The sequence below is a fragment of the Trifolium pratense genome, linkage group LG2 (assembly GCF_020283565.1).
Source record: "Trifolium pratense cultivar HEN17-A07 linkage group LG2, ARS_RC_1.1, whole genome shotgun sequence".
NCBI classification, from domain to species: domain Eukaryota; kingdom Viridiplantae; phylum Streptophyta; class Magnoliopsida; order Fabales; family Fabaceae; genus Trifolium; species Trifolium pratense.
Genome location: NC_060060.1, coordinates 19,837,089 through 19,908,387, shown reverse-complemented (window position 1 = coordinate 19,908,387; position 71,299 = coordinate 19,837,089). Strand labels below are relative to the sequence as shown.

At 32.5% G+C, this 71,299-nt stretch overlaps 7 protein-coding genes and 1 non-coding gene across 12 annotated transcripts in view; 5 read left to right on the top strand and 3 right to left on the bottom strand.

The window, feature by feature from the left end:
* The window catches only part of LOC123906864 (NAP1-related protein 1-like), a 5,118-nt gene extending 383 nt beyond the window's left edge, over window positions 1-4,735 (top strand). Inside the window, exons 3-19 of the mRNA XM_045956879.1 lie at window positions 841-903; window positions 1,020-1,130; window positions 1,226-1,293; window positions 1,435-1,486; window positions 1,597-1,653; window positions 1,784-1,819; window positions 1,927-1,971; window positions 2,074-2,106; window positions 2,676-2,720; window positions 2,885-2,929; window positions 3,034-3,078; window positions 3,173-3,295; window positions 3,388-3,438; window positions 3,630-3,701; window positions 3,842-3,960; window positions 4,278-4,332; window positions 4,454-4,735. Of these exons, the coding sequence (XP_045812835.1) occupies window positions 841-903; window positions 1,020-1,130; window positions 1,226-1,293; window positions 1,435-1,486; window positions 1,597-1,653; window positions 1,784-1,819; window positions 1,927-1,971; window positions 2,074-2,106; window positions 2,676-2,720; window positions 2,885-2,929; window positions 3,034-3,078; window positions 3,173-3,295; window positions 3,388-3,438; window positions 3,630-3,701; window positions 3,842-3,960; window positions 4,278-4,332; window positions 4,454-4,513 (1,080 nt within the window). The 3' untranslated portion in view covers window positions 4,514-4,735. The remainder of the gene's footprint in view (window positions 1-840; window positions 904-1,019; window positions 1,131-1,225; window positions 1,294-1,434; window positions 1,487-1,596; window positions 1,654-1,783; window positions 1,820-1,926; window positions 1,972-2,073; window positions 2,107-2,675; window positions 2,721-2,884; window positions 2,930-3,033; window positions 3,079-3,172; window positions 3,296-3,387; window positions 3,439-3,629; window positions 3,702-3,841; window positions 3,961-4,277; window positions 4,333-4,453) is intronic.
* Window positions 4,736-38,456: 33,721 nt separating this feature from the next.
* Window positions 38,457-42,134, top strand: LOC123906862 (lipase-like). The gene is made up of 8 exons (XM_045956878.1): window positions 38,457-38,998; window positions 39,081-39,175; window positions 39,263-39,366; window positions 39,510-39,610; window positions 39,962-40,065; window positions 40,471-40,908; window positions 41,049-41,180; window positions 41,724-42,134. The coding sequence occupies exons 1-8, from the start codon at window positions 38,747-38,749 to the stop codon at window positions 41,881-41,883; spliced, it is 1,386 nt and encodes a 461-aa protein (XP_045812834.1). The 5' UTR covers window positions 38,457-38,746; the 3' UTR covers window positions 41,884-42,134.
* Window positions 42,135-49,652: 7,518 nt separating this feature from the next.
* On the top strand, window positions 49,653-53,289 carry LOC123906861 (L-tryptophan--pyruvate aminotransferase 1-like). 4 transcript variants are annotated; one of them, XM_045956875.1, is made up of 6 exons: window positions 50,397-50,534; window positions 51,263-51,313; window positions 51,630-51,936; window positions 52,038-52,321; window positions 52,576-52,877; window positions 52,997-53,289. In XM_045956875.1, exons 2-6 carry the CDS (start codon window positions 51,294-51,296, stop codon window positions 53,182-53,184), a joined length of 1,101 nt encoding a protein of 366 aa, XP_045812831.1. In that variant the 5' UTR covers window positions 50,397-50,534; window positions 51,263-51,293; the 3' UTR covers window positions 53,185-53,289. The 4 variants fall into 4 exon arrangements, with proteins under 4 accessions (XP_045812830.1, XP_045812831.1, XP_045812832.1 ...); XM_045956876.1 differs by having other exon boundaries at window positions 50,474-50,534; window positions 51,434-51,936; XM_045956874.1 differs by lacking the exon at window positions 51,263-51,313 and having other exon boundaries at window positions 49,653-50,534.
* A 547-nt stretch (window positions 53,290-53,836) lies between these two features.
* On the bottom strand, window positions 53,837-58,586 carry LOC123906860 (AP-1 complex subunit mu-2). Of its 2 annotated transcripts, XM_045956872.1 has the most exons (11): window positions 58,211-58,586; window positions 57,972-58,118; window positions 57,820-57,882; window positions 57,527-57,703; window positions 57,331-57,434; window positions 56,639-56,746; window positions 56,419-56,515; window positions 56,196-56,293; window positions 55,888-56,029; window positions 55,653-55,775; window positions 53,837-54,183 (listed from the first exon to the last, which is right to left on the bottom strand). In XM_045956872.1, the coding sequence occupies exons 1-11, from the start codon at window positions 58,337-58,339 to the stop codon at window positions 54,085-54,087; spliced, it is 1,287 nt and encodes a 428-aa protein (XP_045812828.1). In that variant the 5' UTR covers window positions 58,340-58,586; the 3' UTR covers window positions 53,837-54,084. The 2 variants fall into 2 exon arrangements, with proteins under 2 accessions (XP_045812828.1, XP_045812829.1); XM_045956873.1 differs by lacking the exon at window positions 53,837-54,183 and having other exon boundaries at window positions 55,888-56,043; window positions 58,211-58,515.
* Window positions 58,587-60,583: 1,997 nt separating this feature from the next.
* On the bottom strand, window positions 60,584-65,230 carry LOC123906859 (lysM domain receptor-like kinase 3). Its single transcript, XM_045956870.1, has 10 exons — window positions 64,437-65,230; window positions 64,010-64,213; window positions 63,643-63,782; window positions 63,444-63,533; window positions 63,095-63,200; window positions 62,796-62,947; window positions 62,610-62,707; window positions 62,139-62,277; window positions 61,947-62,045; window positions 60,584-60,811 (listed from the first exon to the last, which is right to left on the bottom strand). Exons 1-10 carry the CDS (start codon window positions 65,110-65,112, stop codon window positions 60,647-60,649), a joined length of 1,869 nt encoding a protein of 622 aa, XP_045812826.1. The 5' UTR covers window positions 65,113-65,230; the 3' UTR covers window positions 60,584-60,646.
* TRNAV-AAC lies at window positions 63,838-63,911 on the top strand. The gene has a single exon. It is a non-coding gene; the product is annotated as a tRNA-Val (tRNA).
* Window positions 65,231-67,609: 2,379 nt separating the features above from the next.
* LOC123906858 (peroxidase 57-like) lies at window positions 67,610-69,700 on the top strand. The gene is made up of 2 exons (XM_045956869.1): window positions 67,610-68,074; window positions 68,697-69,700. Exons 1-2 carry the CDS (start codon window positions 67,748-67,750, stop codon window positions 69,474-69,476), a joined length of 1,107 nt encoding a protein of 368 aa, XP_045812825.1. The 5' UTR covers window positions 67,610-67,747; the 3' UTR covers window positions 69,477-69,700.
* Window positions 69,701-70,630: 930 nt separating this feature from the next.
* The window catches only part of LOC123906857 (general transcription factor 3C polypeptide 3-like), a 19,574-nt gene continuing 18,905 nt past the window's right edge, over window positions 70,631-71,299 (bottom strand). The window contains exon 18 of the mRNA XM_045956868.1: window positions 70,631-71,128. Within this exon, the coding sequence (XP_045812824.1) occupies window positions 70,862-71,128 (267 nt within the window). The 3' untranslated portion in view covers window positions 70,631-70,861. The remainder of the gene's footprint in view (window positions 71,129-71,299) is intronic.

Here is a 71,299-nt window from a genome sequence, read left to right as displayed (position 1 = left end):
TGATTTTAATATTGATTTGATAATGATAAATGTGATTCCCATGCTAGGCAGAGCAGTTTTTTATATGGGTGAATTACAACATTGAATAGATTTCAACTTGGTTCCATTTGCGTAGTTTTTCTCGGTTACAATTTTATAGTTTCAAAGGAAAGTTTATGTTTTGGGATAATTTGTAGGGAATTTGGTAATATGTTAATGGGGCTATATCTAATATTGAGGGAGTGGAGGAGGGTGATTGTAGTGGTGAGCTATGTGCAGATAACAGAGGAGATTGAAAGGGTATGCAAGGTGATTGATGAATTTGGGGGTTATGTATTATCATAAAAATAAATAAATTTGGGGTTATGTTATGGTGACATGCTTTGGTTGTGGATGTGCTGCATAGGTTCAAACATGATAGGAAACCTGCATTTAGGTTCTTATTTTGGCTGGAAAAAGCCATGGTTTGAATATGATTGAAGGAAGGAGATGATAAAATCATGTGGTTTAGAGCCACAGTCGAAGGAGTTTAGCCACAGTCAACCTTGGCTAAAATTTTGGACTTCTTTTTCAAGTTTTCTGGTTTATAGTTTTGCATACCGAAACATGTAATTAAAGTATGCCGAAAATTTGTTAGATTCCAGAAAACTTTTATGCACCGGTAAATTGGAATTTTCAATAATTTGTTGGTGTGATAGTATAGATGTTGGGGTATAAGGAAAATTTTCCTTTGAAGATGATTTCATGAGGCCAACAAGACCAACCCATCACCCATAGATTAATTTCCCTATAATTTCTTCTTTTGGGCTTTAGCCCTCTTCAATATAAAAAAACTACTAATCAGTGACCCTTATTTGATAGATTATGAAGCATTTAACTTCTCTTGAAGTTGATGAAGAGGATTTAGACTATTCATTCACTTTTGTAAGTTGTTTCTTTTCTTTAATTCTTAGAAATGCTTATATTTTAGAATTCTATTTAAATTTTATTTAAACTGTTCAATTTAATAATAATAGCTTCTGAAAATATTTCTTATGCAGAATTTTTCCACAAATCCTTATTTTGAGGATAAGACTATTAAAAAGTCCTATAAAGTGAAACATGGAGAAATGGAGTGGGAATCAACAAAAATAAATTGGAAAGCAGACAAGGTAAGTAGTCCATGGACTTCAGTTTTGTTCTTTATCTATCTCTTTTTTCTCTTTCATTTTGATTATCTTTTAAAATATGATATTAAAATATGAAGGTAATGCTTCAAGAAGTTAGCCATAGAAAGAAAGGAAACACGAGGAAGACCGATGCTAGTGTTTACAGGTTGGTATCCAAATATTGTGTTTTTACAAACAAAAAATATTGAAAAACATATTTCTCTCTATTTTATTCAAATTATTGTCAACATTCCTTATTAATGGAAAATAGAATAAATAATTAATTATGATGTGTTAATGATTGCAGCTTTTTTAATTGGTTCGACACAAGTGGACCGAAACATTATGATTTTGATGGGGTATATATTTGGAGTTTTTTCTTAAATTTTTCTAGAGTATGCATTTGTGTACTTCGTATTGTTTTCAATAGATCATAGATCATTGTGTAATTTTTCACTCTAAATTGTAGGTTAAGATGATAATTAAGGATTACATATGGCCGAATCCTTTGAAATTTTTTAACGGTGTAAGTTACCTTTTGATCGATAGTGATAATTATTCTTATATGCTTTCCATCAGTTTATTTTACTCTTTAGCCTCTACAATTGTCTCTCTTTGGGTATTCTAATGATAATTGGTTGATTAAAATGGAACAGGGGGAACCTTTTAAACAAGCTGAAGTTTGGAATTTGGTAATTAACGTGTTACATTTATTTCTTCCTCTTTGGATTTATTTTATTCTTTATCCTCTACCATTGTTATTTGGGTCTTCTAATAGTAGTTAATTAAAATGGAACAGCAATACAGTGACGATGATGATGAGGATAATAAAGCTTTTCAGCGGGTAATTCATGTTCCATTTATATTTTTTTCTTTGGAAAAGATATTTCATTTTACTCTCTATCCTTTACCATTGTCTTTATTTGGGTTTTCTAATATGGAACAGATGTACGATGAGGATGTCAAAGCTTCTGAACCGGTAATTCATGTTCCATTTATATTTTACTCTTTAGAAAAGCTTAGGTATATTTTTAGGACTTTAATTTTTCGTTAATGTTGAATGCTAAAAGTTCTTGAACCATACCGAACTGCTAATAACTGTTTACTGAATTGTGAGAACCGAACTGGAGAAAAAAAATTCACAAACCCAAAATCAGTAAACATGGTTTAGTTCTCTTCTCAAGCAATTCACAAGTATCTGATCTATCATTCACTTGTTCAGCGAAGACTTTTCATGAACCATCATCATCAACCTTTAGGACTCTATATCCATGAATCCACCGTAAATTCAGAAGCGGAAATTGAAAACGAAAAATATAAATGGATCGGCTTTAATTAAGTATACCATACGCAGCTTCTACCTTATTCCTATGCTTCCAAATATAAATTCACCGCTATGTTGTAATTTATAGACCTGTTATGATTCCTATGCTTCCAGAAATAATGTGGATCTTTCCTATTTTCAGCTGTTTCAGTTTTCCACAACCATCAACTATCCTAATTGTCTTTATTTGGGTCTTCTAATGGTAGTTAATTATAATGGAACAGGAGGAAAACGACCATACAGATGAGGATGATAAAGCTTCTGACATGGTAATTTATGTTCTATTTATATTTTCCTCTTTGGAACTATCACTAAAGGACCGATTCTTGTTATTGCCAATTAATTCCCAGTCCTCCAGGCCTTTCATTTTACTCTTTCCTCTACCATTGTCTTTATTTGGGTCTTCTAATGGTAGTTAATTAAAATGGAACAGGAGGACAGTGAGGAGGACAGTGATGATGACAAAGCTTCTGACATGGTAATTCATGTTCCATTTATATTTTACTCTTTAGAAAAGCTTAGGTATATTTTTAGGACTTTATTTTTTCGTTAATGTTGAATGCTAAAAATTTCGATTACTAGGTGGATATGAAAATTTTGTATGGAATCCAAGAGCATCTCAAAGAGGTATCTAGTTTTTCATCATTCATATTCATATTTTTATTTTTATTTTTATTTTTATTTTTATTTAATTTAATTTTGTTTGTTATTATGATTTTAGATTGATGATATGGAGACTTGTTCTATAGAAGAGGAGAAAAAGATTCTCTCTAGGGATATGCAAAATTTGTATTTTGAGCGAAATCATCATATAGCATTGATTCCTAACTTTTGGTTAACAGTGGTAAAATTTATGTTTTTATTTCAATTTTTTTTTATTGGCTGCGTGCTCTGGTATTATTAGATCATGGTTGTAATGCCTTGTTTACCATGCAGTTTCAGAAACATCCTAGCTTTGCGGATCTTATAAATGATGAAGATACAAAGGTTCGACTTCTTTTGTCTAATGCAATTAAATTTAACTTATGAAGCACTTTTGTCATGTTTTGATGATTTTACTGTAACAACATTTAAAATCCATTAACAATAGTTATAGTCCTATTTTTTTATGCCTTTGGAATTTATTGCTTAATAAGCTTTTGTGAAATTGAATATAATAATGACCTCCTATTTAACAGATCTTAGAGCATTTGACTAGTATTGAAGTTGGAGATCCGCATGATCTCAACAGAGAATATGTCATCGTCTTTGTGAGTTGCTTTTTGTTTAATTTTTATTTGGGTGGATAGAAATGTTTTGCAAATCACATTTAGGTTCTAAATTTTTTTATTTTACGTAAACTCTTTAATTAAATGAATAACAATAACTATTGAAAATATTTCTTGTTCAGACCTTTAAAAGCAATCCATACTTGAAGACAACCGAGCTTAGAAAGCGGCTTACCAGTGCAGGAAGTACGATTGCTACCTACCAGATAGATTGGCATGCGGGGTCCGGTTCTAATGTTAGGTATCTAAATATTGTATTTCTATAGAATAATATTAGAAAATTAAGAAAACTAGTTTTGCCCATGGAATTTTAAAATTTTAATTAAAATAATTACAAATATCACTTTTAGGGCTTGTTTGTTACATATTATAAAAAAATTGTTTTGTTATTCAATAAGGTCAATGTTTGTTTTTAGAGAGTTTTTGAGGAAAAAAAGATACATATGATGATATTTTGGGTTTATTTAACGTAATAAAGGTATCATTTTTTAAAAATAAAATAAAATAGAAACTTGTTAATGTCCAATGGAATAACTAATTAATTATGGTGTAATGCAGATTTTTTAACTGGTTCCAAGATCCAAATACTATAGATAATGCTGCTACTAATCAGGTATATGTTTTGAGATTTTCGTTAAATTCTTTCAGTATTCATTTGTATCACATATTTTTTATTTATCTATTACAACAATCATTGATATGACAATGGATTATTTTTTCACTCCAAATTGTAGGTCGCGCGTATTATCAAATACGTCTTATGGCCTGATCCATTAAAGTACTATTGCCAATAATACTTTGAGGTAGCTTTTTTGTTTTGATAGTCAAGGTAGTTTTTTGGGTTTTATTTGGGATTAATCTATTAAGAATTCTGACATTATATCAAAACCTATCTTTAGATTTGATATATATCCAATTGCATGTCTAGTCCTATAAACTAAACCTATCTTTAGTTTTTTGTGTTTCTTTTCATTCCTTCTCACTCGGCTATTAGTGCAAATGTAGTGATGGATTAATTTAACTTTTATAGTTCCCAATATCTTGTGCTTTAGTGTTTATCCTCTGAGAATGTAAAATTTGGGTTAATCCGTTGTACTTGGTTCTAGCCTGTAACTTATTATCATTACGAAAGCATTTGCTTTAATACTTCGGAATTTGTCTTGACTTGAATTATTACTATGCACACAAAGGATATTACTGATACCCAACTATAGGAATAACATTTTGTGCAAATCTCCAATTCTAGTTTAGTTTTTTTACGATCTCAAATTTAGTTGAATTACAAAGTTAATTCTTTTTTATGATATTGATATTCTTATAATTTATTGTTATATTCTAACTAAATACAGAAAGTTTTTTACATACAGTGTATGATGAGTTCAATAGAATGTACCACCGATTGAAATGGCACCCCGATTGTGAATACAAACCTAATACTTAAAGGGATGTGTGTAACACGTATCTAAACTTATACCGCTTTTTGCTTTTTCCTCCTCCCCGTAAAATTGCTTCGGCGGTGACAACTTACCACCAGGGTCCAACCAACGGCCACCCACATGCCTTTCCTATTTGTTGGGTTTGTGAATTGTGATTTTGCTAGCGTTTTTAAAAGAATTAGTTAATTAGATAATTTACTTATGAAAATGGATTTGGTTAATTAAGTTAATAGTCCTTTGAGGATTCTATATCGCGTAATCAAACTTTTTCCAAGTATTGAAGCAAATATTCATCGTTACCTCAGCCATAAATATGTTTATACTTTTTGGTTGAACGGAAATGTGCTTTGGTTAGGTGGATCATATTTGCTCTCATATGGTTTGTTTGGTACTTTGATTGAAGGTTTTTATAGGGGGGGTTGATATTTCAAAAAGCAATGTGATTTGTGTTTGACAATTTTTGTGGCTGTGGAAAGCAGTATCGGTGGTCAGGTCCCCCGTTTTTAGAATTCCATTTTTTTATTTGTACTTGTGTTTATTTAAAAATTGGGGTAAGCAAATGTGACCCAAATACATGCCACTAATAATGAAATAACTACTCCAAGACCGAGACACACACGTCTTAGAGAGCACATGACCTCAACAACTAATAAGAATTTAACATAATACTAATTTACTCACTTGGTGTTGGAGTGCTAAATTTTTTACATATACCTTTGTACCTGAGACTCAAAGTTACCATAGTCAATTAACCTCGCCATTGAAACAATTCCATTTTACTTGTTCAGGTCAGTCATAATTCATCAACACCTCTATCGTCCTCAAATGAAACCCCCCGTTCAATGTATCTTACAATGCACCACCAGTAGCGGATAAATAACCCCCTCATGAGACGGACCCATGCAAGAAGTGGTTATGCATTACATTATTATCCTATATATATATATATATATATATATATATATATATATATATATATATATATATTTTCATTTTTAATAGGTATATAAATATATGTATACATATTTTTGTTACGTAGTATGGTATATATATACATATTACCGGCGTTAGTTTAAATAACACTGTTATGTGTGTCTCAATGGTAATGGAGCTCTACTTGTGATTGAAGTGACCTGTGTTCATATCCAACATGCCGCAGTTTTTAATTTTAATTGATTTTTTCTTCGATACTTTATTCGTTTCAAATTACTTGTCGTTTTAGAAAAAGAAAAAAAAAATAAGAAATTAAGAAAATATATTTTTGCATCTTATCTTTCTATTATACCCTTATTTTAATTCACTAAAATTTTTTTTTTTTTTTTTTGCACACACTTTCTCTTTTCAATAAATTTAATATGTTATGTACCATTTATCTTAACCGTTAGATCAAATAAGCACATGTAATTTTATTAATAGTTACCACAGTTGATTCACATTTTTCTCCGCGACATTCATAAGTGTTTCAACTGTTCAATAGAATTAATCTTAGAAATAAAACAATAATTATTCATTTGCTTCAATCGTAGTTGAAAAACAATAATCATTAAATGGGTGTTTGCCATTGATTCTTTTTGTGGGAGAAAGAAATTCTTTTTTTGTGGGAAGAAAAGAAAGGGTTTTGAGAGCCATCAACCAACAAACTCCATATGCAGGACTTTAATTGCATAGTTTGTTGTTCTCATGGATATGAAAAATCGATTATTCACTTCTTCCCAGTCTCATTACAGAGCTTGTTTTTAGCATCAGTGTTGATCTCACAGCCTCGATTAAGTCACAAGGGTTTCAACAAATTAAAACAATTAAATTCTTTCTCATGCTAAGATCTCCAAGAGCCCTAAAGAAAATTTTACCAGGTAAATAAAGACTCAGTTTGGGAAAATTAAGCTATAAGCTAGCTGATAGCTGAAAAACTAGCTTATAGCTGAAAAGCTAGCTAATTGAAATTAAAGTATTTGGTATAATTAGTTTTTTAAATAATTGATAAATATAAAAAGACATAAAAGGACATTTATATGTAGTGGGTAGTTTTTGTTTTAGTGGGTAGTTTTTTATTTTATAAAAAATAATAAAAATAAATTAAAGGTTAAAAATAGAAAAAAAACTGTAAAAAGCTATAAGTTGTAAGCTCAAACGCTACTTGAAATATCATCTCAAAAAAAACTATAAGCTCGTGAGAAATTTTTTTTACCAAACACTTTTATTTTTTTCAAACAAGCTTATAAGCTAGTCCAATAAACTATAAACTAGCTTATTGAACTTACCAAACACACCCAAAATCGATGACAAAAAAGGTTACGGAGTTTTTTTTTTTGTTGTAGAAGTTACAAAGAGTTTAAACACCCTTGTTATAAAAGTATGATTCAAAAAACAAAAAAAAAACTTGTGAAGTAAAAAAAAAATTATAATAATTTGTGAATCAAGTGTGGTAACTATTAATAAAATCACATGTGCTTGTTTGATCTAACGTATGGTTAAAATAAGTGGTACACTGATGAGGGATTTAATTGAACTTTCACCATAGAATTCACCGTTATTGAGAACTACCAAAATTAAAGATTTATATATTTTTATTGAGCACCGTTATGCTTAATTAAGCAATGATGTTCTAGGAACAATTAACAATGATACTCGCTCCGTTCATTTTTATTTGTCGTTTTAAAAAAAGACTAAATTAAGAAAGTGTTCTCCTCACCGTATTTTTCTATTATACCCTAATTTTAATCCACCAATAAGTTTTTTTTTTTGCACAAACTTTCTCTTTCCGATAAATTTAATATATTACGTAAAAAAAAAGTTATGTACCAAAAAAAATCTTTAGTTTTCCAAATATATAGCATTAATTAGTTTTATGGAAAGGATGCTATAATAGACAAAATATAACCTTAAATTATCAAAACAACAAATAATTTGAAACAAAACTTTTGTTCTAAAACGACAAATAAAAATGAACGGATGAAGTATTATTTTAGCTCATTTTTAAGAAATGGATTATAGACGATTTTCATTGTAAATGTATTGCATTAAACAATATCATTCCATATTTTCAATATAATTTAATTTATAATTTCTTTAATGTTTGACAACACCATTATTAAATGTCTCGATCCGTTCCTATGCTCAAGATACACACATCCAATCTATTGATGCATCAAAACTCCAAATCAACCAGAGGAACATTTCCGTTCTTCGAGTTCAGAGCACTATCTAAAGCACTTGAGGTCTTATAACAAAAGCTCAAATAATTTACTCTTTGGAAATTAACCCTACGCCCACTACACGTCCAAACACTTAAAAGTAAAACATCATGACTGCGTTTGATTCGTAAAATAGCAAGAATTGGATAGATCGGTACAAAATAGAATAAGATAATACATGATAAGACAAAACTGTACCGAAAAGATATAGAACGATAATATTTTTATATTCGAAAATAAAAGTTGTCATGTTCAATCCCCTATTTTTTAGGGGATCAAACGCACACTGTTTATTGGAGATTACAATTGAGTTGGGATGAATCTAGAAATATAATGAACAAGGGGTGCTAGAATTATATATATAAGATAAGATGGGTCAGGATCAAATGATACCAAAGTGTCAAACTTAAAAATATGACACCTCTGATAATGTTTTATCGGCTAATCGTCTTACAAAATTGACCATTAGATTGAACTATATTATAACATAGATTATATCTATAAAATATGACATTAATCAAAAATCATTTGATATGTCAATCAGATGCATCAAAATTAACTCATTTTTTGAATTTTCGTAACGTTAATTTTGATGTATCTCATTAACGTATCAAATGATTTTCGATTAATGTTATATTTTATATATATGATCTATGTTATAGTATCTTTCAATCCAACGGTCAATTTTGTATTACGATTATTCAATAAATAATTATTGGAGACGTCATATAAAAAATTTGACACCTTTGTATCATTTGATGTTGACCTATAAAAAATAATACACCCGAATGCTAGAATTGTTTCAAAAGAATAAAGTGTATAAAATCAAATCACATTTTTATCTTTAGCTACGGCAATTTTATGATTTCTCCTATTATTTTTTTATTGTTTTTAGTGTATTTCCTAAGTTCAGTTTAATTTTGCTTTTATTTTATTTTTGTTACTTATTTTCTGAATAAATAGTAATTTGACACATTTTCATTTCACAGATCATAACTTCAGCCACGAGTATTCGACTTAGGTGTGTGAATGTGCGTTGGAAAGCTACGATAAAAATCTACAACTTTAATGTTGATGTTAAAAACTAATTCGGAGTGAAAAGGAGTCAAACATTTACGTTTCTGTCCCAGACTTTATGAAAATAATATAATTTCGGGTCAAACTTATGTTTTTCGGCAGTTGCTTTTTAAGGCCAATTTTCTCTGAATACTTAAGGGTTTCACTCATTGACTATTCACGAAATCCTAATCCTAAACAAAAGAAAAGACTACTGTTTTCTTTGTCATGGAGAACTAAACCTCCAAGGCTAATCGGCTGTAAAGGGAATTTGCCAAGACTCAGAGGTTAATTATATATATTAATCAGTTTATGTTCAATTCTTTTCAATCATGTGTTTTCTTATTTGCTTAATTCAAATTTCATTGCACAGGTTTAATTAAATTTGATTGATGCATAGGACAGGTTTGATTAAATTTCATGTTCCTGATTATATATGCCTTTAACTTAGCTTCTTTGTTAATTTGCGCTATTCTTAACCGTTTGCTTAATTCGATGATAGGAACAAAATTCATATACCATCGATGACCTTGTTGAAGTGTAATTCAAAATGTGCTACCAACTGTTTAGATGTTCACAGTTTTGATACTTTGTTAGTTTGGAAGTTAGTTTTAGTTTGTTAATAAGTTGGTTACAACAACTTGTTAGTTAGTTACAACCAATTGTGAAGTTAGTTAGTGTAGCTAGTATAAATAAAGACCAATTGTACTATTCTATATTGGCCCATTAGCGGATGAATAATTTTTTTTTTTTTTTTTTTTTACTTTGCTTTCAATCATCTTCATTCTTTCATCATTCATCATTTTTCTAGTTTTGCTTATCTTGCCCTATTTTCTGTGTTCTTGCTCATAAGCTCGTCGCACGCCTATGAGCACAAAGCTTGCTTGCCTAGATTGTGTGTTGCGCTAACAGACCCTTGTTCAATTGTTTCTGTAATCGAATAAGAATTTAATCCACTTAGGGAACTGATTTTGTAATAATCGATGATAAGTCTGAATTCGCCGAACAGTAGATTAATCCGTTCATCACAAGTGTTTCTCGATCAAACTGTTTTCTATTCCTTTTACTTTCTGAAACCGAAATCAAAACCCCCTTTTTACAGTTTTTTTTTATCAATTCTAATATTAGTTAATTGATTGAGAGTCCTTATGATACGGTACTCGAGTGTCGCTTCCAAAACTAAATTTTTAAAACTCGTTTTTGACCCATGTGCGACAGCAGATCAATTACTTTGCATGAAGCGGCTTTCAGGGGCTGTCTGACCAACAATAAAATCACTAGTCTCTGTCTCACAAGCGGATAAACTCTAGTCAAATACACACAAGCATGTTTACTTCCTACACATCCACGCACCACGACATTTGCCAGCCGAAGTGTGGATTTCCCGCACGCCTAAAAATACCAAAAAGAACATCCCTAACTAGGTCATGCCTGTATTTGAATCCTTGGAGCTCCTTACAATGAGTTGTGTGCTCCCCAAAAGCATCTAAGCACGCCTTACGAGTTACGACAAAATGAACAAACTGCATCAACAGGGAATAACGAGATCATGAGGTGGTACCTAAGAATAGTTCGATACTCTACTGGGGATATGTGTTGGCCTAACACGTCGATGGAGATAGCTATGAGAAAATCCTAAGCATGTGCTGCTTTCAAAGAAACGGCTTTTTACCTTGCGGTCATAGCAAAATCAACTTCCATGTTCTGATTTTTTTTTTTACCAAAAATAGCACTTGGTACTCGCAAAAATATGTTGAGCTTTAGGGAGGACGGCGACCTTGCTAGCAAAACTGTTAAAGTCAAAAGTCGAAATTGTTTCACGAAGATCATCTAAAGGATTGTCAAAATCAGAGTTCATCTCACATACTTCACTGTCTCTCAATATATGATCTTGATACCCCCAAGATTGGGCTCTGGAAGCCACAAAAGCATATGCATTAGCTCAACCGCCTTGACAACTCTTTTCATGGCCACCCCCTCAAAAAAACCTTTATCTCGAGTAACAGTCCCTCCAAGCAATTTCACACCAAACATCAGTCTTCCAATGTCTAAAGGGAACAACCCATCTCAAAGTTTATTTCCATCGCATGAAGGCAAAAGACCTCAGTCTTACGAATATTTAAATCAAGGCCTAATCTTGGACCTATCTCTTGAATGATATTAAGTGATTTAGCCATTTCCTCTGAATCCCCTATGATGGTCCCACCATCAAGATACCAAGTATGAAGAAGAAGTTTGAAATTATCTCTGATCTTATGAATGAGAGGGTGTAACATAAAAGCAAAAAGGAGTGGTCCCAACGGGTCGTCTTGTTGTACTCAAGTGGCAGTCATAATATGATCATCCTCAAGATGCAATCTCGTTGCCTTACTATAAAGAAACTCAACGCACAGAGAAATAGAAGGACATTCTTATTCTCACCTCATGTAATAGTGTCGACCTATCTACCATGTTGAAGGCATTTGAGAAGTCTACCGTGAGCATATCCAAAGAATCGTCTTCATATAACTGGCTTAACACCCTGTTGCCACCGTGCAAAATAGCTTCTGCACCACTTGATACCCTTTTCATAGCAACCTTGGATACTAGATGCCTCGAAATAATACCTACGACAATAGGGCGAATCCCACCACCAGGCTTTAATAATGGTGTCAAGAATGCAGAAGCTACAATCTCTGACAAATCCATTGGACATCTTCCTCCAAGCCACAAGTTAACCACCCCACAAGTTAACCACCAGAGTGATATATATACTTCCTCCGGTCCTAATTATAAGAGAGTTCTTATTTTTTAGGTTCATTAAAAAACTAATGTATTTGGACTATACTATAATTTAGATACATTAGCATTTCAATGAACCTAAAAAGTAAAAGTTCTCTTATAATTAAGACTAGAGGGAGTATATCAGCGTTAAAAAAATTAGTGGATTTAAGTTAGTCGGTCCATATAAGATTTACTAACTTTTACTTGTTGATTTTTTTGTTAGTCTTTGGAATCTTAGACCTCCAATAGATGCATCTATATATCTTCATATGGTCTAAGTGTTGGATAACAAACTTGATTTGATCCAATGAACTTATCAAGTAAATATTAGATCCACTTTAATAATAAGGTAGTAAATCGATAGAAGATTCTAGAAATAAAGATTAGTCCGAAGACATATTATTAAATGCATGTAGTTGAGAAAAGTGTACAGAACTCTCTCTATTAGAAGTGTGTAGAATTGTTTTTTATGTATCTAGAACTCTCCCTTGAAAGCTATAAATAGAGGAGGTTTAATAATTTGTAAAGCAAGCAAGCAAGCAAGAAGAAGCAAAGCAAGTAAGCAAATATACAATTAAATATTAGCAAGCAATACAATTGTCGTAAAAGAAAGTTTTACTAGTCGTGTATTTACCTGGGTGGACGGGTAACCTCTTTGGTTGATAATGAACCTCTTCCCCCAGTCTTTGACTTTCTTTGAAGGCGGATCTTTGGACTATGAAATCTCCACATAGTTTCTGTGTTGATCTGCAGAAAGATTCATAGGAGTAGAATTATAAATAGGATTTCATTTCCGGGTGTTGACATCAATTTTATCTAGCCTTACCTAAGCCTCATGTTGTGGCTTCTGGTTTTTGCTTTCTTTTCTTTTCCCCTGTTGGTTTGGTTTACTTTACTTTACTCGCTCGCAGCTGGTGCCTCTCCTAGTCTTTGATGGCTGGGAATTTGTGGTTATCTCATATATCTAGGTGGAGTGGAGAGTGGAGAGGCGTGCGGGCTTGCTTTGGGATAGTGGGTAGGGTACAGACTCGGTTCTTTTATTTGTTGGCTTCAATTATTTTCCACCGGTCTTAGTATTTATTATTACCTGATGGGAGCGTTGTCTTTTGGCAAACCGGTAGGGTGTTTGTTTGGAGTTATTATCCACAAAAGGAATAGGATTTAGGATTAAGTGCAGTAACTTTCTTGGGGCAGTAGTAGTAATGATATTGTTTTACCTTTACGCAGTAATCTTTTTTTTTTTTCCTTTAAAATAGTGGAAAACTGTGTAAAAATGACAGTAGTAGATCCGAAGGATTTGAGGATTCTCTGGTCATTTATCGAATTTGTTTTCCATTTCTAATTTCGTAACTTCGCAACTTTCACTGTAGCTTCATCAATATTAACTACTAAATAAAAGACTTGTTAAAAGTCATATGGAATTTTTTATATTTAGCCAAAATTTTAGGGTATTTTTGTCTTTACAATCTAGGAAGCACCGACACCTCTATGATTAGGTGTGTCGCGGTGTCCGACACGTGTCGGTGTCTGACACTCTTATGACACTCGTCCGACACGTGTCGGATAGCTCATATCGGTGTCGGAAAAATTCAATTTTTCCTTTAGTTTGACACTCCTTTGATCGGTGTCCGACACTTGTAAGACACTCGTATGACACGTGTCGGACAAGTGTCCCAAAAAAAATTATTTTTCTTTGCTTATACTCTCCTTATTATGCACATATTAGACATATCTACCAGAGTTAAAGATGTGTAGAAACAACAATATTGATCAATTAGGGATTGAAGATATTACATTTTGATTACGATATTTTTAGTTTTTTCGATCGTAGATGGATAAATAAAGGTAAAATTATCATATCTTGTTTTAAAACTTTTTTAAAAAAATAACTTGCTCAAATTAGATTTACATGTATATATTTTGATTCTCAATTTATATGTTTTATAAATATGTAGCGGTGTCGGTGTCCTATATTTTTTACATTAGCGGTGTCGTGGTGTCCGTGTCCGTGTCCGTGTCGTGTCGCGGTGTCCGTGTCGGAGTCCGTGCTTCATAGTTTACAATACACATAAATACATTTACATGAGTAATATTTTCAATTTCTTAGTTAATTTTGATGAAATGTAGAGAATTCAAAATCTGAATCGCAATATAAAAAAGTTCATTCTTTATGGGTTCCTTGTATTATTTTTTTTGACGTGGGGTTCCTTGTATTCTTGTGGTACTTTACTGTTTTTTTATGCCCTTGGGAGCGGAGAGTGTGCTTGGCGCTAGTTTGTATCTGTAATTAATAATCAACTCTATTGGGCTTTTGTTGGCCACGTGAATGGCTATAGAACGTGGTCCCCTTTCCTTGGTATAATTCAACTTAGAGAGATTCTTTTCGCTTTTTTCATCCTTCTCGTGCTCCATAAAATCCAACAAATGCCCTGATCGAGTCTTACACATTGTGAGGATTGATAGTAGGAAGTAGGACCGTTTTGAACCACAAATTGAACCGAACCGTAAATAACCGAACCTTATCATAAATTTATGAACCCGAACCATTAATTTATGAACAGTTCACTATATAGTTTTCAGCAACTTAAGTTAATCATGTTAGGATTTTTGGGTCACAATAGTAATATTACATGTGTTAGGGCCATTATGTAATTAGCCAAAGCATCAGTGGTCTAATTAATAATTAATAATAAGTCTATGGCTAAAAGCATAAATATCATGAAAGGTAATTTATTGTGTAGATACCATAAGTCAATATCTAATTTGATGAGGGGCCAAATTAGAATATTGAAAACTAAGAAATAACCCTAAGGTTATTTATAAGGGTTATGGTCCCCAACTGTAGACATAACGTGAAAACGGCGCTCAGTCAAAAAGTTCTCTCTTCATCCCCATCAGAAGAGGTTTCAGGAGCCAATAAGGAATTCTACAGTTGGAAGATCACACATACCCGTGACCTTTGATCATCACATATGGAGAACTCAAACTCAGGTACGCTTCCGCTTATGATTATGTTTTATTTCTTAATGATTAACATGATCGACTCTAGGGTTTATGAATCAATTTGGATTCTAACAAGTGGTATCAGAGCCAGTCATGTTTGATCATTAAGAAAATAAGATTTTTAATGTTATCGGCTTTAATTTGTTTTTCAACAAATTGCTTAAGTTTTCGATTACTGCTTTAAGATGTACGGTTACTACTTTTAATTATACATCCTATAATGGATCTTGGTTTGTGAATTGCGCTGATATGCTTGCATATTGGTTTATTCAGAATAAGGGTTTACTTATATTATTCAAGTTCATTGGTAAAATTATGGCATTCTTTTTTTTTCTTCTTGAAATTAAGGTATTTTATATTAAGGTATTTTGTATGGTTTTCGTTTCATGATTATTTGGTATATATGCACTATGCTTTTCGGTTGATTGCTCTTTGCAATACAGTTTTACCTTTCGGTTTCGGTTCCTGATTGTTTTTTTATGCAATATAAATTCCTCATTCAAATTGTGATTAAGTTTTATTAAAGTAAATAAATATGCCCCGCTTGGTGTTGAATCAATTTAAAAGGATGTAGCTTTAATTTGTTTTGGTTGTCAAATAGCTTTCTTGTGCTGTTTGGATTCGGTTTGGTATTTGCATTGTATGCTTCGGTCCTTTCTAATGGCTAATTTGATACTTATTGCGGTGCCAATTTTGCTAGCTGCTTATTGTTTCATGATGAGATGATTTCTTTGTTATGGTTCGGTTTCTTTTGGTTCAAGATTTAAGGTTTGGCTTAATTTTTTAGTCTCAATTTTATTTGTGGACTTGTTTGGTTTCGATGAATTTCAGTTTTGACTAATTTAAGGTTTATTGGAATTATACAGACCTGCATCACTTGATATGTTACTTTTGTATAAGATAAAACTTGTGCATATCATTTGTTCTTAATTGTTTGCATGTGATATATGTTTTGTCTCATATATATGTGTATCAAGTATTTAGAAAATAGCTTAAGAATTTGTTACTTCATGAATGAATTGTGTCCCTGGATATTTCATTCTCGGGTCAAGAAAATCATACCCCAGTGCTATTCATGAGGAATTCCAATAAAGATTATATTTACAGTTCTAGAAAATTGCAATTTATGCAAACTTGGTTACGATTTTGGTAAGTATTTTAAATTCAAATATTGGACAGTTTAAGGATATGTATTTTAAAATAAGTTGATTGAAACATAACGTTGCCAAAGTAACCTCTTTTGTGGAGATTAATTTATTTTGAAATATAAAAAGATTGTGTGCTTGTAACTTATGTGAATATTTAACCGGCCCAAAGGAAGGTAACTATTTTACAGAATTATAAGTGCACCTGTGGTGATAAACGTGTGATAATTATTCGGTTTTACGTGTGAATAATAAATTGGCCCAAAGGAAAATTTGTTATTTGACATGTTCTTATTATCAGTGTTTGATTACTGCGCCAAGATATCACTGAAAAATTAATATTTTGTCCAAAGATAGAATGTTAATGGATTCCCGATATCTTGTAATGGGGTTTACCTTTATTTGAATTTAAAGTTACTTTTATTTTGGGGTTTACTTGAGCATGTTTTGCTTGATTTTTGTTCTCTCTTCAGTTATGAATGACATGTTGAAGTTTACTTTCAACGTCAATTTAGTTAAATGGCTCAAACTTCAAGTTTTAGAAAGTAAATCTTTTGATAGTTCTTGAAGTATGGATCTCGACGTTGCGTTAAGGACTGATTCTCCCTCACCTCGTACGGATGAGAGTACCTCTAAACAAAATAGGGAAATTGGAAGGTGGGAGAGGTCAAATTGCATATGTTCGATGATCATAAGAAATGCCACTATGGGAACATTCTAGGGCAGACTATCTGAAAAGTTAAATACGGTAACAGTTTTCATTAAGGAAATTTAAAAAGAGGTTTTTCAATAACGAAAAGTTTGATATACTATGCTTTTGGGAAACCTTAATTCAATAAAGTATAAGGATAAGCTGCGGATACAATGCCTCAAAAGGAACAACAACATAAATAATTTAAATCAGGTAACAATAGCTGTTTCTTTTGTGGAGCTAAAGGGTAAAGAAGAATTACTTTAACCGTCAAACATGACGTGTTAAGGGAATGCATTTGGTTTGTTTTCAGGTTGATTTAACTTTGGTATGTAGACACACATATGTTGGATAGATTCTGGTGCCACAACTAACAACAGTGTGTTTATGTAATGTTTTATGAGTTGTCGGCAACTAAGTGATGGTGAAAGATACATCTATATGTGGTTGACGACAAAACAGTTCAAGTTGTGGCAATTGGAAAATTTAGATTATTGATAAAAACTAAATTTTATTTGGATTTTGATGAAACTATTTTTGCAATGTCTTTCAAACAAAAATTAAGTTCTATTTTTATTTTGAACTTATTTGGTTTTTCTTGTTTATTTGGGAATGAAAACTTAAATTATTTCAAAATTTAAAATTAGTTGGTTTTGGTTCTTTGTCAGGTTACAATAATCTCTATTCAATTTAACACAATTGCTTCATTTAATTAACCAATGAGAATTCAGGTACATTTGACACAAGATATTGGGTGACATCTCCAAATGGAGAATAAAGAGACTTATGTCAAATGAAATCTCAGACTCAGGTTTTATAGAAAAGGGAAAATAAACCAATAAAGGAGATATGAGGCCAATGAGACTTTGGATGTCTTTGAACTTATAAATATTGATATTTGTGTGTCATTCTTTCCGGCTGTTTGGAATGGTAAACAATATTCATAATGTTCAAAGACGATTTTCTATATGGCTTCATTTATCTCATTCATGAAACAAGAAAGTCATTGGACGTGTTCAATTTTTATCCAGGCTGATGTTGGGAATCAACTCGACTAAAGAATTAAAAGAGTTAAGTTTAACCGTGGTAGTGAATACTATGGTAAATTTAACAATTCAGGTGAACAACTTCCAATAATTTTTATTTTTTATTTTTCAATTAAAACTGCAGCATATGCCCTTAATGTTCGGTTAAAGCAAGACCTTATAAAGTTATAATACAAATGAGAAGAAGGTACATGTTTTATGATCCCACAATTAAATTTCGTTTTTCTATCAGGAAATGTCAGTTCTTTGAGGATGTCGAGTTTGCAGGGGGAGATATGGTTATGGAGGAATATATTGATATTCCCACAGGTGTTTAACTCTCCATACAAGAAATTGTTCCAGATGAACAAACTCTTACACCTCAAGAACATATGTCATTCAGGAGACCCACGAGAGAAAATAGAAATACAATATCAGATGATTTTATTGTATTTATCCAGGGACATAAGGTTAACATTGGAATGATGGATGATGATCTAATCAGATTTCATCAAGCAATGGAAAGTTCTAACTCTCAAAGGTGGATCGATGCCCTAAATAAAGTGATAAATTCCATAAATGACAATGACATTTGGGATTTTCTCATTGCCATAAGGTACGAAACTCATTGGTCTTAAATAAAAATTTAAGACCAAGAGGGATTCGATAGGCGATGTGGAGAGGTAAAAAGCTCGTCTTGTCACAAAAGGATTTACACATAAAGAAGGCATTGATTATAAAGAGTCTTTCTTTTCAGTTTTTTCGAAAGACTCTTTTAGGACCATAATGACATTGGTGACACATTTAGAACTTGAGTTACATATGATGGATGTAAAGACAACGTTTCTAAATGGTACATTGATGAAACAATGTATATGGTGCAGCCGCAAAAATTTGTTTCAAAAGATTCAAATATACGGTTTGCAAATTTAAGAAATCCATCTATGAACTCAAGCAAGTATTTCAACTATGGTATTTCATAATTCATCAAGTGATCATCTCGTTTGGTTTTGAGGTGAATTTGGTTGATGATTGGGTATACCATGAGTTCTGTGGGAGCAAGTAAACCATGTGATACACATGTGAATAAGGGGGGCAAAGTTTAGTCTCAATCACTGCCCTATGAATAACATTAAAGAAAAGTAAATACAGAAGATTCCACATGCATCATTGGTGTGGAGTCTAATTAAAGTTCAGATTGTATGCGTTTTGTCATTGCGTATATTTCTGGGATGTTCGAAAAGTATTTAAGTAATTTAATATTAGACCATTTGAAAGCAGCCAAATGCGTCATACAGTACTTAAAGAGAACTAAGGAACACATGCTCATATATTGGAAGTCAGATCAGTTTGAGATCATTTGGTATATTGACTCCGATTATATTAGATGCAAAGATAACATATCATGATGCATCTGATTATAGAACTTTGTCACGGGGCTGCACATAGTGGATAAGGAGTTAAAGACCACTAAAGTTATTTGTGACAATAAATCAGTAGTTTTATTTTCAATAACAACAGGAACTCGACGAAGTCTTGTTGTTAAAGATTAAGTTCAGAGTGAACAGTTGTCTATAGAGCATATCAGTACAAACTCCATGTTGCGGATCCGCTTACTAAAGTTTTCCACCCAAAAGGCTTCATGAGCATAGTGCTCATATGGGTGTCAAGTCATTTTGTGATATTCAGTTCTAGTGGGAGTTTGTTATTTTTAATGCTTTTATAATATAGACACACTTCAGTTTAAGTAAGACTTAAGAATATTTTCTGCAGAAATAAAGTTTTGGTATGTTTACACTCTGACTTTGGTTAAGGTTTGATCTCACTAAGGATAAGGAGGACCAGTTGAAAATCGACATATACAGACCAACTTCATGTGATTTTCATGCTACACATTTCATGATGGATCTATGTCATTTGGTTGTGTCACTATTGGTGATCATTGATGGGTTTAGTTATGATTAATGTAACGAAAATCACCTTGGTTCTATATATTGGCATGACTAATGGACGAGATAATTTGGATATGCTTAAGGAATATAATTGCGAATTTTGAGCTCATAAAGTCTAACACATGTGTATAATTACATATGTGACCAGTGGGAGATTGTTAGGATTTTTGGGTCACAATAGTAATATTACATGTGTTAGGGCCATTATGTAATTAGCCAAAGCATCAGTGGTCTAATTAATAATTAATAATAAGTCTATGGCTAAAAGCATAAATATCATGAAAGGTAATTTATTGTGTAGATACCATAAGTCAATATCTAATTTGATGAGGGGCCAAATTAGAATATTGAAAACTAAGAAATAACCCTAAGGTTATTTATAAGGGTTATGGTCCCCAACTGTAGACATAACGTGAAAACGGCGCTCAGTCAAAAAGTTCTCTCTTCATCCCCATCAGAAGAGGTTTCAGGAGCCAATAAGGAATTCTACAGTTGGAAGATCACACATACCCGTGACCTTTGATCATCACATATGGAGAACTCAAACTCAGGTACGCTTCCGCTTATGATTATGTTTTATTTCTTAATGATTAACATGATCGACTCTAGGGTTTATGAATCAATTTGGATTCTAACAAATCAAACTTGTTCATAGCTCAAAATCCAACTCAAACATAAACCCTAGTTCCCAACGGATGATTCTCAGTTATATGAAGGTAACTCTTAAGCCTAATTTCGTTATGAGTTTGTGATTTTTTTATTGTTATTGTTGTTTGTTACTATTTCGTTGTTCCCAAAGGATGATTCTCAGTTATATAAAAGTAACTCTTAAGCCTAATTTCATTATGAGTTTGTGTCCATCTAAGAGTTCCTCTATCATGGAACCCTTTATTTCATTGTTTCGTTTCATAAATGTGATTTGTTTTACTTGGGATTTTGGATGTATTCTTTCTTTTTGGATATCATGACCTTTATGGTAGTATATCATACTATAATGCAGGTAAATTTTAATATGGATCACTTGATGAAGTGGTCCATTGTGGATCAGTCATGAATAACATTATAACGAATACGAATTTTACAAAATCTACCGTTGGATTGGAAGTTTAGATCATATAGATCATCCATAAAAAAATTTAGAAAAATTGAAAATCATTTGATATGTTATTGAGGAGTTTGGCTTTGCTCCTTTTCTCCTAGCTCCTTTTAGTCCTTTTCTTTTTCTAGATCAAGGACATGTGGCACTAAGATATCTGATGGCTATCATTTAAAGGTTATAATTAAATCATTAAAAATTAAAAACAAACAAAATTGAAAATGCGCAGCCATCTTGTTCATCACCACTTCATCTTCTTCGTCACCACCGCTACCACCCACAGTCACCGCCGCCGACGCCCCCTTTCCGGCCGTCGCAGGACGGCGGTTTTCCTTCCCTCTTCTCAATAGACCACCACACACACACACACCAAGATCTCAAAACCCAAGAACGCAATATCACAGTTGTAAAGTTGTTCCATCTTCTTCCTCCTGGTTTGTGCATCCACCGCCGCCGATTCGTGGCTGCAATTTCATCCTCCTTTATGCTCCACACCTCGGCATATCCCCGTCACACTATATTTCATTGCGGCATCTTGCCGTCGTATCATATTTCATTGTCGCGTCTTGTCGTCGATGCATAACGCAGCGTATGGGAATATCTAGAGTGGAATAAACCAGTGTATTGGGTCTGTGTTTGCTGAATCATTGGGGATTCAAATGGAGTTTGCAATACTAGCTCTGAACAACAATATGCATATTATAATTTTCTTATAATTAGCAACTGATGCTGCCGCAATTGTCATATTATAATTTTCTTTTTGCAAGATGTTGATGTCTTAGATTATAATTTGTTTTTGCTTATAATGTTAGGAGAAGCTTGAATGTTGTATCATTGATTAAAAAAATAATAATCTGCTAACACATCTGCAGCTTGAATGTAAATAGCAAACAGGTCACAAAATAGCAAACAGCCACCATATGTCAAAAAACATGTCACAATCCATAAAAAGAGTGTTACAAAACCGCCGCCTGTGACTGTCGGAAAGGGGCGTCGGCGGCGGTGGCAGTGGCTGGTAGCAGTGGTGACGAAGAATATGAAGTGGTGATGAACAAGATGGAAAGATAATGAAACACAGACTCCGTGTTTTGCAATTTTGTTTGTTTTTAATGTTTAATTATTTAACTATAACCTTTAAATGATAGCCATCAGATATCTTAGTGCCACATGTCCTTGATCTAGAAAAAGAAAAGGAGTAAAAGGAGCTAGGAGAAAAGGAGCAAAGCCAAACTCGTTATTGAGACACATGAAGATTAATGGTTTATTAAATAACGTAAATCTTGATGGGTCTCAATAACACATCAAATGATTTTCAAAAAAATTTAAAAAATTTAAGGATGATCTATACGATATAAACTTTCAATCCAATAGTGAATTTTGTAAAATTCATATTCGGTAGATCACTTGTCCACGGTGGACCACTTGTGAAGGTGGTCCACCGTAGCATTAGCCCTATAATGTATGCATTTTTTGGAGTGAAATTGGAGAAGAAAGTCTTGTCAAGTTGTCATCATATACTCCATTCAGACACAAATATAAGAAAAAATAACCGTTTACGCGATGTTTAAGAAATTTAGTTAAGTGTAGTTAATTTTCTTGATTTAATGCAAAACTTGAGTTAAGTTTACTATATTACCATTTAAAAAGTGATTTATGCCTTGAAAATCACATAAACTTTTGAAAAGTGAAATGATTAAATAAGAGTATATTAGGAATAATAGTATTAATTAGATTAAAAATAATTGACTTTTGCTTATATTTGTGTTCAAAATTTGAAATGTTTTTTTTTCTCTTATATTTGTGTCCGTAAGGAGTATCATATACCATGTGGTTGGTTTGTTTTACTTGGAATTTTGGCTGTACTCTTTGTAGTTTCAATTAGAACCAACATTGTTACAACCAAAAACAAGGGGAGAGTCATTAACAAGTGCGTAGTAACCAAAATCAAGATGTGGAGTTCCAATTCACACATAGGAAATCCAATTCACACAACTCAGCAGAAACGTTGAATGATATATAAGTTGAAGCTTTTGGTTGTTTTGGATTTCAAGTTTCAACACCTGGTGTTTATTTTGTGCAAAGTTCTTCAACTTATTGTATGTGTAGCAAAATTGAATTTACAAGTCTATAAATCAATATTTCCAATTCATTCATCTATAAGCCATAAATTGATTATTAGTGTAGTTTGAATTTTCTAAAAAACTGTAAAAAAAATAGAAAAAAGAGGTGTGATAACTATAAAAATAGTCCGGTTTAATGCACTTAACAGTTCGGTTAATAATTAAAAACCGATTAATTGAATTATAAATACATTTCGGTTCAATTTAACTATAAACCATAACAGTTCAATTCGGTTTTTTCGAACTAATATTATGATTCAATTCGGTTCAATTCTTTAGTTGAACTGAACCGTGAAATGTCCTAGTAGAAAGTTTATAGAAAAATATGCATCTTCCTCTTATTTATTACTACTATGTATCATAGAGGAAAGAAACCATAGTTTTGGGGGGTCCCACTTGCAAAAAATGTTTCAACGCAAATCAGGACGGAAAGTTTTGAAATGGCAAACCAGGTAAAAGGACAAATTGGTCCTTGCCTTGTAGCATTTTCAATTTTCATCATGGTTACGTATTTATTACCGTAAATTCTAATATGACCACTTCATCAAGTGGTTAATGGTGGACCAGTCATGAATAACATTATAACGAATACAAATTTTATAAAATACATCGTATCATATAGATCATCCATAGAAAAATTTAGAAAAATTTAAAATCATTTGATATGTTATTGAGACACATCAAGATTAACGGTTTATTAATAACGTAAATCTTGATGAGTCTCAATAACATAGCAAATGATTTTCAAAATTTTTAAAAAAATTTATGGATAATCTATACGATATAAACTTTCAATCCAACTGTGAATTTCGTAAAATTCATATTCGGTAGATCACTTGTCCACGGTGGACCACTTGTAAAGGTGGTCCACCGTAGCATTAGCAATTTATTACAATTTTTATTTTATAAAATTTATGGATCAGTTTTATCAATTTTATATTTTCTTTTTTTTGTTCAAGATATTGTCTTTTTTCTTTTTAACATATAAAAATATGGCCACTTCGTGGTACAATTCCGATTTTTAACTTTAGCAGTTTTGCTAATAAGGACGTCGTTCCCCCCTTAAGCTCAACATGTTTTGGCAAGTGCCCTTTTTGATAAAATTGTTTAGAACATGGAAGTTGATTTTGATATGATCGCAAGACAAAAACAATTTTTAGGTGTTTGAAATCAGCATATGCTCATGATTTTCTTCTAGTTATCCCTATTGAAAGAAAGGCGATGGGTCAGGAGAGAAATGATCACAAGATATAGTCAAGTTGTGCATTGGAGGCATTTTTTATAATTTTTACCAACAATGAATTGGTCTTAGTAGTAACTTGTAAGAGATTCAAACCTTTTAATAGGTGGTCAGAAATTCAATCACCGATTTTTGTATATTTTTTCTATTGAAATAGGAGATTCTAGCTTATGTGTGATGTGTCCTGCAGATTTATTTAACGAAGATTAATCACTATTAAGTGATGGTAAAATTTTGGTATCTATAACACAATAAAATAAATTTGTAACTTAGCTTGTTCAAAAAAAGCTTGCACAAAACAAACTGTAACATAGCATTTATTTCAGGAAAGAAAACTATTTTATTAAGAAAGAACAAAGGGCCTCTGTCAAAAGAAAAACAAAAGCCCAAATCTAAGAAAGATTCATTTAAACAACATATTGAACTCCTTTTGAAAAACCCTTTGATTTATTTAAACAAAAAAAGGTTGGAATAAAAAATACTATTACAACAGTGGTGTCCCCTCATCAGACAGGTTTTATTCCTGGAAGGAGTATTCATGAGAATATCGTCGTCGCTCAGGAGATGGCTCACAGCATGCGCAAGTTAAATGGAAAGGTGGGGTATTTTGCTATCAAAGTAGATTTGTCCAAAGCCTATGACCGCCTCAATTGGAATTTCATTCATCAGACTCTTACGGAGGTGGGATACCCTTTGGAGTGGATCAATGTAGTCATGACCTCGGTTACTAGCGTCCGTACGAATGTCAAATGGAATGGTGTTAGAGCGGAGTACTTTCAACCGCAACAAGGTATCAGGCAGGGTGATCCTATATCGCCTTATCTTTTTGTTATTTGCATGGATAAACTGTCGCATTTGATTACGCAAGGAGTTCAGGAGGGAGAGTGGAAACCTATGAGGGCGGGTAAAAATGGTCCCTTTATTTCGCATCTTATGTTTGCGGATGACTTACTTCTTTTTGCGGAGGCTACTTCCACACAAATGAATGTTGTTCTAAGAATTCTTGGTCAGTTCTGCCAATTATCAGGTCAACAAGTCTCTCATGAGAAAACTAGCATCATGTTCTCAAAAAATGTTGGCCATCAAGTTAGAGAGGAGTTACTACTATTATCTGGCTTCAATGTAACCCCTTCTTTGGGGAAATATTTAGGAGTTCCTCTTGTGGGGAGAGCTCCAAGGAGATCAGACTATAACTACTTGTTAGATCAGGTAAAGAGCAAGTTATCGGCATGGAAAGCAAAACAATTGTCTTTCGCCGGTAGAGTCACGCTTTCAAAGTCGGTTATCGAGGCCATTCCCATCTATCCCATGATGACTACTCCCATTCCAAAAGCTTGTTTGAATGAAATTCAGAAAATCCAGCGGGCTTTTATATGGGGTGACGAAGATGGAAGTCGCAAATACCATGCTGTGAGTTGGGACATTGTTACCAAACCAAAAGCTCATGGTGGTTTGGGTATTCGGCGCTTAATTAATATGAATAAAGCTTGTTTAATGAAATTAGGCTGGGCTCTTCGAACTGGTCAACAAGCTCTGTGGATCGATGTTGTGAAAGGTAAATATGTGAGACAAAATTCAAGTATTGAAGATCCCATTGTGAGAGCGCATGACTCTACTTTGTGGAAGAGTTTGTCTACTGCTTTACACAATTTTCATATGTATGAATTTTGGACTATTGGTGATGGGGCTACTGTGAATGCATGGAGTGATCATTGGTTATTATATGGGAGGCCAATAAAAGATCTTGGCATTGTAATACCTCACGAATTGCAAGGTTGGAAGGTGAAGGATTAGTGGATAATAATGGAGTTTGGAAAGTGGATGATCTAAGTACATGGCTACCTCAAAATATATTAAATAGATTATTTGCTATTGTACCACCAAAAAATGTTGCTGCTGCGGACAGGCTAGCTTGGAGAGGCACAACAGATGGAAAATTCAGTATTGCTTCAGCATATACAATGCTTTGTAATTTTAATGATGACGAGTGGGATGTTGTGTGGCGGCGGGTTTGGCGCCTGCAAGTTCCGGAGCGAGTTCGTAGCTTTATATGGTTGGTGAAACATGATCGTTTACTTACAAATTATCGCAAGAGTAAGATGAATGTTTGTACACCTTGGTGTAAGCACTGTGTGGATATAGTTGAAGATACCATGCATGTTCTTCGAGACTGCCCTTTAGCCAAAGTAATTTGGTGTAATTTGATGAATGGCTTAGCAGGAGATACTTTTTATGCTGCTAATTTGCATGATTGGATAACTATGAACCTGCAGCAAGATCTTGGGAGAGTGAAGGCAGGTATCTGGAGTTGTGTGTGGGCAGTCGGGTGTCATTTTCTCTGGCTTTGGCGTAACAGAGAGGCTCATGGAGATGAGCGAGTGAGGCCGAGTCAACCGTGGCAGGTGATCATGAACTGGGTTCATCATTATAAGCGAGCCAATGTTTCGCAGATAGCATTGCATATAACAACTAAGGAGGTAGTACAAATTGGGTGGAATGGTCCGGAAGGAGATTGGATAATGCTCAATACCGATGGTGCTAGTAGGTGCGGTAGCACTGCTGGATGCGGGGGACTGCTAAGAAACTCGGGTGGTCAATGGCTCGGGGGTTTCTCACACCATTTGGGTCGGTGTAATGCATACATTGCAGAGCTGTGGGGGGTCTTTGATGGTCTCACGTTTGCATATGATAGAGGTTTCAAAAAGATTGCGCTGCATATCGACTCTAATGTTGTGGTACACACTCTTCAACGCGACAAGGATGGAAGTGTTGTTGGATGGAGAATTATTCAAGAAATTAGACGGTTACTTGGTATGGATTGGGAAGTTAAAATTTGTCACTCTTATCGGGAATCAAATGCTTGTGCTGATGCTCTTGCTAATTTGGGGTGTGATCATGAGCTGGGGATGCGTGTGTATGAGCAATGTCCTGTGAGTCTGAGCTCATTGTTGTTAGCTGATGTTATGGGGATAACTACCCCTAGAGTCATCTCTCTGTAGTTTCTTTTCTTTTGGGCTTTGGCCCCTTTTGTATCCAAAAAAAAAAAAGGTTGGAATTGGAACCGAACAACGAGTATTATCTTTAGGAAAAAAACATTGAGCACTACTGTATTTTTTTTTTTTTTAGAAATCCTATACAAACTCTAAACATAAATAAATTTATTAAATGTAAAAGAATATATTATTTTTGAAAAAAAAAACCTTAGCTTAGACTTAAAGTTTTCTATAGAACCTACCTTCTAACTATGGTTTGAATTTCTTACAAATCTAGTGTTTACTACGGTCTACGGCCGAAGCCCCCATGCTAGTGATAATTACTTAATTTTTAAAATAAAAATATTAAAAATATATATTTCAACTTTTTTAAAATTTGAAACATTCAGAATTCGAAGACTAAAAAAAGAAACAATAATGGCGAAAGTGGTGTAGGCGTTTGTTTGCTTGAAAAGAGGAGTTGATTTTTGAGTGTTGTGCTTGATAATACTTTTTTCCATGTGAATGTACCGGATAGATGGTTATTACATCTTGATCCTGATGACACGTAAAGAAATTCTTTTAGTTCCTTTCTCAAGTCATTCTAGTGGATGTGTCGGTGCATAACCAGCGAATTGAAATAAATATATTTTCCATTTTTTTTTGTGTTAACTTTAGAGTTTGTTTCCCTCAAACTCTCGTATTTAAATCATCTTAGTGTCATTTTTTGTGTTCACTTTTCGCATTGGGCCAATTCTATATAGATAAAAAAAAAAAAACTATAATTTTAAACATGTCCTTCATGCATAGATGTGGGGGTTATATTTGGGCTTAGACATGACCTTGAGAGAGCATTTTTCTCAGAAAGTGACTCAAAGATTTTGATCGACATGATTTATGATAATTACAAGTTTAATGGGAGAGTGTCCCTATTCTAGTTCACCGCATCCGGAAGCTTCTAAAGTTGAGGTGACATGTACAAATCAACCATACTTTGCGAGAAGGAAATAAAAGTGCTGATTGACTTGCAAACTTCAACATTTCTAAGGATCATTTGAATGCTTTTGTTTTAGAGAATCCTCCTAGAGAGCTTCAAAACCTTATTTTTTATGATGTTTCCGTGGTTTGCATGTTCAAGAATGTCCGGTTGGCTTAGTTTTTTTCTGTTTTTTTTTTGGGGCTTTTGCCCTCTCATGTACAAAAAAAATTTGGTAAAATTGATCTCTATCAAATTAATCGATCCGTATAGTAGATAGTGAATCTTAAAAGGAAATATTAATATCTTGATTTTTTTTTACCACCAATATCCGGCAAATTGAACCATTTAATATAATTCGAGAGTCAGTTATGGTATTAAATGGCTCCAGCTTCTTCCTGATCGCAATTGTGGGGATCGAACCATAGTTATCCCTATATCGTCCAATGTCAATCGCAATTAAACCAACTTATATCGATAATTTTAATATCTTGTTTTAAAAGTCAGTGTATGCGTTGAATTCTAATATTTTAAAGTCAATATAACCTAAAAAAAAAAAAAGTCAATATATGAGTGCCGTTCGTAAATGAACTTAAATGTTCGTTGGTCAGAAAACATTGAATTCAAATCAACGCGTGCAAAACTATGTTAGCGATTAAATTAAGAACCAAATCAGACAACTACTGTAAAAGTTAATCCAAGTTTTATAACCATGTCTTCGATACTTAAGATGCTAAACACCTTTGTTTATCCAACAAATTTAGTCAAACCCATTGATAAATCCAAACTCAGAAAAAGATAATTCTCTTCTTATTTTAACTTGTAGGAGAACTAGATAGTGACCCGTGCATCGCACGGATTTTATAAATAATAGAATAAAAAAATGGATAATCAAATTAAAGCGAGAAACAAATAAGTTAGATGATAAAGACAAAAAAAAAAAAAAAAAGAGACATGGTGAGGATGAAATAATGGACAAACTTTAGAAGTGTATTTTGTATCATATTAATTTTAAAAAAATTCCTATAAAACAAAATTAATCTTTAGATCTAATGTAAATCGTAAATAAATCTTTAGTGTTTCTTTTTATTATCCTTATCGTATTACCCATATTTGAGGGAAGAGAACTACGATAGGAGCAATCAAAGCCACTTGATGCTAGAATTGAGTCAATCGTTAGTTTGCCTAGTGGTGTTTGACACTCCATTAGGTAGGGAGGACCACTGTTCAATCTCTTGCAATTACGACCGGGAGGAGATTAAAACCATTTGATGCCAGAACATACCCCGAACCAAATTAGACGGTCCAGTAGGGCGGATACTGGTGGTGAAAAAAAGAAGAATATGAAGATATCCCTTAATATCTAGAAATCTAGACCCAGTAAGTCGGCTAAGCCTATGTAAACTTGGCCAGAATTTAGAAAAACTCAGATACACGACCATTAAAAAAAAACACATTGGTTCTATTTCATTTGTCATTCTTATCACGAGACCAATTCGTGTGCTGACAACTTGACTAATAGGGGATGTGATGGTGGTCGTGCTTTGATTATTTATGAGCAAGTTCATGCTCAAATTAGATGTTATTTTTTTGTGACATTGTTGGAGTTGTTATTCCTCACTTGATTAATATGTTATTTTCTTATTCGGGCTTTAGCCCTCTTTTAATCCAAAAAAAAAAAAAAAGGTAACATAAAGAAAAATACAAAACACTTGAAACGAAAATTAATACAAAATATATTAAATGGTGTATTTCATTACAATTTAGTAGCTTATGCGTTTATGCGTACATGCGTTGACAAACCTCAGGATACAAAACATTGATTGTAAAAGTTTGTGATTGATCACTATCATCTGTTATTAATATCTTTAAATCAGCTCGAGTTCTAACACGGGAAACCAGGTGTAAAAATAGGCTTAGGAAGATACAAACCAAGGATAGAAACATAATAAGAAAAAAATTAAATCAGAATTTTGGTAAAGCCCTAAAATACATAACTTTTGTCTAATAACTCCAAATTCAAAATTAAAGCCATTACATAACAATCTCTTCAAACATAGAGTCGACAAATTAAATTAATGTGTGGTGTTAAATGTATGATAGCATATATATACATTAAACAATAAACAATCCTCCATATACTATGCATCAATTTTACCATTCTATTCCTTTTTCTTCTCCTTATCCCTCAAGATTCTCATCATATATGCATCAGTGCCTATCTTCTCAAAAAGCATACCTAATATAGGTGCACCTGTAATAAAAGTAGCATGTCAAATATATTGTATGAAAGTTGCGAAAGTAAAGTAACAAAATGCAACATGTTTCATCCAAGAGTAGGTCAAATATATGGTATGAAAGTTAAGTAACAAAATGCAACATGTTTCATCCAAGATACATGCACCAGTTTTGGTGTAATAGCTCCCAAACGTCCAACACAATTTTCTTAATTAATTCAAAATCTTGTATATAATGGCAATAAGGTAGCATATAACGTTTGTCCCTCTAGTTAAGCACTTACACTAATGTTAAAATAGTCCCAATCAGAAGTTTTAAAACGACAGAGAAAATAATTAGCTGTATAAAAGAAGTGCATATCATGCAATTTCATTGTACCAAGGAAACAAAATTAGTCCTCTATTGCAATATAGAATGCATTGGTTCCCATATCTGGTTAATGGTCACAAACCTGTTATGGTTCAGGTAGGGTGTTTTCAGGCTCATTAAAACCAGAAGTGAAATGTTCCATTGGTGCGTGATTTTCTGCGAATTGGGCACGAATTGGTGTCACCAAACCAATTCGCAAAAGTACCATAAATTGGTACTCACAAACCAGTTCACGATTCTCGTGGCACTCTAGCGAATTATGATACTATGACTCAGACAATTCACAAAATACCTATTTCAGATGCCATTATAGGTTGAGTTAAAATGAAAATGGTAACAATCCCAAAAGGAATAGGTCATTACACTCTTCATAGAGAAGCATAAGACTATAGGAGGGTATATATTTCACATGAGGACCAATACACAGAGAACTTGATAAGTTTCATAAACAAAGGAAAAGCAGCCATCAGCCTATGCAGCACAGACACGGACAGTTGTAAAACTATTCTACCGATACATTCATCTAACTCCTAGAATACATGAGATTTTTCAAATTCTAAAAAGTTCAAGTTCAACCAAATTTAATTAAAAATAGAAACATTTTTGATAAAATAATGTTATAAAGTATAGACGCCGCCAAACTAACCCAGATGTGACATATAATTAATTGATATCCAGTCACAATATGTATATATATATATATATATATATATATATATATATATATATATATATATATATATATATATATATATATATATATATATATATATATATATATATATATATATATATATATATATTAGAATTAAAATACGAACAAATTTTGCCCGCCCAAAAGACAAAACCGGCCAGATACTGCTACGACTCCGCTACGAAAATGCTATTCACTGGCAAATAGCGGCTGCTATTTCCGCTTCTCTAAATAGCGGAAAGCAGACCTATAGCATAGCGGGGAGGGGGTCTGCCGCTACGCTATCCCGCGCTATAGCGCTGCTATTAACATCATAGAGAAAAAGCAGTTATTGGAATGAACAACTTTGGTCAATCAACTTACACCATATTTATACTACATTTTGTTTGAGGACTCTAATAGATTTAAACCAATAAGTCATTGTGTATCTATTTTTCAAGTTTTCATTCTAATCCAGTGAATGATCAGAGATAGAGGAGTACATTTTCATAAAGGTGTTGTGCACACTTTGTGATGAAGAACATACATAATTAGTCATGAATTCTAAACAGGGCAATTTGTGAAGGGCTACATAATTAGTCAAGTATATCATTCAAAACTTGTAAAAAATCTGACAGTAAAGACATGACATATTGATCCATATCATGATTAGTTAAGGATGACACTTTAATAGTAAAGACCAATATAGTTAGCAATTAAGACTTAAGAGTGATTAATAATAAATCACCTTAAACTTTCAACTACAACCACATATTCTTTTTCATTCCATCACATGTAGTTAGATACAAATGTGAATATCATATTCAACCTATATTTCACTAACATGTTATGAAAAATTCAAATGCAAGGAGATCCAAATTTTGTTATAAAAAACAGCAACCTTTTTATTTAACCTTTGAAATTGCAGGTCTAACCTGTTGTTGTTCCATGCGGATCTCCACTTACCTTCCAAATCTGGAATAAACAACACAACAGAAAACCATCAAAATCCAGCTCATATGATCATCAATCAATAGATAGCATTTAAGAAATAATTATGTTTGCGAAAGTGAAACATCATCCATTTGATTTAAACCCTTTTGCAAAAGTGAAACTCATAAGTAGAAACCAGGAAAAAGGAAAGATAGACATAGTGAAAGTCATTAACATATAAAACCAAAAAGACATTAACATATAAACAAAAATGAAAGATAGACACGGTGAAAGACATTAACATATAACTTTCTTACCACTTCCACTATCAAATGATCAATATCCTAATTAATTAATAAATGAAAATTGAACCTAATTGAAATTTAGAGGAAACATGAACCTGAAAACTAAATATAATTGGAAAAAATACCAGACATTCAATGAAAAAAGCCATGGACTCCAACATTTGTTAAGCTCCTCCAAGTTATGCATATAGAAGATGTACCACTGTGTATTAAATCCATGTACACCTTTCATAATCAAAAGACCTAAAGTGTTAGGGAACATATAGGTTGTAGAGAAAGAAAAAACCATATATTGATCAACCTAATATTCGTAGAGAAAAGGCCAAGTAAAATTACTCCATATCAATTATGAATATATGAAAGCACAAAAAATAAGACCACAAAGCCATCAATTTTTCATATTGAGACATTTCTTCAAATACTTTGAGTGCTCACTTTCACTATAAGAAAAATCAAAAGAAATTCAAATGCAGAATAATTAACAACATAAAGCATTAACCTTAACACAACAATCACAAAAACAATATCTATAACTTATTAACAACAAAAAGGTTTACCCCTGAAATATCAAATTTTTCCAAATTGGATAACAACTACCGGTAATGAATCAGGTGCACCCTTAAGAACACCCTTAAACAAATGAATCAGGTGCCTCCGGACAGTAGCATGAATCTTGCAGCCCTGGTAAACAATTTATTTAAGTAGATAAGCATAATTACATTACATATAAATAAATAAAAATGATTTAATTAAGCTATTGTACCTTCTCATTGATAAGCACCATTTCAATTGAATTGTCCTGGCCAGATATTAGATTGGACTTGATGATCCACAAACGCATCACATGAACCTTCAAACACCATGGAAATCTAATTCAGGAATAATGAACATTAAAGCATTATAATAGACTTACTTGTGAAAAGATAAAAAAGAGATAAAATCTAGGATTTAAAACAAATGGATGAATTCTTTTGCAAACCCTTGTGAACCCTTGTCAGAGGAATGAGTCAAATAATGAATTTTTGTGGATGAGAGGAGTAAAATTGGATGAATTTGAGTGAGAAAAGATGAAAATTTGTGAGAAATGAGAGTATTATAGGGTTTGAATGCTTTTGCAAAATTGAGAATTTAGGAAAAGGGATGCATACTTTTGAAACCAGCCGAGAAAAACTTGCCTTCAATAAGAATATCTTTAAACAAATGAATCAAATGCCTTTGGACAGTAGCATGAATCTTGGAACCCTGAAAATAACTAATATGACTGAATAACCAATTAAATTTTACGATGCATATAAAACACAAATAGATTTAATTAACCTAATGTACCTTCTCATCGATAAGCACCATTTCAATTGAATTCTCCTGGCCAGGAATGAAATTGGACTTCACGATCCACAAACACATCACACGAACCTTCAACAACCATGGCAATTTCCCAACACGAACATCACTGATTTTGCTATAAACATTAACCATTGCTTTGAATTAAATCTTTCAAGAACCAAATCCAAAATCGAAAATAAATAACCCAGTGTTTCGTTTTTTCGATTAGGCCTGAGACACTTATATACTTCAAAAATCAGATTTTTGTACCAGATATAGATATAGGACAGATTTCTGAATCAAAGAACAGATCTAAAAAGCGATATTCAGAAAGGGAAAAGGAAAAACCTGCCATCATTGTTCAGAACCACACATAACACGACACGCGAGCAAGAGAATGGGAAATTCTAGATCAGAAATGGCAGAAGACGAAACCACCAAAAACGCGAATCAACAGTGGATTTGGGGGATACTCTCTTCGTGAAGAGTATAGATGTTAACTTGTGCCCTTAAAGCACATGTTAAGAAAACAAAAATAGAAATTATTTAATGTTAATTTGTGCATTTTGACTTTTGAAGCATTAAATTTCTTGTATCATTAAATGTTGAATTTCTATTTTGGTATATCTTAACATGTGCCCTTAAGGCACATGTTAACAAGACCCTTATATAAAATATAAAATTAGGTGAGATTGTTGTTAAATAGTATATGACAAAATACGTTCACCAAAATATTCGTCCAAATTATTAAATAGGAGTTGCTGGGACAGATACACTTGTCTAGACCCACTATTCAATTTGCTGGTATTTAATTTTGTTTTCTTACCAAAAAGTCACTAATGTTTATTATTTGCACAATAATCTAATTAGTAGATAGATAAAAATAAGATGGAATATGATGCATGTGCTACTCAATCATCACATGCCTTTGGAGATGTACGCAAGCAAATCTCAATGATCAACCTAACTACTAAAACAATGTTGAAACCGTGAAAGCTACGCTCTAATTATATGAAGACTCATGTATGATCTATGATTCAACTTCTCTTTGTCACTTGTGTGGCATTTTTTGGTGATGAAACTGCATACTCTACTTGTCTCAAAATTAAACTATAACACCTTTCAAAAAAAATAAATTAAACCAGAACAATTATGTCAACAAAATTAACTACAATATTTTTGTTTGTTAGTTACATTAAGTAAGATATTGGACTCTCTTAAGTCTCACATCGGCTGTGAGATGGCCCGGACAAGAGTTTATAAGTAAGAGGCAATCATCACCTTAATTACAAGTTGGTTTTGTAAGGATGAATTAGGCCCAAAACTCAATTCTAATATGACATCAGAGTTGGGTTAATGATTGCAATGTGGACATTTAACCAATGACCACGTTAGGCGTGAGGATGAGTGTTGAATATGTTGTTTGTGTTGTCGGAGTTTGTTTGACGTCCCACATTATTTAGGTTTCCGAGATGTGAAGTGTATAAATATATGTGAGGACAACCTTACCCTTTGCACTAGCTTTTGGGGTTGACATCCAAGCATATTTAACAAGTTGGGATAAAACTTAGAAGCATATTAGTTACTGAACTCTTCTATGACAAGTCGTTCAGAAGAATTCAAGTTCAATTTCTGGTGGAAACAATTCTTAGTTAAACTTTATAGTTACACCGAACTGTGAACTGAGACGCTCTTTAAAAGTACTTTTTTTTTATCCAATCATACAAAACAATTATTAATTAGAATTAGTTTGTGTTAAATCGCCGACAAATACATATGACCTAACCACAATGCAACACAGATAAACTTATTAATTAGTTACATGAATGAATAATAGTGGTAGATGAGTTATTACCTATAATTGTGTTGCATACAAATTCCATAGTCTAGTTAAAGCTCATTTTATGAACATTTTATAGTCAACTAATCTTATGAAGTAGCTTAATGAATTATAAATGAATTACCTAAATTTAATAATGAATCAATAGCTTTTATAAATATCTTGTTTTGACAATAATAGTTTTTATTAAAAAACAATTAATAAATAGTAAAACTACTTAATAGTTTGGAGACACTTTTAATTTTACTAAATATTTTACCATAATAGTTAGGTAACCTATTTTGATTGGATAAGATGTACACCTATCCATCAAATCCCAAATGAAGTTATCAAATAGCATATCAAATAAGCTTATTCAAGAGAGTTTCATAGCTTAATGATTCGTACTTTATTTTTTTATTATTGGAGTTCCATGATGTGGCATAGCGAGTACAAAATTGATGATACGGTACCAATTTTAAGTTCAAAAAATATATATAGAAGAGACTACTTGTTAATAATGTATTATACTCAAAGTGGTATCATCATTGAAACAAAATATGTTAGTAATGTATGATACCTAAAGTAAAATTATCATTGAAGATGCTTTAATACTATTATTTTAAAATAAATAAAAGATATAAATACACCTCTTATCTCAAATATCGGTGAAGATGTTCTTAATTTACTACATGTTTAAGATTGCTTTGATACTGTCCAACATTGTTTCAGAAAAACTAATTTATGTGCGGACTTATTAACAAAAAAGATGATTTGATACTCACTTCTCTTCAGTTTTAGTTACTCGTAACTGTAATTTTCTGGTGTTCTCATCTCCTTGTTTAGTTCGTTATTTTTTTTAAATAGATAGACAAAATGACAAAGTCATGATAAACTCACACACAAGTGAGAAAATCGGGGTTCAGACTCTATCATGACGACAATTTCGATATTTTTTACTAGTTAAGTTAAGACTTGTGGAATTTATTTTTATAATTATAAAAAATAAGTTAAATACACATATTTTGAATTGGAAATATTTATATGAATGTCCATCTATAAACCCCCACCCCATCACATAAGTCATCAATCAAGTGTAGGGTCATTAATTGAGCCCTCATAAAACGGACCCTCCCTATTTCTCTCCCACACAATTTGAACGTGCATGTGAGGGGTGATTCACAATGAATAAAGCGCGTTTGGACTAATCAATTGGCCAACGTACAAAACTTCCAAAAAAAGCGTTACAAAAAATTGAAATGGATAAGCTGAATACAGTTGAGTTGAGGTTGGTGTGAAAGTTTGGAAACAGATTTCCTGCTGTTTGGTTTCCCACAGTTTTCACGCTGTTTTAAATTACAGCCGTCCGATCTAAACTGTGTGATCAAGATTGATTTAAGTGATTTTATAACTGCGTTGATCTGAATCGTCCGATCAACAATCAACGGCCAGAATCAAAACTGCGTGAAAAATTACTGCAGCAAATCTGCATCCAGAAAGTTTAGTTGAGAGGGAAGGAACCTTCCAGCTCTTTTACAGCACACTTCTTCGTCCTCAATAGAAACGCCTAGAAACTTTTTTTTTTTTTATCTTTTATTTATTTATTTATTTTTGGTTACGTTTTTTATTTAGATTTTGTCTATTTTAGTGGGTCCCACCTTGACTATAATTGGGATTCAAGGCCAACTCAATGCCAAGTGTCACGGTCCAAGTTGCCTTTTTTATCATTTCTTTTATTTTCCCTAGTCTAAATCTAAATATACAAAAAATATTCTAAAACAAAAATTAAAGTTTACCAACACATATTTCTTTTCTTTCGTAAAAATATTCGTTTTTAAAATTTAAATTTAAAAATTGGTTCAAAATAAATAAATTTAAATATTTTTTTGTCCGGTAACCTAGTGGCTAATTCACCTTAAAAATGAATAAGTGAAGTGTCCCAGGTTCGAAACCGAGCTGCTGCACATATAGTGAAATTTTTTTTGGCTTTTACCACAAGTTTAATTTGGTTTGAGGGTCAGTTCTGACATCAATTGGTTTCAGTCTCCTTCCGATCGCAGTTGTGAGATCAAATCATGATCCTCTCTACCAAATTCAGCGCGAATCACAACTGAACCAACCAACGACCGGTAATAATAGACAAATTTGTTACTTATTTATATAAGATACTATTTATTATTTTAATTTATAGTTGTTTTATTTTGAATAAAATAAAATGGAATTAATTGGTGGATAAATATTCTGGTTTTATCAGCTGAAATAACAAATAAAAGTTAGACAGATGGCAAAGACTTTGTGATCTTATTGGCCAATGTCATTTATGAGGTTAGAAAACAAACGTAGAAAATGTGGGAAAAGACCATATTCAAAGAAAAATAAAAAAAAAATTAAAAAAAAAAAATCACCGCATATATATAATTCACATAACAACCACAACTCAAAAAGAACACAAACATCTTCCATTCATTCATTCATTCTTAACCTTAATAAGAAATTTTTGTTTTATGTAAAATCAAGGGTTTTTCATTTTTCTTCAAGGGTTGAAACTTTTCTGATTTTAACCCTTTAATCTTCTTTCAAGAGCCTTCTTTTTTGTTATCTTTTTTGTTTTTGAAGCTAAAAAGAAGGCTCTTGTGTATTATTATTCAAAGATTTTTTCTTTGTTTTTTGGGTTTCATTGTTAATTGATTCTGCAAAAATGTTGAGATTATGGGTTAGTTATTTGCAATTGGTGGAGCTTTTTGTGAGTTCATTGGTTCATTTGCTTTATGGGTTTTACATATTTAGTTCAGCTGTTGCTGGAGATCTATCAATGGTTCTTAATGAATATTTTCAAAAACCTAATATGAATGTTGTTGAGGATAAAGAAAAATTGATTCTTGATGAAAATCTTGATGATGATCTTCCTCCTATTGTTTTGGTTCATGGAATTTTTGGATTTGGCAAAGGGGTAATCATTGTTTGTCTCAAAAATTCAAGTTTTTTAATGATGTTTTTTCTGTTTTATTAATGTTGTTTTTTTGATTTATCAGAGGTTGGGTGGTTTGTCATACTTTGCTGGAGCAGAGAAGAAAGATGAAAGGGTTCTTGTTCCTGATCTAGGTTCTTTAACAAGTATCTATGATAGGTGAGTGTTTAAGAGGTTAATGTTTGTTTATGCATGCTTTGTGTTTGTGAAAATACTTAAGAGAATTGTGAATTTTTGTTTTCTCAGGGCTAGAGAATTGTTCTATTATTTAAAAGGAGGACAAGTTGATTACGGCGAAGAACATAGCAAGGAGTGTGGACATTCGCAGTTTGGAAGAATCTATGAACAAGGTTTGGACATTGGAAATTTTCATGTTATGTTTTTTGTTTGTGGCAATGTTTTATTTTTCCAATTTTACCTTTGTGAGAGATTTTTGTAGAATGTTTTTTATTATTAAAATGTGTTTTGTTTTGTTATTTTTGGTATATTGCAGGGCATTATCCTGAGTGGGATGAAGATCATCCTATTCATTTTGTTGGACATTCAGCCGGAGCACAGGTGGTTCGTGTTTTGCAACAAATGCTTGCCGATAAGGTTGGTTTTGATCTTAATGTTATGATTTTTTCTTGCATATTTGGATAGTGTATAAGGTAGTTTTTGATTTTGGTATTAATGTGTATGGTTGGTTATTTTGAATAAATTGATTGTGCCTTCCAACTAGAATTGATGGATAATAATTTTTACATTAAACTTGGATTTTGAGAAACAATATCCAAATATTCGGCCAAAAAAAAGAGAAACAATATCCAAATCAATTTGAGTCAAATCAACTCTACAAAGTCAAAGTTCATTCAAAATTATGATTGAGAAATGCTCACACAAAATTGTGTTTATTTATGATAGTTTTTATTTTTGTTGATGATTTGATATTCATGTTGTCTTCAGGCATTCAAAGGATATGAAAACACTTCAGAAAATTGGGTGTTAAGCATCACATCCTTATCCGGAGCATTTAACGGGACTACAAGAACCTACATAGATGGCATGCAGTGAGTTCTTATAAACTTTTGTTTCTTCTTAAACATAGAACACACAGAGTTATTGGCTTTAATAGCTTTCTTAAAATAATATTGTTGGCTTGAAACTGTTTGTGTAAGAGAACATGCAACAGTTCCTAGGAAAAAAAGTGAATGCTTAAAGATTATGAGCTTTTCAGCAAGCAACATGATAATCAAGGCCAAAATTTCCCATTGTTTTTCATATTAATTAATTAATTAATTAATAATATCTTGCTAAAACCAGAGATTTATCTCCATTGAACAAACTTTGAGTGATAAGCTATGTTGCGTCGATTGAAGGCGTGTTTGGTGTCCGACACATATGGTTACAATACATTGAATTTAAAATTTTCTCCAATTATCACCTGTGTTGAGCCAGTCATGCTATTGTTTCAGGCCAGAAGATGGGAAAACATTGAAACCTATTTGCCTGCTACAGCTATGCCGAATTGGGGTGATATTATACGACTGGTTAGACATTTCCTGGTTGAAAAACTACTACAATTTTGGGTTTGATCACTACAACATGTCATGGAGAAAGATGGGTATATGGGGTCTTGTTGATTGCCTGATGGGGAATGCAGGTCCATTTGCATCAGAGGATTGGATCCTCCCTGATCTTACAATTCAAGGGTCTATTAAAATCAACTACCATCTTCATACATTCCCTAACACATACTACTTCAGCTACGCGACAAAACAGACAAGGAAGATCATGGGCGTCACGGCTCCTTCAAGCATACTCGGAATTCACCCCATGCTTTTCATAAGAGTATTGCAAATGAGCCAGTGGACTCATCCTTCAGATGTTTCTCCCCCTTATAAAGGATACAGGTGAGGTTCTTTAAAGTAATATACTTTGTTTTCACTTTTCACATTCCTGTGGCAATACTCAATTATAAAATGGATAAACCCTTAATATCCAAATAGGGCCTAAGTTTGATAAATCATGTATTGTGTAATTGTCTGTGCAGGGATGAGGACTGGCAAGACAATGACGGAGCACTAAACACAATATCAATGACTCATCCTCGACTCCCAATTGAACACCCCAACCATTTTGTGGAAAAGGAATCGGATTGCCAACCAATGCAACCTGGCATCTGGTTAGTTAAACTACCTCTATATTCTTTGGCTCATATTTTAACAAGTACTTCTTTAGACAGCACATTGTTTGAGTCAAACTTGTAGCTTTAGAGCTTGACTTTTCATTATTTTCTTTGACCATAAATTGCTCGCATGGCCGGCCTACAAACGGTTTGAATTGGTCCACTATTATTAATTTCTAAAAATGCCATTCAACATGCTTTAATTGAATAGTAAATCCTCAACAAACTGAATATTAATGAAATACATCATTTTACTATTTTAGTGAAGTGCCCTCATTTTACAATATGCAGCAAAGTTTAGTTTACTATAGTTGTATATATCATATCATATCATATCATGATGAGATAATTGACTATACCATATAAGTTCTATTCTCATGTTTGGAAATTCTTAATCACACCATCTTAAGTTACTTGTTGAGTGATGGTGTCATTAAGTATGATGTAAAATCAAAATATGCATCACTGATTTTGAATATTGAAATTAATGCCGTATCTGTTCTGTGCACTGACCAAATTATGATATATTTGATGAAACAGGTACTACAAATACGTGGAGGGTGATCATATATTATTCATTGTTAATCGGGAGAGAGCAGGAGTGCAGTTCGACTTGATCTACGACAGTATTTTCGAACGATGCAGGAAGCATGTATTTAGGAAGAAGCTTCCGACAATGCCGAATGAAATCCATCACTAGCAGACTTTTATATGTCACAAGATATAGGCCATTCATTTCAATTAGACGTCCCTCCTCTTCATCTTTGTAAATGTAAATACTATAAAAATATTGCAATGTCCTTCACTTTTATACCACCAATTTCTGTAACTTGTAGGATTGTGAGAGAGAGAGATATCAGAGGCTTTAGGTATTTACAATACAAACACATCACAATAGTGTATACAATTGTATCAAGTATATAAAATGAAATATCATGAAAGTTTCTGGTCTCTGCGCCTGTCTAACTATTATTAAATTTTTATGAAAGCAAATTCATTATATTATCAATATTTATTTCCAATACATGTTGAATAACATCACAGATATTGAAATAGCATGAATAACTACATTAGCTTACATTTTTTATTAACTCAGTCAGAAAATGACCCTTTTAAAGGGCATAACAGCTAAATTCACACATATACACGTTTAACTGCTGAGAAACAAGGAATAGTAGATTCCAACCAGCACCAAAGTGTAAATCAGGTATCTTACTAGGAATCAAATTTGGATTCTCTCGAACGATTTATTCTAGAGAGAGCTCGTTAATCACTTAAGTCTAATATCTTAGTTAATATTTTTCTTAAGCGTAAATCAGGTATCTCTGCACACAACTGCAATCTGTCGAGTTTTGTGGGACGTAAATGAACGGAAAATTCTTTATAAGTGTTTTAACGTTACTACATATCCAAGTCACAAATCCAAAACCTTAGTTAAGCTAGAAGAGATCACATCTCATATAAGCATTTTTAGGTATTTCAAATATTTTTCTAGCCAAACATATTTGTAGATTAGTACAGTGTAATAATAATATTGCCGTAAAAGTTGGTAGAATCTTAGGTACCATTAGGTATTGGTGTACCTTGGTTATTTTATAGCAGTTTATTTTGATGCATGACGACGAGTATAATTTATTTTAGTAATAATTATATTTTTTAGTATGTAACTAGTATAAAAACTTTTGCATTTAGTCTCTACCTATAATAATTCATCACTACACTTAATTCAATTTCTTTCTCCATCCTTTGGCAAATCTCACGCACTCCTTTTCTCTCACTACTCATTAGTCTTTCTCTCTCCATCGCACAAGTAGAAGACTTAATAAAGCTCTCACCTTATAAGCCACCCATTGTTAGAGGACCAAAATCTTTAATTTGAAAAATAGGACAGAATAATTATAATTAGACTTTTTCTAAATAATGGAGGGTAACATTATTATTTATTTAGGAAAAGAGATATAGTCTCTAGACCACACATTATTCAATTGAGATTCAAACTAAAAATTTATAAGTTACAAAGTTAAACAGTCACCACAACATTAGCCACCAATTAAATTTATATTATATACTATAATTTTCAATGTGGGGGAAATTTTGGTGTAGGTGGCATGGGGGGTGTCTTTGTATGATAGTTTATAGTGTTGACACAATATTTGTATGGAATCTTTTAAACAGCTATAAATAGCCTTATTTTGTGGTTTGTTGAAGATAAAAGAAGGCTATTTAATTTGTTTATAAAACTTGGTATATAGCCAAAATGATTAGACTATGGAATATTTATCAGCTGATGGTGGAGCTGTTTTTGAGCTTCTTGCTTATTTTGTTTTATGGATTTTACATTTTTGGTACTAATGTTGCTCAAGATCTCTCCAATAGTCTCCTTGAACTTGAAAATGACAAGGTCAAAGAGAATGAAAATGATGTGATGCCCCGATCAAGACCAATACTACATGAAGACTAATAGCTTCAAGAGTTTAGAGTGAAAGGGCCATTGACTAGAGCAAAAGGCTAGGAATATGATAAGATTGATTCACGTCATACTCATACTAATCTTTTGGTCATAAAATTAACTTAAAGAATTACTTTTAATTTCGGAATGTAATAATTATACTTTTAATTGAATTAAGTTTAGTTGCTTAGACACCATGTCGTTAGTTATATGCACTTTAGACACCACATCTTTTTGTCTAGACTATATATGTGTAAATTGTGTAATGTGTTCCATTTGTAATACTTTCGACAACTTTGATGAAAGAAGATTAGAAAATAAAATACTTTATGTAAGATTCTTCTTTGAACTAAGCTTGAATCTTATCAAGTGGCTCTTACTCTTGTGGCGATTCTACATTTTGATATTATCATTTCTTTGAGGAGTATGGCTATTTATATTATTTCTTTCCTACTCCACCTTTTCTTGTTTATGATTCTCATTTTACTTGCAACTTTATTGAAATATTATCACTCCGTCAACTCCTTCAACTCATATGGAAGCATTAATTTAGATCCACATCATGCCCCCTAATGTTTGTTCATGGCTTTTTTTGGATTTGGGCCATTTGGCAATCAGGTGAGCCCATTCTTTTCATTTTATTTCGTTGGGCCTTAAATGGTTAGGGGTTTCTTTTCTGAAAGCTACTTCTCGCACCCCGGCAGACACGAGCGCCCCCCGTTATTCCCAAAATACCCCATCGCTACTTAGGAAGCGAGTGTATAAATTTGCAAAACTAAATTACCGTTGTTCGCTGGTTATGTGGTGAAAGGTATGATAATGTATGGTTCGCTTCCCACGTAGCGAACATGTCGGCAGTAAAAACACAGTCTCCCAAGCAGTCAAAACTGATTGTCACGTGGCTAATTATGATTGGCCACAAGTGAGGTGTGAATAGTGGCTCAACCAATTAGAATGCACCAAAATTTCTATAAAATGAATGCATTTGTGTGAACAAAATTTACACAAAAAATCTCTTCTTCCTCTTTCGATCATTCCTTCTGTTAAATTTTATTTTATAGTTTTTATTGTTATTTTAGTTAGTTTCTTTGTGTAAATGGCCGCACGTTGTCGATTACCCATAACACTATTTTGTCACCATAGTTGGGAATGTTATGTTGTTTTATCACCATAGTTGTGAATGTTATGGTAATCAACATTGGACTTTTTTGTGTCCATTTTAATTAGGAATGTTATGAGTATTCGAAATCGGTGCTAGGTTATTGATTTTGGTTTAGATCAAGGAGGTTTGTAATTTGAGATTACTAGTATCTCAAGATTATAGTGGATACTCACGGAGCGTGAGAGACTGGATGTAACCCATACTATTCGGGATGAACCAGTATAATTGTTGTGTATTGATTCTCTCTTCCCTTATCTTTTATTTTGAGCAAACACTATGCACACAATGGATTAATTTTACTGCTAACCACTAACGTTTTCTGTTGAGTTATATTTTTAAAAGGTAAATTTTAATAGGTTCACAATTCAATCTCCCTTTCTTGTGAAAAACTTTGCTACTTCAACTGGCGTTATACCTGCCTTACTATTTGTTATTACCCGATGGATTAATTTCTATTAAAATAAGTTCAGTGCTACCATTCCTTATTTCTATTGCAATTTGAATAAAGTTTAGTCAACCTCTGGTAGGTTTCCCCTTTGTTTATATGTATCTTTACCTTTAACACGTTCAACTTTTAACAAGTTCTCACGTGTTCTCCTACCTTGTTTGATTAACCCTAATCATGCATAATTTAACTAAGTGTGAATCTTATATTACCCCCTTCATCAGGTACTGAATTTAATGGTCTCATATTGGTTGGTTGAATTGTCTTTAGGTTTGGGCCTATTAATCGGTTGTCACGGGATCTGATAATTCCTATTGGTTCGTTCTAATGTGATCAAGATTAAAATAAATCATTAAAAAAAGACAATTGTAGAGAATAACTAAATAACAATTGAATATAATCTTGTTCGAACCAAATTACATGTCTCAAGCATTCATAAGGGAGTTCATCTACTCGGCCTAACCTAGGAAAATAAAATTACGAAGACAATAAAAAAAAGAACTTTATTGCCTTGGAGTTCCTTGGCCCTTCTTGCCTCCTCCTTAGAGTTCTCCTAACTCTCTTTGAATATTGGAATAGCTCTCAATATTTCTGAATGAATAATTGTGAAGGAGGGGTCTCTATTTATAGTTTTTTTAGTTGGATTTGGGTTTTTTCTTGCGCTCCATCGTAGCCACGATGACGTTCAGATTCACCTCATCGTGGCCACAATGGGTCATATCATGGTACGATGTAGATTTGATTCATATTTTCTTCATTTTGTTAACCGCCTTCATCGTGCTACGATCAATCTCATCATGGGTACGATGATTTGCGCATTTTCTTCATTTTTTCTCTTCTTTGATGTTTTTTTCCACTTTTCTTGCTTTTTGACCAAGTAACTTCATTTCTCTAGATTTTTGCTTGTATTTGATCTTCAATTGCTACTCAACTACTAAAAACTACCATAAAATACTACTAAAAAATATGTGTTATGCGGCACTAATTAATTAGTTCGAGTTTAAGCAAAATAAACGCATCTTTTGGTGCTATTAAGGATAGAGGATGCATGATAATTAAAGATTAAATATAAGTCATCGATCTTAATTATAAGGTAAATTTTGATAGAAATAGTTCACAAAGTATTGGAGCATATTCAAAAAAATGAAGCTAATTACAAAGAATCAAGTGAAACCAACAGTAGCTTGCAACACATGCTAACTACTTTATGTTTCAGTTCCTATCATTCAGTACTTGCTTACCAATTTTCTGAAAACACCTTTCATAAAAACTGTTCAATTCAGTTCTGAATTAGCTTGAAACTTACAATTTCAATCCAGTTTAATATGTTTACACCGATTTAAAACCAATTTTTTATTATAACTGTATTTTTTCAAATCAAATTTATTTTTCCAGATTTTTTTATTACTTTAAATAAAAAGTTCATATTAATTAATTTAAATTACTATCATAAAGTAATAAAATATTTTTAAAATATATATGATTTGGCAGAGGAGGCTGCCAATGGTCATTCACAATGGAGCCTTGACAAGGTGACAATGATCACTAGGGTGGTGCTCCGGCGGGGGTGGTGGTGGTAGGCGGGAATTTTTTATTTTTTTATTAATACATGTAGTAATTATTATTTTTATTAAAAAATTGTTATAAATGAGAGTAGAACACAACTAGACCGATATATCTTAAAGATACTATACTTTGCTAGTGCACTAACTTGAACATTGTGATTATGATTTATGTTTTCATGTATAACTATATTTGTTTTTATTAATTTGTATTAAAATTAAGTTTTTTTTTGGATTACATGAGAGAAAAGAAAAAAAAAACAGAAAAAATCAAAATATGAAATTACATCCCAAATTGGCAAGCACAACAGTTTCCTTTTATGGGAATATGGTGGATGAGGATGTCTCAATCCTTAACAAGATAACTTCAAATTAACTCTAAGAGGTTAACATAATGACGAAACCTCGTGTTTTCTTTGCCACAAACTAACAACATCGAGGGAGTCATAAAAGCACATGTAATATGTATGTTTAACAAGCAGTGGTGGATCCTTAAAATAAACTCGATCATCAGAAAATTAAATTAAAGTTGTAAAAAGTGCAAAGTAGATCATCAGAAAATTAAATTCTAAAACTTAAAATAATACTCTACGTGTGTCTTTATTTATTATAGAGACAATTAAGAGTAATTAAATATATAAATTGATCGAATTAAGAGTAATTAAATAAATATATTTATGAAATAAATTTAAGTTTATTGGAGTATTAAATAAAAGTAACTAGATACTCCCTCCGGACATAATTATAAGGAAAAACCATTTTTTAGGTTCATTGAAAAAGTAATGTATCTAATCAATAATATAGACTGAATACATTATTTTTTCAATAAATCTAAAAAGTATTTTTTGCTTATAATTGTGTCCGGAGGAAGTACAAAGTGTTTCATCGGTCTTTGTGATTTATGTGTTTTGTTTTTTTATAAAAAGAATAAGAGGTATTCCCTCATATTGCTATAAGCAAATTTGACTTTTCTGGTACATTTAAAAAGTGATGTATTTTGTCCATGTTATGTACTAGATAGATCTTTTTTTTAAGGAAAATGTTAAACGGTACTCTCGACTCTCGAGGCACTAGTTAAGCATATTAAAAAGAAAAATTTATCTTGAAATGTGTGTATTCAATGCTTTCAAAGTGTAAATGGTTGTCTTCATAATATTAATTTTCTCTTTTATTTCCTTATGCTTAACAAGTGTCTCGAGGGCACTGTTTAACATGATTTTTTTTAATATACCAAAAAAGTTAAATAGTGACAGGATAGAGTAGTATAAGTCCCATAAGTGTAGCTCAAATTATAGCTATTAGAGATATTATTGGAATGACAGGGGTTCGAACCCCGGATTCTACACTTCTCCACATTTAAATATGTGAGACTTTAGGTATAAGAGAAACAACCGTTTCATTGAAGAACCATTCTTGGAAAAGATGGAAAATAAAACAGAGGAGACAATTAGAAAAAGGCAGAATTTATGCATTAATTATCCTTATCTCTCCTCATATGCTAACATCATCACAATTGAGGAGTTATTATAAATCAAGAACATTCAAGGGAAACACAAAGAGTGTGATCAATCAATAGTTAAGGCTACCATTGTCACGACCCAATCCCTGGTCATGACCGGCGCACAGGCCACCTCTAACTAACCCTGTATTTAGCCTGGCAAGCCTAATACATTATACACTATATAAATGTACTTAGTTAAAATATAGAGTTACTGAAACTATAGCTCGACAGGGAGGACTCCTGGTCCTACGTATCCCTAAACAATTAGGGAATCAGAGCCACGTAGTTCTCTAAGTGTTGGTTAACTAACAACAAAGCATATAAAAAAAAACTATATCTCATCAATGGTACAACTCAAACGAGAAATTGCATTATACTTAAATCATAAAATAATAACAATCAAATCTCACACATGGATTTCATCAAAACAAAATATCTTTAATCAAACATAATAAAACTTTCATATATCTCTTATAATTATTTCATTCCACTATGTGCATATAAACCACATTATCTCTTCGTTGTGGCAAACGGATACCACATTATCTCTTCGTTGTGGCGAACGGATACCACCATATCTCTTCGTGGTGGCGAACGGATACCACCTTATCTCTTCGTGGTGGCGAACGGATACCACATTATCTCTTCGTTGTGGCGAACGGATACCACATTATCTCTTCGTTGTGGTGAACGGATACCACCTTATCTCTTCGTGGTGGCGAACGGATACCACATTATCTCTTCGTTGTGGCGAACGGATACCACATTATCTCTTCGTTGTGGTGAACGGATACCACCTTATCTCTTCGTGGTGGCGAACGGATACCACATTATCTCTTCGTTGTGGCGAACGGATACCACATTATCTCTTCGTTGTGGCGAACGGATACCACATTATCTCTTCGTTGTGGTGAACGGATACCACCTTATCTCTTCGTGGTGGCGAACGGATACCACATTATCTCTTCGTTGTGGCGAACGGATACCACATTATCTCTTCGTTGTGGTGAACGGATACCACCTTATCTCTTCGTGGTGGCGAACGGATACCACATTATCTCTTCGTTGTGGCGAACGGATACCACATTATCTCTTCGTTGTGGCGAACGGATACCACATTATCTCTTCGTTGTGGCGAACGGATACCACATTATCTCTTCGTTGTGGTGAACGGATACCACCTTATCTCTTCGTGGTGACGAACGGATAAACTTTGTTTTTCTTTTCAAATAAAGCATCATGTATAATTTTAAAAAATTTTAAAAAAAATCCAGCAACTTACTAATAACAAATAGTTCATGACTTCTAGCATTTTCCAGCCAATACATAACAACCCCAATATCCATTCTAATCTTGTCTAACGCAAGAAATTACAATTACAAGTCCTAAGTTATAATCCATAAATAAAGATGAATAAAATTAGTCTCTAAACCCCCTACATGTATTCCAACACTAACATTATTCAACAAAAGGTCTAGAATTCTAATTAAACCAAAATCAAAACCTAATAGGAACTCACCTCTTTGGTGTTTGAAAGAATTGTAACTTGCATATGCATCCTTTTCTCAAATCACATCTCCTCTTGTTTCTCAATTTGATTCCATCTTGTCCATTTTAGTTCCCAATTAGAACCCTAAGTAAATCTTGAGTCTCCTATTCTCAATCTTTTCCTCTCAATCTTCTTTGTTTTCTTGCTTCTAGTGAGATTACATCTCTTCTTTAATTAAGAAAATACTATGCAAGGGTTTCCAACCTATGAATAATGGAGGTTGTAAAATTTAGGGATTTAGAGGAAGCTTAGGCGGTGGTCTCGGTGAACAGAGAGACGAAGAAGACAGGAATTTTCTTTTTTTTTTTTTTTTTTTTTTTTTTACCTCACATGTGTTTTATATATTTGTTGCCCCTAACAAATTTTATTGCCCTTAAGTTTCTCATTAATTACAAACATGACATTGTCATATTTTATAACTTTGTCTTCTCAAAAGTTCTATTCTAGTTTAATTTTCTCATATCCCACTAATTAATCCTTAACATATTTAAGGACTACCTAATTGGTGTTTCTTAAATTCTCGGGTATTACAACCATTATCATATATAGAACACAATATCAAGCATGGTGGTAGCTAACTCTTCTTCTCCTTCTGATTCTATCAACAATAATTGCTTCCCTTGTTCCAATGACACAATGTCCCTCTCCAATCTCTCAAACAATTCCATCATCGATGCTCAGAAGTAATCATCTTTCCTTTTTTTTTTGTAATCTTTCTTTTCTTCACTTGAATTATTGATAAAAATTAAAGAAATAAACAGAAATGATAATTTTCATTCCACTAAATATTAGTGCGACTAAAATCATAGATTAATTTTATTTTTTTCCTTTCTTTAATTAAATTAAGTTGGCAATTTAATTTTATAGTATTGGACGATATTTTATTGTGTCATGATCAATATTTTTTTGGTAATTTTTTACCCAAGAGCACTTAAATGAGATGACGCGAGTCTCTTCTAGCTTAACCAAGATTCTGGGTTCGATCACTGGCTTGGACATGCAGCAGTGTCAAACCTCTTATGGAGAGTTTGCCACTCATTTGGATCCCACAAGACTATAATAGAATGACAAAAAACTGAGTGATTTTAAAATAGAATTAAACGTTATATTTATTTATTATCATTATTGGCATATGAATTCTATCTTCTTTTTTTCAAAAAAAATTATCTAACTATCTTTTTCTCTTATTGTTCTTTTTGTGTTTTAAATCTCTCCTTTTAAAAAATTCAATTTCTTTTTTCACTACCTACAAGTGTGTTTTTCACGATTAGATTAATAAATTACATCGGATCTCATTTGATCCAATGATGTGGTTTGTTGATGTAACCGTAGAAATCAACTCATGTATGACGTAAAATATGTCTCATTTGTGCACTATAGAATTAACTTTATTTTTGTCTCATAAATATAGATCAGTTGGAAACTACTAGAAATATTATTGCATGAGTCAGAGTTTGAACCGGTAATTCTTTACATCTCCATCTTTAAGTATGTAAATCTAGCCACTAGATTATTTAAATAAATAAAAAATTGACCTCATTTGTTCATGTTAAAAGTTCATCGAATCTATTTTTTATTCTAGAATCTAGATTTTGCACCTATCTTGTGTCAAGGGGAAGAATCTATTTCTCATATTTGGACCAACACGGTATACAATAATCTGGATAAGCAAGTACACCACATTAAACTGGGAAAAGTCATTGATAGTGTTTTCAGGTGTCGGTATAAGAGTGTGGTATTTGGTTATGATGATTTATATATGATTGTGAAATTAACAGGGGTGATCCATTGGCATTTGGGTCATACTGGAAGCAGATGAGTGATGAGTGTACAGTGGTGATTAAAGGATGGGAATTGATGAGTTACTACAGTGATTCAAGTAACATGTGTTGGTTCATGTTACCAGAACTGAGGGATGAAATAGAGAGACTTCACCATTTGGTTGGGAATGCTGTGACCAAAGATAAATACATAGTAGTTGGAAATGGTTCTTCTCAACTCTTTCAAGCTGCTTTGTTTGCTGTGTCTCCTTCAGATGTCTCTGATCACCCCATCAATGTTGTTGTTACTGCTCCTTATTATTCGGTGAACTTTCTTTCATTATTATATGTTAATGCTAATTCATTCTCTGCAACCCACCCCTTTACCATTTTTGCAATAATGTGTTTAATTTTACTTTGTACTAGGAGTATAAAAATGCAATTAATGTATTGCATTCGAGGATGTTTCGATGGGCTGGTGATGCTGCTTTGTATGATGAAAACAAACCTTACATAGAGGTGGTGACGTCCCCAAACAATCCTGACGGGACTCTTCGTGTACCAATGGTGAACTCTCTAGCTGAAGGGAAGTTGATTCATGATTTGGCTTATTATTGGCCGCAATACACACCCATTAATTATGAAGCTGGCCATGATATTATGCTCTTTACATTCTCCAAATGCACAGGCCATGCTGGTTCTCGTATTGGGTGAGTTTGCGAACCAATTGAATCCTCTACATTTGACTTTATGATGCAGCCAATTGTAGACAGTTAATTAAAAGAGATAAGTTTATGTCATTATAACAATCTAAAATCAATTGCAATGTAAAATAAAATATGATGGATTCAGGTTCATTTGTGAGACACTCTTATTTGTAGAAAACTTCCTACACATAAGGCATTTATGATTTTAAGGTGTTATATGTTTAGGTTTAATTTTTGATTATTTTGTTTTTGTTAAGATGGGCTATTGTAAAGGATATTGCAGTTGCTAAAAAGATGGCCACATTTGTGCAATCCAGCACAATGGGGGTGTCAAAAGAATCCCAAACACGAGCTGCTAAGATCATTGCAGTGATTTGTGATGGTTACCAAAATTTCAAGTCCAATGAATCTGAACTCTTCTTTGAATATAGCAAACGCCTCATGAGGGAAAGGTGGGAGAAATTTAGAGGTGCTATTGAGCAAAGCATGGTCTTTAACGTAACCAAGTATCCAAGGGCCCACTGTAATTTCACCAATGAGATATCTGAAACATACCCTAGTAATATTTTTTCCCACTTCTTGAAGCTTTTTTTGGACCCTTTCATCTCTTTAATTACCTTTTTGTAACTTAGGTTGTGGTTTTCATATACAGGTTTTTTTTTGGTTTGATTCCTGCAGGTTTTGCTTGGTTGAAATGCGAGGAAGGCATAGAAAATAGTCATCATTGTCTAAGGAAATTGAATATTTGTGGAAGGGAAGGTGAGCGATTTGGTGTTGATTCAAAGTATGTTAGGATTAGCATGCTTGGCATAGATGATGAGTTCAATGAAATGGTGAAGAGGCTATCAAATGCTAAAAAAGAATAAGATCAGAGATGATGTAAAACAGGAGAGTTTCTACAGTGCCTTGAAAAACCTTAAGTGTTTTGGCACTGTTTATTGGTAACGAAATAAAATTAAAGTTATGAATTATTTGTATTTAAAATGTTTATTATTTTCCATTTTAAATATCCAAATTATTCGAAGACTAAAGACTCAAACTGGTCCCAAACAATTTGCACCCAGCTCATTTCTGAGTTTCATAAAAGCTACCTTAAAACAATGTTCAGTAGCACTGTTTGAGCACTGCGCCTTATCACCAAATTCAATACACACAACTAGATACATATATACTACTTATTATAATCATACACAATGATTAAGATCAAGACGTATCATAGGGTTAATTTTGACAGAAATGACATTTTATTCCTAATCCAAATAAATAATGTTTACAAATTTTTTACTGCATTATTTTGTTCAAGACTTTGTTATCTGAAACATAGTAGTTGCAGCATGAATGTCTTTGATGTATTTAATGAAATTAACTACACTGACATTTGAAGGTAACATCATATTCTCTCACTGTAATTCAAGACACTTGATAATTGATATTGTACAAATGTAAAAGATTCCCTTACAAATGTAAATCAAATTACAATATAAAAGACAATGGAAAAAGATAAAATCAGACAGTGAATAAACAACAAAAAGGGGATTAAAAATAAACATTTTACCAACAAGAGCGAAAGGACTTGCACACGAGGTACAGGCTCGCTTACGAATTCCTGATATTTGGTGTGAACTTTATAGACAGTGAGCAACTTACAATCTGTTGCCAAAATGATTATCATGAAGAGAAAGATATTTGGCCAAATAAATTCTAACTTTTCTAAAGAATTCCACCCCCATCCACCTGTTTGAAGTTACCAAAAACAGATACAAATCTTAAATAAGCCTTAGTTCATACTCTCCTGCCATTGTTATGTATCTCACCCATGGAAGAGCTTGATACCCACTCTTCTCAATAATCTTCAAATATCTTACCTAAAAGACCAAAACATTACACGGTCATTACCATCTCCATCAAATCATTCAAAGCTTATACTAAATGAACAATACAATCAAAATATGAGGTTAAGTTTAATTTCATCAATATACCATATGGTTGCTGATGTTTTATTCATTCATGCGTATTAATTTCTGACACTTTTCTGATGCAAGTTTTTTTGTTCCACTTTCAATTGATTCAATTATCTGCTAAAAACTACTTGAGAATCTTGTTGCCGAGGTTGTGCTATTCTCTCTCAATGATTGGCTTCTGACTCTCGCTCTCATATATTCTATGAGTGCTCTTTTACACGAAGGTTCTGGAATTGGCTTAGTTTTGTGATTCTTTTCGAGTAAATACCAGTTCAATAACTACTACCTGGATATTTGCAGCAATGGTTGGTCTCCTCAATGTAGAGATGTAATATTGGCAACCATAATAAATGTTGTGAGGTATTGTCGAAATCTTAACAGGTTTGATAGCAAAATAATTTCTTCGCAATACTGAATATGATTCTTTCTAGTGTGTCTTTTAACTGGTAATTACACTCATGCTTCGTCTTCATCACCTATCCAAGAGTTTGTCATCCTCAACTTTTTCAATAAATGTTCGTCCTCCCAAAGTTCCTAAAACTAGGGAGTTTTACTTGATATCTTTTCTTCCTATCCCTCCTTGGGCAGAATGTAATGCGGACAGTACATCTAAAGGTTGTCCTGGTCCAGCAGCTTAAGTTAGTATTTTTAGAGATCCTAGTACAGCTACGATGGGTTACTTTGCTGTTAACATTGGTAACTCAACTGCACTTCACGCTGAGCCTATAGGTGTTATGGTAGCTATTGAAATTGCTTTTAGAAAAAGTTGGAATCACGTTTGACACGAATCCGACTCTCAGTTTAACTTAGCTTTCAAATCTTTCTTCTATTGTCCCGTTGTAGATTAGAAATAGATGGTGGTTAAATTGTATAGAGTTGACTAAGATGTCTCTTATTGTCTCTCATATTTACAGTAAAGGTAATCATCATTGTGCAGATAAGACTACTCTAATTGATATTAGAGATGACATTAACTGCAAGGTCTCTAAAATTTTAGATTCAAATAAACTCTTGGTGAAGGTTTTGGTATATATTGCAAGAAGGAGGGAATGATATATTACAACGTCTCTCTCACCATTGAAATAATCAAAATGTTAGCATAGTTAGATGTCTAGTGTCCAACATACTTCCCTCAATCCATTGAAATAATCAAAATGTTGGCAGAGACAAAAGTTCTAACAGTATACACCGGTGGGAAAATGGTGAGAGAGACGGCATGGAGGGAATGATATATTACAAAAAAGGAAATATTCGCCTAAATTTAGATCAGACAAGAACATTGTAGGAAGTAAACATTATACTCAATAGTTAATACTGAACAAATTTGCCAAATACTACTTGGAATATATGAAAACCATGTTTATGTAGCATACCTGTATTCCAGAAACAGTAAAATACGGTATCTCAAATTTCACGCGTATAGGAGCTTTTCTCTCAGGAGCTGCTTCCTCGTCTGTTATACTGGGAAGGCGAAACTCTGCTCTTAACATATACTCCTGAAAGTATCAAAGAGAGGAGAAACGAATCCAACAAATTAAACTCAAATAAAATTTAGTTATCAAGATGGATGTTATTAAATTAAAGGACTAAATTTCACTTCCAAGATACCTTGCCTCCAGGGAAGGATCTAATTTTCCAAATCAATGCATCTTTTTCAGGTGCATATGATGCAGACCCCATTGACGTTCGAACATTAGGATTGGTTGCATCAACAGGCACGGGCAACTCAATCTCAACATTTGTGGCAGTGCTATAAAATAAATCCTATTAGTTGGTGAAACAAGGATATTTAGGGCAGTCTAAATTCTGGGGCAAAAACCTCACTGCATGAATAAAAGGGAAAAGATTCCCTGATCTTCTGTCAAGAAAAAAATAGAGAAGAAAAAAAGCAGATATGAGACAAGAAGTTTCAGTACCTACGTTCCTTAAACTGACTCCTGGCTTTTACCATAATTTCAATCCGGCTCTTTGAGTGCTTTTCAACATTTGCTTCCACCCAAACTAAAGGCTTAACCTGAAAAGATATGGTACAATCAACAGAGACTTCAAAATGCTCACTTTCTCTCTCTGTGTGAGTATGTTGTGTGTGTATACCACCTCTCAAAACAGAAACTTATTTCATATCAACAGAAGATGAACCTGTGTACTGAGCCTGTATGTCATCAGATCAAATGACCCATCAGGAGGTATGAAAGAGATTGTTCGGTCATTTTCAAATCGAGCCAATCGGACACACCTTCATAAAATGCCAGACATCATTTATTAGCTTCATGAAGAGGAAACATGCTTGAAAAATGCATATCTAATTTATCACTCAAAGTGATCAATTTGTAAAGACAAGAAAGTCAATCATACATACTGATGAAATTTGATGTCCTCCAAGTCTATTGCCTTTCCCTTGGTTGTTCTACCCTGTGCCTCTAATAACACTCTATCATTTAAACCAAGTTTACACTCGGGCATACCACTGCATTAGAATAAGCCAAGAACGAAACATGTTAGTTTTCAGATAAACATTCCAGCATGGAAGTTGAGTAATAGATACTTCACAATTAATGCTCTCTACTGTGAATGTAGGGAGAGTAACATGTATCCAGTGGTTAGGCCTTTCTGCCAAATATCTAATGGGTAGAAAACACATATATGTTGATTGTTCATCATGAGATCCTAAAGAAAACCTCAAATGTACCAGATGAATAAAGCATCCATAAGCATGAGGAGTCTGTACAAACAGCAAATAACAAACTCCTATGCAAATTGCTAATTCATTACACTCTTCAAATTAGTATAAAAACTATTCAATACAACAAATCAGTTTAGGCTTGGTTCCCTAATTCCTAATGTATAACATTTCAGTCAGTCGTCATCAACAACCTCATAAACATACAAGCCCTCCAGAAGACAACAATAGAAACAACGAAAAGTCACCAACAGAAACCAGAAAACTACCAACAACATTAGAATTTAGCATTGCAATCAATACCAAAATCTAGAAGATCTCAAAACATTACCTAGAAATGACTTAGAACACAAGCAAAGCAAGAAGCAAACCTTAAAAATGTTCTCATCTTTAGCGCACCAACAACATCGGATCTAATTAACTGTCCATTGCTATTGACGAGTATATTAACACTCTCCACCACATCCAAGAAAACCTAAATACAAAAATAAAAAACTACAACTCAGCAGCTCAAACCATCAAATTACAATTAAAAATCATACAATTCTTCACTTCTCTAATAACCACCTCATTTTTCTTGTAACTTATCCCTTCGCTTCGCCAAGACACGGCATTAGTAACAGCCATAGGAGGTCTCTGAGTAGCTTCCATTCTATAAGCATCAGTCTTAATAAACTCACTAAGAATTTTTGCCTCGGTATACTGAGGGTAACCAAAGTCCATAATTTCATCAAGTAGCTCATACTACAAACAACACAACAAATCCAAATCCAAAAATCAAATCAAAACCACACAATTCAACAAACGCATTCATAATTCACACAAAATACTTCAAGTTCATAACACTTTCAAATTTTTACCACAACAACAAAGTTATCCCTAAGTGATTCCTCTTCTAATTCTTCAAAATAATGTTTAAACACCTGCAACAACGACACAAATTATATTACACTAATTCAATTCTTAATTCAAATGAAAGATCGTTCGAACATCGAATCAGAAAAACGCTTACATCAACTAATCGATGCAGGAAGAAGAGAAGACTTGCGGCATTACAGTTTTGTCTCGCCGCAACGACGAGATAGATATTGCTATGTTGTATGAACATATAGGTAACACCGTTATCGTAAACAACGGGATCTTGAGACTGTTCATCAGCCTAACAAAAAAAAATCGAAAATCGAAGCTCGAATCATTCATATACATCGTGAATTTGGATCTGATAAATGAGGAATGGAAGTGAAGTGGAACCTGTTTATCGATGAGTTTGGTGAAGAAACGTTCGGCTTCGATGGCGGAGACGTCGCCGCGGTAGTCACGCCAGACGAGGATGCGGCCTTTGATGTCGAGGAGGAACAGAGCAGAAGCTGCCCCTGACATTGATGCTGCGGCGTTCAATCGATAGATTGGATCGGATTTGAATCAGCGTCACGGTGGTTATGAAAGAAGAAGAAGACGACGGAGAATTGGGACTTCAACGACGACGGTGACACTGCGAGAAAACAAGTTATTGGAGCATTTTCGGATTTTTAAAAAAATATTATAATGAATCTGTAAAATATTATTATTATGAATTTCAACTTTCTTTCTTTTTTCTCTCAAAAACTTTATTTCTTTTTATTTTTACAAAAGGATTTGCAACTTAATCCTCTTTGATCGTAATTTGTTTATTAATATATATAAAAATAGATATTAATATATAAGATGTTTAATTTGTTTGTGGAGTATTTTTAAAATATAATTCATAATTTTTTATAATAGATAATTAAAAATATTATTAATTAAAGTTGTGCATTGCCATGTATGCAATGATTTAATTCGACACTTAAAAAAGAACATAGAAAGTGTTAGTTTTAATTAAAAATGGCTATAAAAAACTAATACCTAAATCTAGAAATTTTGAAATACTAAATCAACAAAAATATCAAACATGACTATTAGACTAAACAACAAAGACATATTAGAGTGAGAGGTCTATATTTATTTTTTATTTTTTTTAAAGCAAAGACAAAGAAAAAAAAGAAAAAAAATTAAATCCTACATAACTAGGTTAGTTCCAGAAGAGTCTCCAAAGATAAGAACTTTGATACTCGAAGATGAGTTAATGTGGGTAAGAAGTTCATCATTGGAAGAAGCGCCTAGTTTAGCCAAATAATCAGCATATTGTTGCCTTCCTAGAGGGTATGAGAAAGATGGAAACAACCAATCTTGGTGGATTAAATCCTTTATGTCTTGAATCAACATTGAATACCATGGAACTTAGGAGTTGACTCGTGAAGGATCTTAACACAAATAAGTGAATATGAATAGCAAATCACGTTAGTAAAGTTCATAGATTTTGCTAGATCGAGTCCATGGAATAGAGAGCAGTTAGTTCAGCATAAAGAATTTCTGAAGAGTGGAGAATTATAGCTAGAGTAACCTCTAATACAATTTCCTGCTAATAGGATAACCCAAACAACCTCCATCAACATTAATAATAATACAATCCTGATTATAAGGATTTCGTTGGACCCACCTGTCATTCTGAGTGCTGGAATTAAGAGTGGGAAAACAAATGTTGAAGGTATTAGACAAGATGAATTTCTATTCCGCCAAGACCACCAAAGACTTGCAGCAAACATGTTATGCCTTGTGTTGCTTAAATTATAATTTGTCCAACTAATAGGATCAATTTCCATAAAGAATTCTTGAAAAGAAAAACCAAGAGTCAACCAAAGATTTTTAGAGTGCAAACAATCTCATTATTTAGGTAAAGGCTGTTGGAACAAATGTTGGAGCACTAGGCATAAACCAGGCCTATGTGCTAGTAGACACACACACACACACTTTGTGAAAGAAAGTGATTCGAGAGAGATGAAGGGGAAGAGAGAAAAGAGTTATTCTTTATTGATTAAGAAGAATGAGAAAATTATACAAGTTGTGAATTACAATCATTATCTAACACTACTTATAAACAATGAAAACACAAAGTAGTTAACTTGTTAGACAAGTAACTAACCAACTAACAACAAACTGCTTACAACTATAACAACACAAAAAATAGATCGGATGCTTAAGCATCTAGTAGAGCATCACAGTGTTCTACTCATGGAAGTAAAACATGATCACACAGTTTTTTTTTTTTAATATGTAGTCTTATTTTTTTTGTGAAATAGTAGTAGATATTTTCTACTTACAGTTACATAGACCATTTATCTCGAGTTGAATAAGATCACACGACAAAACCATCACTATTGTATTGTTAAGGCTGAATTTGAACTCAGCTCTTATATTTTAACATTTTAATTAAAACTTCTATTAGAAAAAAAATAATTAATTTTCAAACCATTCCATAACTAAGTTATGCCACACCGTGACTTATTTTGGCTTATAGTGAAAATGCCTTCATATTCTGCCAAATGTAAGCAAAGCAACAAACAAGATCAGTGTTTAATTAAAGTCTACCCAAATACTTAGTGGCACAAAAATTAGTAATATATTCCCATTTTTTCAACATATAATGTATGTAGTTAGCATTAACAAAATTTGAGTACAAAAGAAGTCATTATCATCAATAATATCTACAATTTTCTACCAAAATCTGTATCCATATTAGTATTTTTTTAATATTAAAGCGGCAAAGACAAGGATGCATATACATATATATATTTTTGTTATTAACATATAGTCTTTGAATGTTGATGATCATCTTCCATCAAATACACCGCTGAAAACTTGGCTGTCCCCACCAAGTGAAGCTTCCCATTCTATTGAAGACATTACAATCTTTGACAATACTATAACTGTTTCTTTCATTTCTGGCCTGTCCACTGGATTTTCACTCATGCACCAATGCGATACTTCTGCCATCTGAAATATTCATCACAAACATTTATTCACTTTATTCACTTTTTCTTCCTGATAGTCTAACGATTAAAACTTTCACTTTTAAAGTAAATAAATGTAGTATTCGAAATCCAAATTTTGGTTTTTGCATATATATATATATATATATATATATATATATATATATATATATATATATATATAAATATATAATGTGATGTTCATAACAACTGAGCTAATCTTATGGAGATAAACATATATTAACATTAATTGTCGCACGTAGATATTATACACATAATGAAAAAAAAAGCAACATGCCGACATCAATACATTATCCACATGGCCACAAAAATTATTTGAAATATTGGGTTGTGTTTAATTCAGTTTTAAAAAATCGTCTTGTAAGACGAAAATTGTTCCCACTAACATGCATATTATCGGGCTATATTTTTCATTTAATATGAGACTTTTAATAAAATTAATTTTAAGACACAAAAAACAAAATTAATTTTAAGACACAAAAGTAAAATTGTCCTAGGAGGGATTACTCATTTGTTTTCACAAAGCACAAGTTACATGGTTTTAAGTTTGAACTTTTATTTTTGAATGTGAATTAAGATTTAAGATTCATATTCATAAGGACATTTTATTTGTATAAGTTTATTCGAAGTGATTTTTTTTTTGTCATCTTATCAGTTTTTTGTGCGTCCTATGCCTTTTTCATTTTATACTTAAGTAGTCATTTTACACTTGTTGCTACTTAAGTAGCGGACGTTATAAAGGTATGGTGTTTTTGGGGCTGCCCACTACCTAAGTAGCGGACATGGGTATTTTGGTAAATTCGTAGGGCGTGTGAGAAATTAGGTAGGGTGACAAAAGAAAATCTCTTATTTGAGTTTATTTTTACAAACTTATAGCCTATATGAAAATAATTTGAGTTTACTAACATTACGTAGGTCCGAATGAAACTAGACTTTGAATTCCTTAAACAAGGTTTCCGGTTCGAGCCTTGTGGAATAGATTCGGTTTATTTTATTCCTTTATAGAAATAGTTTAACATAAACACTTATGCTATCAACCTTTAATTAAGATCTCTATACAAACAAGAATTGAAACTTTTATAAATTATAACAATGTGAAGATTGAAATTGAATCTAACCTTGTAGACATCTTCAATAGGATAATTACGTTGAAGATTTCCATCTACAACAGCTTCTAAAGCAGTCACTGGATCAACATCTTCAAATATTTTGTTAACCTGAATTTGATTGAAACAAATATCAACTTTCTTTGTTCCCTCACTTAATTATATATTTCTTTCAACCATGAATTCAAAAGGAGTTTAATTTACAATTGCAATAAGTGATTTCATATTATTGGCTTCTTTGTTGTCACGAAATAAAGCACGTTTCCCTGTTATCAACTCAGACAGAACCACTCCAAATGCAAATACATCAGTTTTTATTGTCACTTGAAGCTCCTTCACAGACCTAAAAAGATGAAGAAAAAAATATATAAGAAAAAATAAACTAACTATAGAGTAATTTTCTTTACTTAAGCTTAATCATATTACTCCCTCCGGTCGAAAATAATAGTTGTTTAAAGTTGTTTCACATAGATTAAGAAAAACAATAAATGAATGATTAAGTGTAACAAATTTAGGGCGCTAAAAAAAGTGTAACAATTTTACAAAAATATTCCAATTAATAACCAATTTTGAAAAAGTAAAACGATTGTTATTTTAGAACAAATTCTTCTGTAAAAGCGACAATTATTTTGTAACGAAGGAAGTAATCGATAGAACTAGCAATTAAGAACCTACTCTGGTGGAAGGTAGCCTGGTGTTCCGACAAGTCTTGTAGCTAAGAATTCTTCATCATTAGTTCTTTCTACTAACTTTGCAAGTCCAAAATCGGCTACCTACTTATCGAATAAAAGTAAATGATTATTGTTTTGAACTTACGAAACATTGACATGGACATAGACACAAAACAAAGAAAATGTGTACCTTTGCTCTCAACTTCTCATCAAGAAGAATATTGCTAGTCTTTATATCACGGTGCACGTATCGTGATTTCGTGTAATCATGTATGTATTCGATACCTTTTGCTGAATCAAGTGCAATTTGAGCTCTAGCACACCAAGAAAGAGGTTGGTGACCTATTCCAATATTATGGTTTTAGAATAGAATTTTTTATATAAATCTAAAAACAAATAGTGTGACAATTTTATGTTACTAAATAATTGTTCACTTTATTCAATTATTCTTAGTCTATGGAATTTTTTTTAGAACATGTATCAATATACCTTTCAATAGTGGATCATGAAGGTGTTCACTTAGAGATCCATTAGGAACATACTCATAAACCAAATAAAGGTGATCATCTCCACTTGCATATCCTAACAACTCCACCTAAAACAATGTCATTAGTTAGATCTATAATTTAACCAAACATCAGAAGATTTAGATTGTCTGTAGTCAGCAATATCACACATTCATATCATAGGTGGCCGTTGAATCAAATTAGACAATCCAAATTTCAATGTAGACTTTGAAATTTGGACTATTCAATTTTGATCGAACAATCACCGATTTGCGTGATGTTACTGACCACAGACGATCCAAATCCCTACGTCAAAAATCAATATTACTTACAATGTTAATGTGATGGATCTTGCATAAGGCTTTGAGTTCTGCATAGAACTCTTTAGATTTGGTAGATTTCATTTTCTTCACAGCAACCTCCTGAAAGTTAAAATAGTTATTATTGTCAAATTTTTAGTTAACATATGAAAAAATATGATTGTATTAATGATAAATGACTTATTAAAGAATCTATGAAAGATTTACTTACTTTATCTTCTAACATTCCAAAATAGACAGTACCATATCCACCAACTCCAATTCTTCTAGTTTCATCAAAATTATTTGTAGCAACTTCAATCTCCTCAAAATCATAAATCACTGGTCTTTCTGACTCAAATTGTGTTGCATCTGCATCAATATTTTCCATGAATAAGACTACTAAAAACATAAAATGAAAAATCAAGGTTTCGTGGTGTAGTTGGTTATCACGTCAGTCTAACACACTGAAGGTCTCCGGTTCGAACCCGGGCGAAGCCAATTTCATTTCAATTTTTTGTTGTAAAAAAAAAAACATAAAATGAAAATAAAAAATGTTTTTTCAAATCAGACAGAGGTTAAATTTCTTTTGAAGTTACCTTCCATATATTCTTTATGAAATTCGTGATTTCTTAAGGAAATAGTTCTATTGGCTAATGATCTTTTAGAGAAAGTTCTTGGATCAGTTTTGCTGGTTGGATAAGCTTTATTTCTCCTAAGAATGAGAACAATCACAGTAATAACTGAAAGTAATGTCACACTCAATAGGATACCAATAATTATCACCCACTTGTGTTTCTTTTCTGCAATTAAGAGAAAACAAAATCAAGAAAAATAATTAGAGTACTTAATCATAGTATCCATATTTAAACTAAAACTAATTTCTATGATTGAAGCACGAGAAACATGTTGTAGTGTCTGTATCCGTGTCTGATGTTTGTCTATGTGTCTGTGTCTGATGTCTGATGTCTGTATCTGTATGTGTCCGTGAATAAAGAAATTAAAGAGGTTGAGGCGAGAACTTACCTTTTCGATTGGAATGTGAGGACCGTTTTAATTCCTCATCAGGAACATATAACACCCAACCAATATCTATAAATGAAGGGTTAGGAACCAAAATTTGGTTCATTCTAACAATGCCATCAACAGTAGCATTAAGCAAAAGAGAAATTGATGTTGGTGTATCATTCTGCTGAACAGTATATGTAACAACAATTTCTGACTCAAATTCAGAACATCCACAAGGAATATGTATTGTTACATTCTCATTTGCAACTAAATCTTCGCCGTCTTGCCAAGTTTGACCGCTATAAACAAGATTCTTAACATCGACAAAACTTTCATTACGCCTCGCGGTATAGATTGTATCATAGAAATAACCACTAAGCTCATTGGTTTTTTTGCAAGAACAAGGTACTTTTATAAGGTAATCTTGTTTCGTGCTACGAATAATCGGTTTGATTTGGGAAGAATCAACAGAATAAAAATTTGCTATTTGTTCTATGTTGTGATCGTAGTTTATGTGATAGAGTGATGCATTGCATGTTTTGATCTTTGTGGAACATTTAAAAGGTTCCATGTAAGATTTTTTTATTGAAAATTCAATGGAAAAAACACTTGTTAATGAAAATGCTAGAAAAAGAAGAAAAAGTGAAAGATGGTGATGAATTAGAGAAGCCATGTAGTTTTTTTTATCATACATGAAATTTCTTCCCTAGTAAAGAAAAAAGAGAATTTGTCATCATATATGGATGATGTAGGTTCTTTCAAGAAACATAAACATTACAAAGTTGCTTAGATTATTTTTTATAATAACTAGCGACCCTTTTTCTTATAGACTTTCGAATAGTTGCCAACTTATAAAAAAAAATTAATGGAATGGACGAAATGACAAAGGAGCGAGATTCGAATCCCATTATATTGTCTGATCTAATAATTTCGATAATTTTATCAGTTAAATTAAGATTTATGGACCAATTTAGCGAGGTTTTAAAAATATGATTTGTGACCACAATTTAGAGCGTGACATTAATGTTTTAATATTCTTTGCCACCGTAATTGAGACTGTATTTGACTGTGATATAATCTACAAATTGTTGGAACTTAGCATGATTTTTATAATAAAAAAGCTTTTGGTGTCTATACTACTTGTCATGAAGGATGAGGTATCTTTTGTGGGATCTTCGACGGCAATAAGGGCCAAATGAAATTCAGTTGAAAACAAAGGCTATAAATTGATTCCATGAAAGAAAAAAGAAAAAGCTATAGATCATTAGGTGCCATCACTAGTCAACCATACTGTATAGCAAGCAATTTGTTTTTTTTCTCAATTGTCAATGTCAATTAAGTTCATTGTAGACACTCGTTCCACATACCCGTAAGGCAAAATAAAATAAAATATGAAGCACCTACGGATGTGGATTACACACGTAGCAATTGTTTTTTTTTTTTAATAAGTTAAATTAGTCCACCTAAACTGGTATAAGAGAGAATCGAACTCGAGATCTTAAGTAAAAGTGCACTCCTAGGTCACAAGTCAATACCACCAGATCAACCCAAGTGGGTTACACATGCAGTAATTGTTACGGATCATCTCATAAAAAATATTGGTTTAGATCAAAATTATGTTCAAACTATATTGATAAATTAGAACCATTTAATTATTTTTGGACGATCGAAATCACTTACATGCTTATTGCGTGTAAGTGTGTAATTGTGACTGTTCAAAAAAAAAAAACTATGTTACTGTGTAAATTGGTAAACAAACAATTCAAATATATGACTTGACGTTAAAATCTTATTTTAAATTTTAAACTCTATTGATTTTGGGGTAAGTGTTTAGTTTTTGGTGTGCTTCTCGTAGGTTATTTGTGTTTTTTAGAAGTTGTTAGGCGTTGACGGGGTGTACTTCTAGTATCCCTTTGTATTATGAAATTTCTACAGTTCTTTTTGCTTACTATATATAATATATAATATAATATATTTTTCATTAAAAAAAATCTATTGATTAAATACTTCAGGTTAAATTGAGGTGAAATTCTTTTAGAATGAAATCGTAAATTAAAATGAGTTTATACGATTTAACTCTGTATAAATCCTATAAAATCATTTAAACTCATACATTTTCTCCTAAGATTTGTCTATGCAATATTGCATGATTATTCTTATTTGGTAGAATATCGTGTTGTTCTGTTTTCTTAAATTTGTTGCATATATTAGGTGAAAATATTTTAAGATTTTGGGTGAAAATGTGGTGTTAAAATCATTTGTGTGTTTGTCCAAAATGTCGATCCAATTTAATAAGACTCTCCCTTCATAGTAAAAATAGTTGAATATTTTGCTCAATATGTAGATCATGTGTAAATGTTAAAGAAAATGTAAGATATGTATCATATTATTAACAAAAAACTACCTATATTCTGTCCAAAAAAATACATCTCTTCTCATAAAAAAAATAAATAAATACATCTCTTGCATAATTTAAATTGTATTCATTACAAATAAAATTAAACTTAAACCCCATAAATTTCGATCATAAATTGTATTCATTAGAAATTAAACTAAAATTAAACCTCTTTTTTATTTTTATAATGATGATGGCCTAAGCCAAAATTAAGCCTCATTTGTTTTAATAAGAGAAATAGAGACAGAGTTTGGTGAGAAATTAATTGCACACCTTCAATCATGTTATTATGTACTCCTCTTTCTTTAAATATAAGATCTAGTTTGACCAACTTAAAGAATGTTAATTTCGGGATTAATATTCGCTACAATTATTTTTCACACTATTTTAAATCCGAGTCATTAATCATAGATCGGACGGTGTAAATCAATTCTATCATAAAATCACTTAAAACGATCTCGTTCGTACATTTTTTATCCAACGATCCTGATATAAATCAGCGTGAAAATTGTGTGAAAAGCTACAACGCAATCTATTTCGTTAATTTGGAATAGAAAAGATTCATCTTAATTCATAATTTTTCATAAATTCTCTAACATAACTGAATGTATTGCTTAATATGGCTCAAGTAGAAGAAATTAACATTGGTCAAAAAGGATCAAAGCTACATGAGTTGCTAAAGTTGGATTAATTTCCTATTTCAACGGATAAGAAAACAACCAATAAAAATAAAGAGTCACTATATATAGATAACATCTATAAACGTTACATCTTCAAAACGGTTATAAACCATTTTTCCATAACAACAAACTCAAATTTTCAATCAAACGCATTTTGTTATTAAAAGGTTGTAACACCTTTGTTTTCCTTTGGTGTAATCTTGAACACCCTTTTCAACATTTTTTTTCATTTATTATTTATTTTTTGTTAAAAAATGAAAATGGCAAGGATCATATTTGTGACCCTTTTGTTTTTCAACTTTGTCATTGTTCCTTCAATAGCTTTTCCTGCTGGATATGGTTTAGATTTACCAAATCCAGGTAATCAAGGTAATAATAATAACAATAATGATCAACCAAAGGAAACACCAAATAATGATGTTGTTAGTAATAATATTGCTAATCTTAAGCAAGGATTTTATAGCGGTAGTTGCCCCAACGCGGAGAAAATTGTGGCGGATGCTCTTGCCGAGATTCTTAAAACGAATCCATATGCAGTGGCTAACCTCCTTCGTCTTCAATTTCATGATTGCTTCGTTGTTGTAAGTTTTTTCAAATTTCAACATACATGCATAGTCCTCTTTATTTTTATTTTTATTATCTCTTTGAATTTTAGGTTTGAAGTTGATCCATCATGTTTTGAACGTTTTGAAATTGGTTCCTCAAGTTCATAACATTTGAATTAGTTAATCCTTTATATTAATATATTTCATTTTATCACTTTTATCAATAAATAAGTTGGAATTTTACATGTCATGTTAGTTGTCAATGAATTTGTCCGCATATGCATTTTGTTAACCACGTGCTTATTTCAAATGGTGTCACTCAGAAAACTGACGAAAAAACTAACTAATTCAAATGTTAGAAACTTGAGGAACCAACTTGAAATATTTAAAACATAAGAGATTAACTTACAACTTTTAAAACATAAGGGTCAAACGTTCAATAAAGCCTATTAATAACCGGTATGAATTGTGGATTTCTATTTTAGAGTAAAAGTGTCTCAATCATGGATTTGATTTGAATGAATTTTATGCAAACATGTAGTCAGATAGTTTCTGGTTAGATAAATTGGATATTCAAGATCATACAATTCAAATTTTGATTATGTGTTTTATATTTTATTTATCAAAGTTAAACTAAACTATGATCATGTGTGTTCAGGGATGTGATGCATCAATCTTGCTAGACTACTCACCAACAGGAGAACAAGTAGAAAAAAGTTCATTTTTCAATGGTCAACTTCTCAAAGGAGCTGATATAGTTGATGATATAAAAGCAAAACTAGAAGAACAATGTCCAGGAGTAGTATCATGCTCAGATACATTAGCATTCGCAATCAACGAAGGAATGGCCCTTGCAGGTTTACCTCGTAGAGTGCCTCTTGGCGGTCGTAGAGATTCCGTCTATTCCCTTGCATCCGTCGTGGAAGCCAACAACCTTCCAATGCCTAGTTGGCCGATCGAAAGAATGGTTGAGCTCTTTACCAGAAAAGGTTTCACAATTGAAGAAATGGTTATTTTAATTGGTGCACATTCAGTTGGTTCAGTTCATTGCGATATTTTTATGGAAAGAATTTACAATTTCGCAAACACAAGAAAACCTGACCCTACATTACCGGGTCCAGTGATTACTGAGTTCCAACAAGTATGTGCAAATGCCGGGACACCTCAATTTAGAAACCCGCCAGTGAATTTCGATGAGACACCGGCGGTGCTTGATAACTTGTTTTTCAAGAATATGGTATTTAGAAACAAGACAACTATGCTTACAGATTCTCATTTGATTAATGATCCTAGAACAATTCCTATTGTTCAACAGATGGCCAATCAAGATGGTTTGTGGCAACAAAGGTTTCCTGAGGTTATGGATAAAATGAGTGCTATGAATGTTCTTACCGGAAATAATGGTGAAGTGAGAAAGACTTGTAGGTCCACTAATTAATTTATTATTAATTAATTAAATGTTTATTCTTCATTAAACTTTCTGTGAAACAATTCTTCATTAAACTGTGCATATGAAAATTGTATTGATATTTAACTCAATATTTTTTTTATATGTTATGGTATATAATTAATAATGACTCATGGTTTCTTGTTTAGTTGTTCTCTGAAATTCAGTTTTCTATTGTTTACATCAAGTAATATAGATCAAATTTTTTAAACTCATTTTAAACTGTGTTATTTTTGGTGTTAAGAGTTGCACGATTATTTTTATTTAAAATGTATGAGTCTAGTTATTAAAGTGATTAAAAGGAATTCGATTTTTATATTAGAGGCTTTGGCTGCTTTACATGAATTTGGGCAATAGTAAGTTAGCAATAAAATCTATTTGATATTTGTTTGAACGATGCTTTTCATGAATTTTTTATTATGAAAGATATTAGAAAGGTAAGGTAGCAAGTGTTGAAGGATTTTCATATTATGAAAGATTAGAGTGTATATTCCTGGTTTGTTATTTCACCTTTTTTATCCATCATGAACTGCGATCAATATTGTCTCTATCATTGTAATGAGCTGCTAATTATTGGTTGTTTTATTAATTATTACTATCATTTTTTTCTTCATTAATCAGTAACTGAATATGTTAATCAGTAAATTTCAATGTTAAAACTATTGGAAATATAGTTTGGTAGGATCACTTTGTTTTTTTTAGATCTCAGTTCGGATCAATTGTTATTAACTATACAAAGAACCAATCGTTAGTTGGTTCAGTGGTTATTGGCGCTGAACTTAGTAGGGAGGTCCACGGTTCGATCCCCCGCAACTACGATCGAAAGGAGCTGGAACCACTTGATTCCAGAACTGACCTCATACCAAATTAAACTGGTAGTGAAAAAAAAACTATACAAAGTCCACACTGTTGTTCGGTGTTGACTCATCTGTATCATCTTCCTCACTTTCATAGTTTCTCACATTCAATAAATTCACTAGTCATCTTTTTCGATGTGTGCTTACTCATTTCAAATTCAACTATTACACCAGAATTAACCTAAAGCTTTCAAACATCCTCAATGCCATAAAAAGATCATGGCCACTTTTCACATTCAATCACTTGTATCATATTCTTATATTTCTCAAACAAACAAAACTCACTAGTGGGAGAAAATTAATGAGTATAAATACCGATTAACTAAACTGAAACTTAATAGCAATAATACTGTTATTATAGCCCTGAAGCAGAGACCATATACTAAATAAATATATTGCATATAGCAACAAAAAAAAAAAAAATATTGCAGCACTACATGTATCTAATTTTGTGAATACATAATAGAATTCCATATAAAACCCTGAAGATGATGTGCAGTTTGTAAGGATCGTGCAATCTCAAACGGAACAGTGATCTTTCAGAACTTGCCTAGCAAGATCAAGAGCCCCACTTCTTTTGTAGATTAAATGCAGATTGTAAGCTGCCTCTCTGCGAAGGTTGCAGTAACCAGGTTTATGATTTTCAATGACATCAATTTTCTCGTTCGGAAGTGTTGGAATTGGATAGTCTTTTTCGCTCATAGCAATCACCTTCTCATAATATATTGCTGCCAGTGTTATAAGACCAACATGATGGTATGCCCGAGCTATGTTGAATAAAGATTCCTGCATGGCTTAACGATCAATTAATACAGTTTGACCTTATTAATGTATTAAGTAAAAAAAGTCATGATGAGAATCAACAGCTATTAGTTTATTTATCTGATACGCTACCCCAATTATTTTAATGTGTATTTATTCATATTTCATTGAAAGTGACTCCACGAATCCAAGGAT

Excerpts from the sequence above, each read along its gene's own strand:
- LOC123906859 (XM_045956870.1), bottom strand. The coding sequence starts at position 65,112 with ATGTATGATAAAAAAAACTACATGGCTTCTCTAATTCATCACCATCTT. Across the intron at positions 63,534-63,642 it reads TTGGAATGTTAGAAGATAAA|GAGGTTGCTGTGAAGAAAAT; the intron begins GTAAGTAAATCT and ends TTTAACTTTCAG. Across the intron at positions 62,278-62,609 it reads CCAGGCTACCTTCCACCAGA|GTCTGTGAAGGAGCTTCAAG; the intron begins GTAGGTTCTTAA and ends TCATCTTTTTAG.
- LOC123906862 (XM_045956878.1), top strand. The coding sequence starts at position 38,747 with ATGTTGAGATTATGGGTTAGTTATTTGCAATTGGTGGAGCTTTTTGTG. Across the intron at positions 39,367-39,509 it reads TGGAAGAATCTATGAACAAG|GGCATTATCCTGAGTGGGAT; the intron begins GTTTGGACATTG and ends GGTATATTGCAG. Across the intron at positions 40,066-40,470 it reads ACCTACATAGATGGCATGCA|GCCAGAAGATGGGAAAACAT; the intron begins GTGAGTTCTTAT and ends CTATTGTTTCAG.
- LOC123906861 (XM_045956874.1), top strand. The coding sequence starts at position 50,416 with ATGGTGGTAGCTAACTCTTCTTCTCCTTCTGATTCTATCAACAATAAT. Across the intron at positions 50,535-51,629 it reads TCCATCATCGATGCTCAGAA|GGGTGATCCATTGGCATTTG; the intron begins GTAATCATCTTT and ends TGAAATTAACAG. Across the intron at positions 52,878-52,996 it reads GATATCTGAAACATACCCTA|GTTTTGCTTGGTTGAAATGC; the intron begins GTAATATTTTTT and ends TGATTCCTGCAG.
- LOC123906860 (XM_045956872.1), bottom strand. The coding sequence starts at position 58,339 with ATGTCAGGGGCAGCTTCTGCTCTGTTCCTCCTCGACATCAAAGGCCGC. Across the intron at positions 58,119-58,210 it reads CCAAACTCATCGATAAACAG|GCTGATGAACAGTCTCAAGA; the intron begins GTTCCACTTCAC and ends TTTTTTTGTTAG. Across the intron at positions 57,704-57,819 it reads GGGATAACTTTGTTGTTGTG|TATGAGCTACTTGATGAAAT; the intron begins GTAAAAATTTGA and ends TGTTGTTTGTAG.
- LOC123906858 (XM_045956869.1), top strand. The coding sequence starts at position 67,748 with ATGAAAATGGCAAGGATCATATTTGTGACCCTTTTGTTTTTCAACTTT. Across the intron at positions 68,075-68,696 it reads TTCATGATTGCTTCGTTGTT|GGATGTGATGCATCAATCTT; the intron begins GTAAGTTTTTTC and ends ATGTGTGTTCAG.